The sequence below is a fragment of the Bombina bombina genome, chromosome 1 (genome assembly GCF_027579735.1).
Source record: "Bombina bombina isolate aBomBom1 chromosome 1, aBomBom1.pri, whole genome shotgun sequence".
Taxonomy (NCBI): domain Eukaryota; kingdom Metazoa; phylum Chordata; class Amphibia; order Anura; family Bombinatoridae; genus Bombina; species Bombina bombina.
In genome coordinates this window covers 266,462,435-266,534,523 of record NC_069499.1, presented here as the reverse complement: position 1 = coordinate 266,534,523, position 72,089 = coordinate 266,462,435, and positions in this window count along the sequence as shown.

Genomic DNA, 72,089 nt, shown 5'->3' with positions numbered 1-72,089 from the left:
CCATGGGGGAATGCTCTAAAGCCAGTTTTTACCCTGAAACCAGGGTGTCTCGCTAAGTGGCGTATACTGCATTTTCATATGAAGTGTGCACAATAAAATTTGTATTTTAAACATCATACAAAACAAATATTTAGACTATTCACACAAAAATAAACAGGGAAAAGTTGTATTGTTAAGCTGCATCAAATAATGTAACAAAATTCTTAGCCAAAAATTGTATTTGAACAAAAACGCTAAATTTGTATGTAATTTACACAGGAATAAATCGTATTAAATATGCGCAGCATAAATTGTAATTTTAGTACACTAGATGTGCAAAAATCACACAGAAATTTGTACTTATAAATACAACATGCAAAGCGTAATTGTTGTTTATTATTAAAATGGGCTGAACATGGGCATTCCATGTGCGTATATGAAAATGTCTCTCTAATCCCAGCGTATTTCTGTAAACATTTTCGCACTGCAGATCTCACAGTTTTTTCTCACCAACTAAAAGATGGTCAGGCTTGTCACAAAACATTACGAATCATTAATACATATGCATATGAAAATATAGGCGAATGTAAGATGCTATATGCAGAAAGCAGCGTAATGTGATTTGCATTGGCTGCAGGATTTAATTTTAAAAGGGCGCCCTCTGCTCACTGCTAACTTGTGTTAAGGAGCGAAGTGTCCCTATCCAGCAAGCTCCATTACTTTCAATAGGAGCCATCTCGCCACTCGCAGGTACTGCCCCTTTCTACGATCATTCCACCAGGGCAGCCTTGCGAGAGTCGGCGAGGAAAACTAGGTTTGAGCTGACAAAGTTTACATCATCTAGCTCTCTCTCTCTCTCGCTATATATATATGTATATATATATATATATATATATATACACACAGTATATATATATATATATATATATATATATATATATATATATATAAATAGTATATATAAATATATATAAGATGCTCAAAAAGCAAAGTATTGCAGTATGCAGTGATACCTTTTTTATTGGACTAACATAATATTTCAAAGACAAGCTTTCGAGAGTTTTCCTCCCTTCCTCAGGTCTGAAGCAATACTGATCAATCTGATATAGATACACATCACATACAACAAATGGAAGGGAGGGAGAGGGGTGAGAGGGGGGGTCATAAAAAAAAGCAGACTCTGGCTTTCTCACACACTACCATAACTTTCTATAATCTCTCATCTTATTGTCCTATATTAGTTTCTTTTTCCTTTTGTTTTTCCTCTCATCTTGCCTATTTACTCTCCTCTGTTTATTTACTCTTTCTGGCTATTCTCAGCTATTTTCTCCTTCAGACACATTCTCTGCTTTTTATGACATCCCTCTCACCCCCCTCCCTCCCTTCCATTTGTTGTATGTGATGTGTATCTATATCAGAATGATCAGTATTGCTTCAGACCTGAGGAAGAGAGGAAAACTCTCGAAAGCTTGTCTTTGAAATATTATGTAAGTCCAATAAAAAAGGTATCACTGCATACTGCAATACATTGCTTTTTGATCATCTTATATATATTTATATATACTATTTTTATATATATATATATATATATATATATAGATATATATATACTGAATATATATATATATATATATATATCTATATATATCCTAATATGACAAGGTCTGTCTGTTTATCTATCTATCTATCTATCTATCTATCATCTCTCTAAATAAACTAATATGACAAGCTATTAAGGTTTTTATGTTTAAGTAATTTATAACTATAATTTATACTAATATTACTGAGCGCATTAATTACTCTAATATGGGTTAGATACATTGTTTCATTTTGGCAGTTTGCTGTTTTTGAGTGGAAGTGCTGTATCCTGCCCCATCCATTCAGTAGCTATTATCTTTCAAGATTAAAAATGACAAACTTTCAGGATGAAATATTAAAAAACATTTCTTATCAGGGATAGTTGCTGTAATAATTTTTTTTATTTTTTTTTTCTAAAAGAGATTAGTATTTTTTTATACATATGTATTTCTCTTAATTATTTAGGGCCAGATTACAAGTGGAGCGCTAAATATCGATTTCGCTAAAACAATATTAGTGCTCCACTGAGTAATACCAGTGCACGCTAAATATGTGGTATTACAAGTTGAGCTCAATGCGAACGAGAGCGTATTTCCATAGGCTCCAATGGGAGCCTCGTTCTGATGACGTCAGACACGGCATGAGAACTCACACAGCGCAGGGTTAAGTAGCGCAGCGATGACAGCAAAGTGTAAATATATATGTATATGCTTATATACATATATATTTATGTGTATATTCACATATTAACACATAAATATATATGTACATAAGCATAGACATATATATTCACTGGGAACACACAGTTCATATAGACTGCAATGTAAAGGCACTTTTCAGTGCCATTTTTTCCTAACATCCCACACCCGCTCCCTTTAGACCCCAAAAACAGCTTTTTGCAGTTGTTTTATTAAAAAATAAAGACGCTATTATCTTTCGGCCAGATTACGAGTTTTGCGTTATGAGGGGTGCGGTACTAACTTGCACGTTATTGTCACCGCTCACTTACCTACAGCGTTGCTATTACAGGTTTTTCTAAACCCGGCATTAAAAGGCAAGAAGTGAGCGTAGAGCAAAATTGAGCTCCATACCGCACTCCAATACCAGCGCTACTTAAGTCAGCGGTGAGCTGGTTGTACGTGCTCGTGCACGATTTCCCCATAGACATCAATGGGGAGAGCCGGCTGAGAAAAAGTCTAACACCTGCAATAAAGCAGCGTAAAGCTCAGTAACGCAGCCCCATTGATTCCAATGGGGAAACTATATTTATGTTTATACCTAACACCCTAACCCCAAGTCTAAACACCCCTAATCTTACAATTATTAACCCCAAATCTGCTGCCCCAACATCGCCGACACCTACATTATACTTATTAACCCCTAATCTGCTGCCCCTGACATCGCCGACACCTACATTATAGTTATTAACCCCTAATCTGCTGCCCCCAACATCGCCGACACCTACATTATATTTATTAACCCCTAATCTGCTGCCCACAAAATCGTCGACACCTAGATAATGTTATTAACCCCTAATCTGCTGCTCCCAACGTAGCTGCAACTATAATAAACATATTAACCCCTAAACCACCGTACTCCCGCATCGCAAACACTAGTTAAATATTGAGTCCAAAATCTCAGAGGGATTGGACTAGCAACTGTGCACTTTTGTAGCACTTCTAACACCCCTTAATTAGAGGACATCATTCTGAACGGAAGACCAAAAGGTTGGACTCATCAATTAAAACATAACTTTTATTTAAAACGTAATAGGTTAAAATTGGTGTGTGTGTAAGTGTAGTTTAAAATTGCACAGAGACTGAGATTTGCATTGAAATCTCTGCTAAATTGGCCATGAATAACTAGAAATGTACTGTGGATAAAGCCACTGTAGGAGAGATTAACTATAACTCATATACCTCAAGATTTATGAAATATCACCTGGAATATCACCTATATAAACTTGGTAGCTAAATACCAGTTCAATTGGTTATCTGTAATTTCTCAAAAGATTTAATTGTATAATCTACCCAGTATTAGGACCTTGTGTACTGCTCCACCAAATAATATACTGCACTATTAAGGGCAAGTAACTCAGTATTAAAAGCTGTATCACTGGAGTAGGTATAGGGAGCAGATAGCTCAATATTGGTGGCATTCACAGTGGTGAGTTTATTAATGTGCTCAGTTGGTCACTCCCTTTATAAGGAGAATATCAAGGCTTGATATTGTGATGTTAATAAATATAGTTTGTAATAACACAGGTGAGACAGTCAATTCAATGGCCTCTAGTTAACAATGTCTGTCGGACCTGATCCGACAGAGCGGATCAGGTCTGACAGACATCGCTGAATACGGCGAGAAATACGCTCGCCACATTCAGCATTACACCAGTAGCTCACAAGAGCTGCTGGTGCAACGCCACCCCCCTGCAGACTCGCGGCCCCACCCCCTGCAGACTCGCGGCCAATGGGCCGCCAGCAGGGGGGGTGTCAATCAACCCGATCGTACTCGATCGGGTTGATTTCCGGCGATGTGTGTCTGCCTGCTCTGAGCAGGCGGACAGGTTATAGAGCAGCGGTCTTTGTGACCGCTGCTTCATAACTGCTGTTTCTAGCGAGCCTGCAGGCTCGCTAGAAACACGGGGCATCAAGCTCCATACGGAGCTTGATACATATGCCCCAATGTATCTATTTTTGTTGCTGTAATATTGTAAGGGGGGTCTTATTTCACAGGTAATATTCTTTCACAGATTGGTGGTCTGTGATATTATTGAGTATATTATATTAAAATAGAGCTCCTGTGATATAGCCTAGAGTCATATTATGCCAGGTAACTGTGGGCTGCTGATAAAAACGTTTTTGTTTATATTAAGTTACAAGTCAAAGCAACACTGTGAGGATTTTTCAATGGGATATCAATTATAAATAAAGAAGGGGAATGTATATTACCTCCTCTTTATGATATAATGAGATTCATATGTTTTAATGTAACACAGTATGCTGAGTCTTCACACCATTTGGAAAGTGAGTGTGCTCATGTTAAGGTTATATTTCTTCAGCTTGTAACCAATGCGTCTGCATATAGTTACAATTTGACTAGAATGTTAATTGGTTCTCAATATATATCTATCTATCTATCTATCTATCTATCTATCTATCTATATATATATATATATATATATATATATACAGTGAGGCCTCGGTTTACGAATTTAATTCGTTCTCTCGGGTCGTTTCGTATTGCGAAAAATTAGTAAACCGAAACACGGTTTCCCATAGGAATGCATTGAAAATCAATTAATGCGTTCCGGAGGTCCGAAAAAATTCAAGTAAAGTGTCCAAAAAAGGGCTCCAAAAGGCTCCAAAAGGCTTAACAACTTGCTGCAAATGGCTCCAATGTCTCCAAAAGGCTCCACAACTTGCTGCAAATGGCTCCAAAAGGCTTAACAACTTGCTGCAAATGGCTCAAAAGGCTCAACAACTTGCTGCAAAATGGCTCCAAAACCTCTCCAACACCTCTACACTGGTACCCAAACTTCATTAATTCAATCATACTTGAGTATGCAGGGGGTACAGGGGCCACTGGTTTCGTATTGCGAAAAATATTCGTAAACCGAGGGGGGCAAACCGGCATTTGACCGGCATTTTGTTTCGTATTGCGAAAAAAAATTCGTAAACCGAGTCAAATTTTCTTCAAATTTCGATTTCGTAAACCGAAATTTCGTATACCGAGTCGTGCGTAAACCGGGGCCTCACTGTATATATATATGTATATCGTTTGAAAATACTATCACGATTTTATATTGTAATTAAATAACAGCAGTCCTGATCATTCCAACTATTAGACTAATTTACAAACAGCAGCTTAAAGGGACAGTATACTGTAAAATTGTTTTTCCCTTAATGTGTTTCCAATTTCTTTTTTTACCAGCTGCAGAGTATAAAATGTATGAGATTTACTTTTTTAAGGCTTATTTGTGTATATGAAATAGCTGATTTTGTGTTTTGAAGCCACAACCTAATAAAATGGGTTGAGCTTGTAGATATAATCAAAGCTCATTACTTTATCACATTGTGTACATATACATGCTTTTTTATCTTATATCTGCTCGTAAACCAATCACCAATACTTGGAGAGAACAATGGAAAATTTTATTACCTTATCTCTTCTATAACCCGCTGGGAATGTAAATGTCTTCTGCTGGCTGTGTTTACACAGCTTGGCCTTGAGACCAAAAACTTTCAGAATAGGTGGGGATACCACAGGCTAAATCATCTATTTCAAATGCCAATATAAGGGTAATAGAAATACTTGTAAACAATTTAATACACTCCAGCAGGTAAAGTGGATCATTGGGAACAAATTTAAGGGGAGACATTTTTTGAGTAAACTGTCCCTTTAAGGTTTTAAATGATGTAGTATAAAGTCAGGAGTTTTCTATTAATTAGAAATAGAAAAGGGGAATGTGTATTACCTCCTTTTTATGATATAATAAGACTCATTTGTTTTAATGTAACACTGTATGCTGAGTATTCACACCATTAAAAAAGTGAGTGTGCTCCTTTATAGTTATATTTGTTCAACTAATGCATCTGCATGTGGTTACAATTTAACTAAGATGTAAATAGGTTCTCAGTATATATATGCCGTTTGAAAATACTGTCACAATTTTATATTGTAATTAAATAACAACAGTCCTGATCGTTTCAACTCTTAACCTAATAATACAGCAAGCAACTTGGGGTTTTAAATGATGTCGTAAAAGTTGGGAGTTTTCTATGAAGTGGTATGCCGCCTACTGTTAGTGTAGCATTGAAGAGGCCTCGTTGGTGATTATACTGGCGTCTAATCAGCGTTTACTATTGGTGCCCACCGATTAACAATATAACAATATATCCCTTGGATATATGTAAGGTTCTATAGTGCCTCAGGCTCTCTCATAATATTTATAAAGCATACTTCATAGTTTTTGCCGTTATCTGTATATTGGCATCGATCGTGTCTTAACAATTATGCAGGTAGTTTCTAGTAATATTAAGCTAGATATGCTAGACCTGTCGTCTCACGATGTGAGTTAGACATTTCTAAAGTGATATCGGACTTATTTAGTGTTTAATCTATTTGCACCATGCCTATTAAATACTTAAATAGATTTACTTATCTAGTCTCTGTGCTAAGTTAAAAAACAACAAGCTGGGTATTAAACAATACCCTCCCTTAACATGTTTCGCCGAATAGGTCTCGGCTTTCTCAAAAGGTGACGCGCGCCGGCGTCTGTGGGTATTTATGTGATTGGCTCCGCCTTCTTAGTTTTCACTGCCAATCATAGTTCTTTGGAATGTAGTGTGTTAGTTTTTGGAAATGACATCATTGGATGAGGTGGGCCTCAAATTGAGATTGACCTGATTGGATAGAGCTTATTCTAACAGCTAGAAATTATGTTATACTGAATCTTTGTGAGTGTACACTTTTATACTTGAATTATACTTATGTGTGCCATATGGACAGGTATTACAGGTTTGATTATACTTGATCTCTAATATCTGTGTCGTAAGGAGTGTCTGATGATTCATTAGACTTATTGTTTCTTGCTTCATTAAATGGTATTAGTAGTATAACCATATGGGACTCTAATGCACTTATCGATAGAGAGAAAGTCCTATGTGTATTATATCGGTTAGAAAAATGAATAGATATCAGTTGAATATAATTTAATTTTTCAAGTACAGTATATATCTGCTGTACATCGCCGGTCTTGAGTTAAGGGGTAATGTGCATCCAGTTATGTAAAAGACTGTTTACACAACATTTGTTTGATGACAGAGGACATTACAATAATTATTGATTGTATCTAATATGATTTACTTATACCACTAATTCTATTAATAAGCATTAGTGGTTATGGATGTCAGTAAATATTAGGGTACTCTGAACAGTGAATTAAAAAGAGAGTGAAGTGATCTTATTGGATCTTAGGTGTGGTGTGAAATACTCACAGAATTAAAAAAGAGAAAGAAAAAATCCCACAACATTTGGGAAATTAAACAAGTGCTATTGTTGGTGCTAATAACCTAAGTGGCAAGTGTTATTAAAATACATGTTAGGATCGGTATGAGCAAAATACTATTGAGTGGATGAAATTAGGAAAAAACTACAATAAAAAAGAAGGTGACAGTGATGCTGATATATTCTAGTGTGGAATCGGGGGATATATACTGTATGTTGTGCTGTGTGATGCATTGCTACCGTGAACAGTTAATGTATGTGAATATTTAAATGAAAAAGCACATATGGAGGAGTCACAAACATGACATAAGTGTAAGGAAGTTGTATTTAAAGTCAGAAAAATGTTAAAGTGAAATTAGGGGTAACAGGAACCCATACATAGGGTGAAGAGATTGAGTCTGAGTAGTGTTGAAAAGTCAATACTACCTGTTCCAAAAAAGATTTCTAAAATTTTAAGACAAGTGATATTAGTTTATGGAAATAAAATGAAAATATGTGGTATGTTACAGTATCAGAGATTAATACTAGATTTGTCTGTCATTTGTTATTTATTAATAAAACTCTTTAATTTATTCAATATTTGTACTGATTAGATTCCTATTAAATTATTGTTATTCTGTAGGAACATAAAGTGGTTATTTTGATTGATGGAATCTTTTGGATATATACTTTCCTAATGCTCGGTTTTAGCTGTCATTTGTTGTTTGTTAATAAACTCATTGTTTTATTCAATATTTGTACCAGTAAAGTTCCTATTAAAATGTAGTTATTTTATAGAAACATAGAATAATTATTTTGTTCATTAAGACCTTTAGGAAATACACTATCCATTAAGTATATCCATCTAGTTTCTGCTTTAAGTAAAGCTTTTTCAAGCTCTCCGCTTCTTAAGCCTAGGGATATTTTTTGAATTCCATAACACTTTAATTCCGAGGATTTAAATTGGTGATGTCTATAAAAATGTGAAGCTACGGATGTAATCTTCTTATCTTTAGACAGATCTTTCGGGGCATTTCGGATATTTCGAAGATGTTCTATGACTCTGGTGTGTAACTTTCTTGTAGTCATGCCAATATAGATATGGGGGCACTTGCATTGGAGAGCATATATTACTCCAGTAGAGTTGCAGCTAATGTAGCTTTTGATTTGGTGATATTTTCCAAATCTGTCTGTGATTGATTTTTTCGTAATCATATTGCTGCATGATGAGCAGCTGCCACAGGAGAATGAACCTTTTTCCACAGGTCTTGTTTTTGTAGTTTTGTTTACATAATGACTTGGACTTTCTACTTCTTCTGTAGCTTATTTGAACTCTGTCTCCAATTGCATCTTTGAGATGTGTATCCGCTTGAAATATGTGCCAATTTTGTTGGATTATATTGACAATTTGTTGTGTCTGTTGGCTATTACGTCAACACCAGTCGAATTTTGTTATCACATTTTTTATTTTTAACTAGTAACAATTCTGATCTCATGGTTTTTAACGCTCTCTTCTTAGCCTTGAGGATGGATCTCTTACTATATCCCCTTAGGAGTAAGCGATTTTCGAGTTCCTGAGCTCTCTCTTTGAAGACTTTCTCTTTTGAGCAATTTCTTCTTAATCTTAGAAACTCACCAATTGGCAGATATTTGGCAGTATTAGGTGCATGGGCACTGGTGGCAAAAAGAACATTGCTTGTAGCTTTTTCTTTTCTGAATAAATCAGTACTTAGAGAGCCATTGCTTTCTTTCTGAATACTAGTTAAATATTATTAACCCCTAATCTGCCGCCCCTAACATCGCCGCCACCTACCTACATTTATTAACCCCTAATCTGCCGCCCCCAACGTCGCCACCACTATATTATATTTATTAACTCCTAAATCTATGTCTAACCCTAACCCTAACACCCCCTAACTTAAATATAATTTAAATAAATCTAAATACAAATAACTATCATTACCTAAATAATTCCTATTTAAAACTAAATACTTACCTATAAAATAAAGCCTAAGCTAGCTACAATATAACTAATAGTTACATTATAGCTAGCTTAGGGTTTATTTTTATTCTACAGGCAAGTTTGTATTTATTTTAACTAGGTAGAATAGTTACTAAATAGTTATGAACTATTTAATAACTACCTAGCTAAAATAAATACAAATTTACCCGTAGAATAAAACCTAACCTAAGTTACACTAACACCTAACACTACACTACAATTAAATAAATTACCTAAATTAAATACAATTAACTAAATTACAGAAAATAAAAAACAAATTACAAGATCTTTAAACTAATTACACCTAATCTAATAGCCCTATCAAAATAAAAAAAGCCCACCCAAAATAAAAAACCCTAGCCTAAACTAAACTACCAATAGCCCTTAAAAGGGCCTTTTGCAAGGCATTGCCCCAAAGAAATCAGATCTTTTACCTGTAAAAAAAATACAAACAACCCCCCCAACAGTAAAACCCACCACCCACATAACCAACCCCCCAAATAAAACCCTAACTTAAAAAAAACCTAAGCTCCCCATTGTACTGAAAACACTAACCCCTGAAGATCCACTTACTGGGAGAAGTCTTCATCCAAGATGTCCTCAAGGAAGCAGCCAGAAGTGGTCCTCCAGATGGGCAGAAGTGGTCCTCCAGACAGGCAGAAGTCTTCAGCCAGACGGCATATTCTGTCTTCATCCTTCCGACGCGGAGCGGTTCCATCTTCAAGACATCCGCCGCGGAGCATCCTCTTCAATCGACGTCTTCTTTCTGAATGAAGGTTCCTTTAAATGACATCATCCAAGATGGCGTCCCTTAGATTTCAATGGGCTGATAGAATTCTATCAACCAATCGGAATAAAGGTTGAAAAAATCCTATTGGCTGATGCAATCAGCCAATAGGATTGAACTTCAATCCTATTGGCTGATCCAATCAGCCAAAAGGATTGAGCTTGCATTCTATTGGCTGTTCCAATCAGCCAATAGAATGCAAGCTCAATCCTTTTGGCTGATTGGATCAGCCAATAGGATTGAAGTTCAATCCTATTGGCTGATTGAATCAGCCAATAGGATTTTTTCAACCTTAATTCCAATTGGCTGAATTCTATCAGCCAATCAGAATCTAAGGGACACCATCTTGAATGACATCACTTAGGTACCTTCATTCCAGAAGAAGACGTCGATTGAAGAGGATGCTCTGCGCCGGATGTCTTGAAGATGGAGCCGCTCCGCGTCGGAAGGATGAAGATAGAAGATGCCATATGGGTGAAGACTTCTGACCGTCTGGAGGACCACTTCTGTCGGCTTCCTTGAGGACAACTTGCCGCTTGGATGAAGACTTCTCCCAGTAAGTGGATCTTCGGGGGTTAGTGTTAGGAATTTTTAAGGGTGTATTGGGTGGGTTTTATTTTTAGATTAGGGCTTTGGGCCGCAATAGAGCTAAATGCCCTTTAAGGGCAATGCCCATCCAAATGCCCTTTTCAGGGCAATGGGGAGCTTAGGTTTTTTTTAGTTAGGGTTTTATTTGGGGTGTTGGTTGTGTGGGTGGTGGGTTTTACTGTTGGGGGGGGTTGTTTGTATTTTTTTTTACAGGTAAAAGAGCTGATTTCTTTGGGGCAATGACCCGCAAAAGGCCCTTTTAAGGGCTATTGGTAGTTTAGTTTAGGCTAGGTAGTGCCTTTTTTTACATGCCAGTGCTCTGCACAAGAGGTAAGTGTGATGAGAGTGGGAGGTAATGTCACCGGATGGGGGCATGGCTTATAGCCATTATTGTCTATGTCTGAGTTACCAAGTTAGATGTGTTGTACAAGCTGTATACTTCTATGCTCTGCAATAAAATAGTGTTGTACCTTCTATGCTGTGTCCTGCATCTCATGACATGGTGTCAGAAGTACTTGCCTGCACTTCTGTTTCCTGAGTAATGACGATGTAGAAGTTTACCCCACCTGAGCCTTTTTAATTTCTCTCAGCCTGCAGCTAGGCCCACATGGTGTCAGCAGTTTCAACGCCTCAGGATTGCTTCCAAGTTGGACAAGGAGAGTGGTGAAGTACAAGTTAATTCTCTTTTATACTCTATGGGAAAATATATGGAACCAGTGTTCAATGCCTTTACTTTCCAAGAAGATAAAGAATTTGACTTTGAAATAGTCATGAACAAACTTTTGTGCCCAAAAGAAATGTGATTCATGAGAGGGCCTGTTTTCACAAACGTGCTAAGCGTGTGGGAGAATCTGTGGACTCATTTGTGCGTAGCCTGTATGAACAAGCTGAATTTTGTGATTTGGTGTTTTTAAAGAAGAGCAAATCAGAGACAGAATAGTCATAGGAATTGCAGATGCTGAGGTCTCACTGAAGCTACAGTTGGAGGCTGAAATAACATTAGATGGGGCTATTAGAATGACCCGCCAAAGTGAACTGGTGAAAAAGCGAAGTGCTAATCTGAGGTCTGAGAGTATTGTGGATGAAGTGTAGCAGTTCAGGAGAGCTACAGGTGAAAGTCACAGTGTGAGCGGTAGACCAAGGGCAACAGATAGGCCCAGAAGCGGATGGGCACAGATAGCTTGCTGCACGTGCTGTAACCGTATCCATGATCAGAATGTTGTATGCCCCGCTAAATATAGAAGATGTAGAAAGTGTAACCAAATGGGTAATTCTGAAATGGCTTGTAAAACTGAATACATTAAGGAGATGCAGGTGGATAGTGACCATGAGGGTCAAAAAGTGTTGTTTGTAGGGTCTGTTGTTGAACACTCTGGTTCAGACGAAGATTGGCGGGTTTCCCTTACTGTAATGGGAGCCAAGGTTACCTTCAAGATTGACAAGGGAGCAGACATCACTGTTATGTCCCTTGTAGCATTCATAAAACTGCCTCGACAGCCTCAGCTGGCGAAAGTTACAACGAAAGTTCATAGTTCTGGTGGCCGCATCTATTGTGCGGGGAAATTTCTTGCCAGCTGTGGCCTGTGAGTACAAGCAGAGGAAATTTATCATGTGGGTACATGTAATTAAAGGTCAGTGTGTCAACAACCTATTGAGCAGGAAAGCAGCCTGTGGTTTGGACCTTGTCGCCGGAGTGAATGAGATTTCGGAAGACATGTTTGATGAATTGGGCCTACTGAATTGAGACCCAGTCGGTATACCACTTAAATGTGATGCAGTCCCATACAGCATTACCACTCCTCGTAGAATTCTGTTACCGCTCATGCCTCAAGTGGAGAAGGAACTTCTGCGTATAAAGAATATGGGAGTTATTGAAGAGGTTGTTGAAGCAACTGACTGGTGTGCCCCCATTGTGTCTGTTGTGAAGAAAAACGGGAAGGTACGCATCTGCGTAGACTTGAAAAGGCTGAATGAGGCGGTGAAGAGAGAGAGATATGTGCTGTTGACGCTTGAAGACATAGCTCCGAAACTGGATGGGGCGAAGTTCTTCTCTACACTGGATGATTCCAGCAGCTTCTGGCAGATACCTCTAGATCCACAGTGCCGCAAACTGACTACCTTCATTACACCGGTAGGTCGGTTTTGCTTTTGCAGACTCCCCTTTTGGGATATCCTCTGCTCCTGAAATCTTTCAAAGAGACATGAGTTTCCTCCTAAGGGACCACAAGGGCACGGCAGTTGTAATGGATGACATTTTAGTGTATGGGTCTACATTGGAAGAACATGACCAGCAATCTAGCTGTGTGCTGCAGACCATTAGAGAGTCCGGGCTGAAATTAAATAAAGAGAAATGCCATTTTAGAAAATCTGAGTTATGTTACTTTGGGCATATCATCAATGGAGATGGCATCAAGCCAGACCCTGATAAAATCCTTGCTATTTAACAGATGAAAAGTCCTTCTGATGTACACTAGCTGAGACAAATATTGGGCCTTGTGAATTATGTGGGCAGGTTCCTTCCAGATTTATCCACAGTACTACACCTGAAGAAAGATGCTGCCTGGGTCTGGGGTCCTTCACAGGAAGCTTTTGTACAGGTCAAGTCCTTGTGGGGGTCTGCCCTAGTGTTAGGGTTCTAAGACCCTTCTAAAAAGACTGTGGTTAGTGGTGATGTGAGCAGTTATGGGCTAGGGGCCGCCCTCCTGCAGCTGAACAAGAACAAACTACAGCTCATTGCCTACTGTTCCCGTACACTAATGGCTGCTGAGTCAAAATACACCCAAATTGAAAAAGAGTGCCTGGCTGCAGTTTGGGCCTGTGAGCACTTCCAGCGTTACTTAGTGAGTTTAGAGAAAGTTAGTCTGGAGACTGACCATAAACCACTAGTCCCTCTAATCAACTCCTATGATATTGACAAAACACCCCTAAGATGCCAGAGACTTCTGATGAGGCTGCTCAGGTTCAACGTTCAGGCAGTGCATGTGCCGGGAAAACAACTGGTAGTGGCAGATACACTTTCCAGGCTCCCGCTGGCTGCTGCTGAAGAATCTTCAATAGAATCAGATGTGAAAGTGTATGTAGATTCAGTTCTGGCATCCAAATCCATTTCATCAGGGAAGCTAGAGCAAGAAAGGAGATATGCTTAGATACAGACTTTCAAGAAGTTATTAGGTACATAAAAGAAGGTTTGCCCGAGAGCCGGGCAGCCTTGATATCTTTAAGTTCTTACCAGTCAGAGAGGTCGCTGCTCACGGAGCTGGATGGGTTGGAGGTTGGTGAGGTTCCAGTACCGCATTATTATTCATGTTAGCATGCGGCTGGAGATGTTAAGCATGATTCATGATGGCTACTTGGGCATTACAAAGCGCAGAGAAAGGGCAGCTATGGCAGTATGGTGGCCTGGTATCAGTTCTGACATTGCAAGCCACGTGTCAAAATGTGCCTTTTGTCTGGAATGCCGGCCTACTCAGAGAAGGGAACCCTTGATTTCTACTCCGCTGCCTGCAGGTCCATGGCAGAAAATAGCTGCTGATTTGTGTGAACTGCATGGGAAAAAGTACCTAGTCGTGATTGACTAATATTCCAATCAATTGTTTTGACACTATTACTATTTTGTAATCGTACTGTCACCTTTGCCTGAGTCCACGGTTTAGACCCTGAGTGACATAGTTGCCTTGTTGATTTTAGTTTGTGTATTTTCTATAATACATTACTTTTAATAAGAAGAGACCCTGCTTTGACTGTGCAGTAATTTATACAACCTTTCAAACCCAGAGCTGTTCTTAGCTCTGGTAAATGTGAGTATTTGACTTGGCCTTCTATCAAATAACACTTCTAAAACAGTTTAACACTATGAGAATGGTGTTCTCCTCTCTGTGTTTTATTTGAGGATCTTCTGAAAACTGATTCACTACGATCAATTGGATACATATGAGAAACTGTTGCCTATAACTACCCATTTCCTCTACCATCTCTTCACAAATTGGGGAGATTTTTTTCACATATTTGACACCCTATTATTGTTATCTGATATTTGGAATGGTTGTGTCTGATTAGTGCTGTAGCATCACCCAAAGGTCTGCATAATAGACAATGCTGTTGAGGTTAAACACTTATTATCTATATTGATCCTATGTTTGTTGCTATTGATAGCAACAGGGTTGCTGCATAGCAACATCCCTGTCAATATCAATAGTGCCTTGAGTGCAGTAAAACTCTTATTCGCAAATAATCAGCAAACAGCTGCATTACAATAGCAGCCGTTAATATTTTCTTTGAGAGTCACTATAGTAATAGATATAGAATCCTATCCTTTTCATTACTATGCTCGACATGTCATGATGTAAGTACAGAATCCCTTATCTGTATTGCTGTCTTTAACTGGCAATAACTAACTCACTAACCTCAATGTGGATAGATCAAAATACATTTTAGGATAGTTTGAGTATTGGGTTATAATGAACTGGAAGTCATAGTTTCCTGGGTGCTAGGTTGAGTATTGTGGTGTGGAAAATTGAATCAAATGGAGCCCAAAGGGTTCAATATCTTTTGAATCTCTTTTTTAACACTCACCAATGATTCTGTATATCTTTTTAATTATCTGGTTTGTATACTACGATTAAAATTTAAAAATAAAGACAAATCATTTTTCAACATATTTATTTTACAATCCAGAAACATATCCTCTTAATTTTTCTTACACTTTATATTGCAGCTAAGGTAGATATCTTTGTGCATTAACAACAAGACAGTTACAAATCTGGTAGCCCATTGCAGATTTATAGGAAGCTTGTTTTTTATTTAGAGAGGTGATGGAAAAAAATACTTATCTATGGTTTTATCTTGGCTTCCACAACCAGTAAGAGCAGATATATTTTATGTGCATGCTTTAGTCTTCTAAAACAGAATTTATGGTGCAATCCATTAAATCATTGCTGGGCACCTGTAATGTGAACAGGGCATGATTTGGCCTGTCATTTTTATTGTGGCCTTATAAAGGCAAAACGATTTAGGGGGGCATGGGTTTTGTTCTAGGGTATGTACTGTGGACTGATAGCTTGCACCACAATGTAGGTGAGGGGCATGGGCACTGAACCAGTGTAAAGTCTGCTTTGTGGGCTTATAAAAAGTCAATTATAAAAGTCTTGCAACAGCATCAATAACCAGGCACATGTGAAGAAATATTGCAATCTTTATTCATACACATGTGCTCAGGCCCACATAAATCCACTGGGGAACAGGTTATTTGAATAATTTTAGAGAAAAAATTTACTACATAGAGTAATACTGCAATAAATAATGACAGTCAGTGCACAGGGGTTAACAACTCACATTTCATGATGACACTAAAATCTTAGTGCAGCCAACCCTCTGAACTCCTGAGGCTGCAAACTCTTACCTCCTCCAGTGAGCACACACCAAAAAATTCCAGGTGAGTCCTGTCTCTGTAATGTTTAAAAAATGCTGCTGCAATTTGCTATATATGCCTGATGAAATGGCTTATAATTGCTAACAAATGTGTTGCAAATCAATAATGTGCAACTGTTAAAAATTTAGTTCTTTCGAATCTTTTTTAACGAATATTCAGGGAAATTAGTTTCCCTGAATATCTCTTGGTTGCACTATTCAGTATTAAAAATATAGGAAAGTCAAAGGTAAACTTACATGATTCAGATAGACCATGTCATTTTAAGGCACTTTTAATTTCACTTCTATTTTCAAATGTGCTTCGCTCTCTTGGTAAACCAAGCCTTGTGGAAAAAGAATACGCACATATAATACACTAATGGGAAGCTAGCTGCTGATTGGTACCTGGAGACATTTGTCTCTTGTGATTGGCTTACTAGACGTGTTCATCTAGCTGCTAGTAGTACAATGCTGTTCCTTCAGCAAAGGATAAGAAGAGAATGAAGCAAATTTGAAAATATAAGTAAATTGGAAAGTTGTTTAAAATAATTTGTTCTATCGAAATCATGAAAGATTTAGCGCACTGGAGAGCCACGCTAACCCTGTCCTCTTTTTCACATAGCTCCAGCCTCACTAATTAGATGCTCAGCACGGCCTCTCCTAGGGCCTGCGCTAAAAGACCTTTGCCTTTAGCACATGCTAAGCCCCCTATTAAGGCAGCCAGGGTTCTGTGAAGAAGAGGGCCATATATTGTCAGTATTTATTCCTTTTATTTACATTTCGGGGGGTGCATTTGTTCAGATATTCATTTTGAGGAAATATATGAATTTTCTCTGAATAGCCAGGTGATTGCTGTGGTAACATGCTATATTTTCTGCACTGGATAATGGCCCTTTAAAAGGGCATGGGGCCCTTTTTCAAATACAGCTACCCTTGATGATATTGTAGTCAAGTCATCACAGTAGCAAAAGTCTAATTAGGTGATGGTGTCCAGGGGAACATATCTTAAAATAATATCAAAAGCAGTTGATTAACCCCTGTTCATTTTTAGAATTTTGTACGCTTTTTAAAAAATAATAGCATCTCAAGCATAAGTATTTTATGCATCTTTTTTATGCATGTGAAATTTAATAAAAATGCAATTGTTTTCTTTTGAATTATATTTGTTTATTTATATAGGAAATTAGAAAAAGTAAATTATTATTAGTTTATATTTATTTTAGATTTTATAAAAATATATTTTATAGAACCACAAAGGTTTTGACTTTAGAAATTGGAAAAATAAATTCACATTTTCAATGTTTTGGGGTTTTTTAATCTTGACAAATGTCTTAGCACAGGCGTGTGAAAAGGCTTAACAGCAAAGGGGTTAAAATATTATCTTTTTGAAAATAATTAGCAGGACTTGAATATAGAAAATCAATAAGCATAAATCAATATAAATAATTAGTAATTATCAGGTTCAAATATATTAAAACAATTATGCTACTATATTAGGCAAAAACCAGTACAAATCTATCATTAATTATCAAATTAAAATAAATTATTTTTACTTGCACTAGCTTGAGTGTTTAAAAGAGTAAAACCAGATTTGCGCATTTAAATTCTATCCATAGCTGGCAAATATTGGGTTAGCTAATAATCATAGCAAGCTGCAAGAAAATGGAAAAAATATTACCATATTCTTGATTGATCCAGCATTATGGTTGACAGATAAGACCAGGTTTACAGGAATTATCTAACAAAAACACATGTGACTATAAAAGGGCAAGCAGAATTGATTACCTGATGTGATCTAAATAAAGAACCTCAAATATAAAGCTAAAAGTATTATTTATATACTAGCAGTAATGCCTCATGTGGGTTCATATTTATCAACAGTTTGAATTATTTTTCTAAGTTACAGTTTAATTATATCCTTTTAAGGTAACCCTGGCCCCACTCTGTCCATCTTTCTGACTTAATTGGTCAGTTTCCTATCTCAAATAGGCGGAATGTGGTTATTGTGCATGGCATATGGTTTACCAGTAATCTGCTCTCTGTCACCCAAGCTGTTGCACATTTTGCCCCCTAGTGTAGTGGAGTTTGTGTTTTATGTAAAATTCCTCATTACCGATTGACCATACAGGGAGTGCAGAATTATTAGGCAAATGAGTATTTTGACCACATCATCCTCTTTATGCATGTTGTCTTACTCCAAGCTGTATAGGCTCGAAAGCCTACTACCAATTAAGCATATTAGGTGATGTGCATCTCTGTAATGAGAAGGGGTGTGGTCTAATGACATCAACACCCTATATCAGGTGTGCATAATTATTAGGCAACTTCCTTTCCTTTGGCAAAATGGGTCAAAAGAAGGACTTGACAGGCTCAGAAAAGTCAAAAATAGTGAGATATCTTGCAGAGGGATGCAGCACTCTTAAAATTGCAAAGCTTCTGAAGCGTGATCATCGAACAATCAAGCGTTTCATTCAAAATAGTCAACAGGGTCGCAAGAAGCATGTGGAAAAACCAAGGTGCAAAATAACTGCCCATGAACTGAGAAAAGTCAAGCGTGCAGCTGCCAAGATGCCACTTGCCACCAGTTTGGCCATATTTCAGAGCTGCAACATCACTGGAGTGCCCAAAAGCACAAGGTGTGCAATACTCAGAGACATGGCCAAGGTAAGAAAGGCTGAAAGACGACCACCACTGAACAAGACACACAAGCTGAAACGTCAAGACTGGGCCAAGAAATATCTCAAGACTGATTTTTCTAAGGTTTTATTCGACTGATGAAATGAGAGTGAGTCTTGATGGGCCAGATGGATGGGCCCGTGGCTGGATTGGTAAAGGGCAGAGAGCTCCAGTCCGACTCAGACGCCAGCAAGGTGGAGGTGGAGTACTGGTTTGGGCTGGTATCATCAAAGATGAGCTTGTGGGGCCTTTTCGGGTTGAGGATGGAGTCAAGCTCAACTCCCAGTCCTACTGCCAGTTTCTGGAAGACACCTTCTTCAAGCAGTGGTACAGGAAGAAGTCTGCATCCTTCAAGAAAAACATGATTTTCATGCAGGACAATGCTCCATCACACGCGTCCAAGTACTCCACAGGCAAGAAAGGGTATAAAAGAAGAAAATCTAATGACATGGCCTCCTTGTTCACCTGATCTGAACCCCATTGAGAACCTGTGGTCCATCATCAAATGTGAGATTTACAAGGAGGGAAAACAGTACACCTCTCTGAACAGTGTCTGGGAGGCTGTGGTTGCTGCTGCACGCAATGTTGATGGTGAACAGATCAAAACACTGACAGAATCCATGGATGGCAGGCTTTTGAGTGTCCTTGCAAAGAAAGGTGGCTATATTGGTCACTGATTTGTTTTTGTTTTGTTTTTGAATGTCAGAAATGTATATTTGTGAATGTTGAGATGTTATATTGGTTTCACTGGTATAAATAAATAATTGAAATGGGTATATATTTGTTTTTTGTTAAGTTGCCTAATAATTATGCACAGTAATAGTCACCTGCACACACATATATCCCCCTAAAATAGCTAAAACTAAAAACAAACTAAAAACTACTTCCAAAACTATTCAGCTTTGATATTAATGAGTTTTTTGGGTTCATTGAGAACATGGTTGTTGTTCAATAATAAAATTAATCCTCAAAAATACAACTTGCCTAATAATTCTGCACTCCCTGCACTCCCTGTATAAATGCCATTTGTTCCTTAGCATGATACTTTGAGGCCGAATTATCAAGCCGTCAACTATGCTGCATTCGATGGGACAAATACGCTGGCCTAACATCGCCTAACATTGCGGCCGCGGACCTGAATACGCTCTCCTTATTTATAAAAAAAGCTGTCAAAAAGCCGCTCACCAAGTACGGGGCGATGAGCATCAGACTGTTGTTAACTAGCAGTCATCGATCTTGTGCTATTCGGCTTTTTCCCAACTTTATTTATACCCTGTCAGTAAACACTGCCACTAAAGTTATACTAAAATATTTAACCCCTATCCCGCTGCTCCTGAGCCCTGCCGCAACTAAATAAAGTTATTAACCCCATCCTGCTGCTCCTGGAGCCAACCGCACTCTAATAAAGTTATTAACCCTTATCCCTCCGCTCCCGGAGCCCACCGCAACTCTAATAAAGTTATTAACCCCTATTCCGCCACTCCCGGACCCCTCCGCAACTAAATAAATTTATTAACCCCTGGCCTCCCACATCACTACCACTTACTAAACCTATTAACCCTAAACCACCAGCCCCCCACATCGCCATAAACTAAATTAAGCTATTAACCCCTAAAACTAACAACCCGCTAACTTTACATTAAATATTAACTCATCCCTATTTTATAATAAATTTAAACTTACCTTTAGAATTAAAATAAACTATATTAAACTACTAATTAACCTACCCTAACTATTATCCTACAATTACATTAAACTATATTAAACTAATAATTAACCTACCCTAACTATTATACTAAAATTACATTAAACTAAAAATTAAATTAACTATATAACATTTCTAAAAACCTAACCCTACTCAAGTTATTTAAATCTACTATTAAAAATTACAAAGTTACAAAGAAATAACAACTAAGTTACACAGAATAAAAAACACTAAGTTACACAAAATAAAAAATAAATGATCAAATATTTAAACTAATTACACCTAATCTAATAGCCCTATCAAAATAAAAAATATTTTTAAAATAAAAAAAACCCTAGCCTAAACTAAACTACCAATGGCCCTTAAAAGGGCCTTTTGCGGGGCATAGCCCCAAAGAAATCAGCTCTTTTACCTGTAAAAAAAATACAAATACCCCTCCAACAGTAAAACCCACCACCCACATAACCAACCCCCCAAATAAAAACCTATCTAAAAAACCTAAGCTCCCCATTGCCCTGAAAAGGGCATTTGTATGGGCATTGCCTTTAAAGGGCATTCAGCTCTTTTACTGCCCAAAGTCCCTAACCTAAAATTAACCCCCGAAGATCCACTTACAGTTTTTGAAGACCGGACATCCATCCTCATCCAAGCGGCAGAAGTCCTCAGCGAAGCCGGCAGTAGTCTTCATCCAAGCTGGCAGAATTCTTCATCCAGACGGCATCTTCTATCTTTATCCATCCGGCTCCATCTTCAAGACATCCGGCGCGGAGCATCCTTTTCTTACGACGTCTCTTGAAGAATGAAGTTTCCTTTAAATGACGTCATCCAAGATGGTGTCTCTTACATTCCGATTGGCTGATAGAATTCTATCAGCCAATCGGAATTAAAGGCGAAAAAAATCCTATTGGCTGTTGCATTCAGCTAATAGGATTGTCAAAAGAAACAATCAGTAACACTAAGGGTGTGTTACTACTAGGGGGCGCACAGGACCTTATATGATTATTATGTAAATAGGCTAAGAGAGAAGAGAACAAGATATTACATATAATAACTGATAACTGATGAAACAGACAGCAGTCTGAGAAACGCGTTGTTTGTTCTTTTAATATCTAGTGTCATGAGACACTGAGATTTTTATTTTATTAATAAAATTTGGTTTTATGTAAACCTCTTTGTGAGAGTCTGAGCTCTGTCAGTCCGGCAAGACATTGGAGAAACCAGTTTCCTTGCAGTGTCAGTGAGCTGGGACACTGTGAGATCCCAGTCTGTTTGATTTAGCACAATTGGGTGCTGCTCCACTTGTGAGTACCTTTTTGATTACCTATCAAATCTCTTTCACCAACTGTATTACACTAGGAGGCGCCTTTGTCTTTTTGTGATTTTTTTCACAGAGAAAACTAGCTAATAGGATTGATCTTTCATCGTACTGGCTGATCAAATCAGCCAATAGGATTGAGCTCGCATTCTATTGGCTGATCTTGGATGACGTCATTTAAAGGGAAACTTCATTCTTCAAGATTCGTCGTAAGAAGAGGATGCCGGATGTCTTGAAGTTGGACCCGCTCCGCGCCGGATGGATGAAGATAGAAGATGCCGTCTGGATGAAGACTTCTGCCTGCTTGGATGAAGAGTTTGGCCCGCTTGGATGAAGACTTCTGCCAGCTTCGATGAGGACTGCTGCTGCTTGGATGAGGATGGATGTCTGGTATTCGAAAACTGTAAGTGGATCTCCGGGGGTTAGTGTTTTTTTTAAGGGTTTATTGGGTGGGTTTTAATTTTAGGTTAGGGACTTTGGGCAGTAAAAGAGATAAATGCCCTTTTAAGGGCAATGCCCATACAAATGCCCTTTTCAGGGCAATGGGGAGCTTAGGTTTTTAGATAGGTTTTTATTTGGGGGGGTTGGTTGTGTGGGTGGTGGGTTTTACTGTTGGGGGGTGTTTGTATTTTTTTTTTACAGGTAAAAGAGCTGATTTCTTTGGGGCAATGCCCCACAAAAGGCCCTTTTAAGGGCCATTGGTAGTTTATTGTAGGCTAGGTTTTTTTTTAATTTTGGGGGGCTTTTTTATTTTGATAGGGCTATTAGATTAGGTGTAATTAGTTTAAATATTTGATAATTTATTTTTTATTTTGTGTAATTTTGTGTTTTTTATTTTTTGTAACTTATTGTTTTTTATTTTTTGTAGCTTAGTTGTTATTTTTTTGTAACTTAGTAATTTTTAATTGTAGATTTAAATAATTTGAGTAGGGTTAGGTTTTTAAATATGTAATATAGTTAATTTAATTTTTAGCTTAATGTAATTTTAGTATAATAGTTAGGGTAGGTTAATTAATAGTTTAATATAGTTTATTTTAATTCTAAAGGTAAGTTTAAATTTATTATAAGATAGGGATGAGGTAATTTTAATGTAAAGTTAGCGGGTTGTTAGGTTTAGGGGTTAATAGCTTAATTTAGTTTATGGCGATGTGGGGGGCTGGCGGTTTAGGGTTAATAGGTTTAGTAAGTGGTAGTGATGTGGGAGGCCAGGGGTTAATAAATGTATTCAGTTGCGGAGGGGTCCGGGAGTGGCGGAATAGGGGTTAATAACTTTATTAGAGTTGCGGTGGGCTCCGGGAGCGGAGGGATAAGGGTTAATAACTTTATCAGAGTGCGTTTGGCTCCAGGAGCAGCAGGATGGGGTTAATAACTTTATTTAGTTGCGGCGGGGTTCAGGAGCAGCGGGATAGGGGTTAAATATTTTAGTATAACTTTAGTGGCAGTGTTTACTGACAGGGTATAAATAAAGTTGTGAAAAAGCCGAATAGCACAAGATCGATGACTGCTAGTTAACAACAGTTTAGGGGTTAATAATTTTATTACAGTGATAGGAGTTATAATATTTATTTAGTTGCGGCGGGCTCCTGGAGTGGCGGAATAGGGGTTAAAATATTTATTTAGTTGTGGTGGGCTCTGGGAGTGGCGGAATAGGGGTTAATAACGTATATATATAGGTGGCAGCGATGTCGGGTCAGAAGATTAGGGTTGTTTAGACTCGGGGGTTATGTTAGGGTGTTAGGCGTAAACGTAACTTTTATTCTAGCATAGAAATCAATGGGATATCTGGCAGCATCAAACATGAGCTTTCGCTGCTTTCAGACTCCCATTGATTCCTATGGCATCCGTGGCCTCCAGGGTGGCGGATTGAAAACCAGGTATGCTGGGCCGGAATAGTGGTGAGCGTACCTGTTAGAAGTTTGATAACTTGCAAAAGTTGTCAGATAGTGACGAATTTGTATTCGGAACACCTGTAATGACGTAAGCATCGATCTGTGTCGGATTGAGACCGGCGGATCGTATGTTACGTCACAAATTTCAACTTTTGCCGGTCTGTAGGCTTTGATAAATGCGTATTTTCAGTTGACGGCTTGATAAATATCCCTCATTGTCTCAAGTGGCCATTTCAGCGTGTTAGATAATAGACTGTTTCCAACTAGTCTTGAAACAGTTGCAACTTATGTGCAAAATGCTAGTTTGAGACTTTATAAAGGTGTCGGATTTGAAAAGTAAAAAACTGGCCTGACAATTTATTGTGGATGGCGAGAAACTTTTTGGCCCCAGAGTAAAATTGGCTTTTTAGAGAGGACACGAAAATGGTATAGCAGGTTTGGGAGAAATCTGAAAATGCGTTATTGTGATCACGTTGAATAGAAAAGTTGCCTTTCCAGATCGAAAAATAGCTGTTAAGGTTTTAGCCAACGGTTGTGCGCGAGCAATATTGGGTTTATTGCGGCAGTTTGCGTGGTTGAAAGGATCGCTCGTATTACAAGGTGAAAGTAAATATAAATGTGTGAGCGCAATCGCGATTTACGCTAGAATGTTAACTGAAACAGTGTCACAAAACTCATCAAAAATACATTAAAAAGTACAGTTACATTCATAATAACACTGTCTAATAAAAATTATTTAAAAATTTTTAAAAAATTGCACAAAAAAGTTATCAGGGCTCAAAGATATGAGGTCTCAGGTGCTGGGGAAAAAAAGCTGCAAAGGGCTTTAACATATACATATATACATGTTTAAATATACATATGTATGTATATGTGTGTACATATGTATGTATGTATGTATTTATATGTGTATATATGTATTTACAGACTTATATAAACATCTAAACACATAAATACATATGTATACATAGATACACAAATATATAAGTACATTGGAGCCCTTTGCAGTCAATTAGCTGAAAACATGAAAAGGCATATTTATGCAATATTCATATTTAATAAAGTGTTATACTGTGTATGTACTGTAAATATTTCACATTCCAATGTTCTTCACATAGGGGAATATGTTCTGTGTATTTATAAATACATATTACTATATATATAAATATAATATATATATATATATATATATATATATATATATATATGTATATATCTATACCTATATATAATCATCTATATATAGGTGTAGATATATATTTTACCAAAAAAACATCATATATATTTATGAATATATAGGGGCCAAATTATAAAGTTCCGAATGGAGCTTGATGCCTCTGTTTACAGCAGTTATGAAGCAGCGGTCTAAAGATCGCTGCTCCATAACTGATCCACTGCCTCTGAGGCTGCAGTCTGCAATCTGCGCGGTCTAATACGATTAGGCTGATTGATACCCCCTGCTAGCGGCCGACTGGAATCTGCAGGGGGCAGCGAATCTGCAGGGGGCAGTATTGCTTATGCAATGATAAATGCCGACAGCGTATGCAGTCGGCATTCATCGATGTCTGCCGGACATGATCCGCTTAGCAATCGGCCCCATAGAGCATATTATTCAATGGAAAGAACATTGGAGTGTAAAATAGTCATATTTTCATGTCAGGGTTAGCGCATTTGAGAATATGCGATTAGGTTTGCACGCAAGTAGGGTGTTTTTTTCTACTTTTTGCGCTCCATTGAAGTATATGGGGAAATACATTTAAGGGACAGTATACACCAATTTTCATATCACTTCATGTAATAAACACTACTATAAAGAAGAACATGCACAGATACTGATATAAAAATCCAGAATAAAACCTTTTAGAAATGTACTAAGAAGCTTCCAATTAGCTCTAAACTAGTTACTTTGAGGATAGTTCTTTTTTCAGTGATCCTATGGATAAGAGCGTGGGAGCCTTGTTTTCTACAAGTGGGTTCTCTATTTTCAACCGATTTGACATAGCTGTTTAATTGCAGCCTCTTCACTTTTACGTGAAAATCTTTCTAGTTTCATTAGATTCTGCTGTTGAACATTTTCAAGATCTGTTGAATCTATTAAAAACAGCAATTTCCTTGTTTTGGCATTAGCATATTAATGCTAAAATATGTATTGTACAGTCCACCAAGTAGAACTCAATGGATCAGTTCATGGTCTGCAGACATGGTCTTGCTGGCAGACTTGATCTGTACTTTTTCTGAGTAAGGTTACATATTATTATTCCTACTGTGACTGGAGGATGTAGGAGCTTTGTTCTTCAGGACATGAAGTCTAAGAGGGAAAATACTATGGGCTAGATTCCGAGTGCTATTTATCACTCCCACTCTCATGCTAACAACGATAGAAGAAAGTTTTTTGCGCACGTATTATAAATTGAAAGTAAAAAGTTTTAGCTTGCACACAAACCCAACGCATGCAAAAAGCAAAATTAGAGTATTGTGACCGCGTTAACATATTCCCCCCTAAGACTTCAATGGAGCGTGAAAAGTGGAAAAAAAAAGCAGCGCAAATCCAATCTCATTTTCTCAAGTGTGTTAACCAGACATTAGTTATTAATATTTCACATTCCAGTGTTCTTCACATAGAAGAATATGCTCTATTTATTTATTCATTTATATATATATATATATATATATATATATATATATATATATATATATATATATATGAATTATGTTTTTTGTTACAATATATAGCTATACCTAACAATATATTATTATGTATAGGAATTGATATACGAAGATATATATAGGAATATCTATTTAAAATAATTAGAACATTCCCCTATGAGAAGAACACTGGAATGAGAAATATTTATAGTACAAGCACAGTTAAACACTTTATTAAATATGAATATTGAATAAATATGATTTTTAATGTTTTCAGCTACTTGACTACAAATGGCTCCAATGCACATATATCTATATGTGTGTACATATGTATTAATGTGTTTACATGTATATATATGTCTGTAAATACATATATACACATATAAATAGATAAATATATATGTATACACATATAAACAGAAATCTACACAGGGCTCAAAATGTCAAGCACTAAGCTACTAGCCAGCCAGTTACTCGCCACTTTTGATCTCACCAGCTACCCACCAACACCACACCCAATAACCACCACTCTTTGCATATGTTTAGCCAATGTGAAACACCTTATTTTGCAGTAATTTTTTAATATTGTTTTTGTTTTATACCACAAATTATCAAAAATAAGTGCATAGCGGTTCGCAACATCGACAAGGGTTCTGGAGAAGACAACAGCGGGACAGAAAAAGGAAGCTGTTGAACTGAGAGAAATCAGAAATTGTGTTGACGTTAATGTGAAGTCTTAGCAGAATTGGAAAAATTGTTTTAGAATTATCATCTCTCATCTATCTTTCTCCACTCCCTCCTCTCTTCAATCTATCTTTTTACCCCTTCCCTTCTCTCTCAGGCCATATCTTCTCTTTACACCCTCTCTCTTCACTCTTTTTTTCCTCCACTCCTTCTTAACGCTATCTTTTTCTCCACTTTCACTTTTCCTCTTTGTAATGGAGTGGACCTTGGCAGGAAATGTAAAGAACAAACAGAATGATGCAAAAGAAGTTTTCACTTTTAAACAAAAGTCTTTACTTTCAGTCAGCAGTTAAACAACCCCCCTTTTGTTGTTAAACAAGCAAGCAAAATAAAAACAGTACACATACAAAGGCCTATGTTTTAGAACAGAAAAACAAACACACAACTTGTATTATCCTACAAGTTCTTATTATAAAGCATTAGTCATTTTAATACAGGTTATCCAAGACAACTCTCCCAGTGTCTTGCTACTTCCCTCCCTGTCTGAGATCCAAATGAATCTAACCTTGCTTGCAAGAGCTGCCTTATATAGTGCTCTAACTGTCCTCAGCTGTTGCTAATTGGCTTCTTGTAGTCTGCCTGTTACTAATAGTAATATTTTCAGCAGTGAGCTTGCAAGCCTTACAGCATGTTGCTTCTTTCAGGATAGTATATTTCCCTGTAGAGAAATTAACCCTTTCTACAGGGATGATTTTATACACTCCATCACACTCTCCAATCTCTCAGTAACACTCTAAGCACTAATGGGGGTCCCTATAGCCCTAGGGGAATAACATATCTTTGCCCTTTCATGGATATATAAAATTCCTTTAGATAATATTTGTAGACATTCACTCACTAACTTTCACTTGCCACAATTACATTTCAACTCACCAATGGCTAGTGGGCTAGTAGAAATTTTGCGCCCTGTATATACATATTTAGAAATGTATATGTATGCACCTCTTTGTTAAAGCCCTTTGCAGGTCTTTTTTTTTTTTTTTTCTTTCTTTTTTTTTTCTAATACCTTTGACCTAATAACTTAACTTAATTTTAATTAAAACATTTTTAATTAATTTTTATTAGATGGTGTTATTATGAGTGTAACTATACTTTTTAATGTATTTTTGATGTTTTTTGTGCAACTTTTTATTAGATCATAACAGTTAACCAGAGCTCTGAAGTTGCACTAATCCGACACACGTTAAATACAATTGCGTTTACTTTCAACTTGTAAACTGTGCGCTACTTCCAAGGCTCGCAAACACCCTCAATAAACCCCTTATCGCTCGTGCATGCAACTATTAGCACATCACATGTAATCTAGCCCTATTGATTGTTTTAGCCATTTGCAGTCTTTAATTAATCTACAAAATGTTACTCTTTTTCACAAACTTTAGATTTTTCATGCCTGGAAGTCTAGTGTTATTAAAATAAGGCCAATAAAATTAAGAAACTGTTTTCTCATGCCCATGCCTGGGATTGAACCTGGGACTTAAGAGTTTGCAGCTTTTTATTTTTTACTGAATGTTCTCAAAAACGAAAACCCATCTTTTGGAGTGGCCCAGTAAGAGCCAATGGGGCCTAGTTATCAAGCCGTCAACCTCAAATACGCTGGAATTCCGCAGCGTATTTGTGGCGAGGCTGATTCGCCTTAGTTATCAAAGGCTAGAGACCGGCAAAAGTAGAATTTAGTGACGTAAGCTTCGATACGCCGGACTCAGTCCGACACAGATCGATGCTTACGTCACTCCAGATGTTCCGCACACAAGTTCGGCACAATCTGACTACTTTTGCTAGTTATCAAAAAACTAGCAGGTACGCTCGGCACTTTTCCGGCCCAGCGTACCTGGTTTTCAAACCGCCACCCTGGAGGCGGCGGATCCCATAGGAATCAATGGGAGTCTGACCATAGCGAAAGTACAAGTTCACTGCTGCCAGACATCCCGTTGATTTCTATGGGAGCTGTCTACACCTAACACCCTAACATGTACCTCGAGTCTAAACACCACTAATCTGTCCCCCCCCGACACCGCTGCAACTAAATAAAGTTATTACCCCCCTAAACCGCCGCTCCCGGAGCCCACCGCAAGCTACTTTATACATATTAACCCCTAAACTGCCGCCCCCTGAGCCCACCGCAACTATAATATAGGTATTAACCCCTAAACCGCCACTCCCGGACCCTGCCGCAACCTATAGTAAATTTATTAACCCCTAATCTGCCCCCCTACACCGTCGCCACCTATAATACATTTATTAACCCCTATCCTGCCCCCACTAAACCACCACCACTGTAATAAATTTATTAACCCCTAAACCTAAGTCTAACCCTAACCCTAACACCTCCCTAACTTAAATATTAATTAAATAAATCTAAATAATATTTCTATTATGAACTAAATTAATCCTATTTAAAACTAAATACTTACCTTTAAAATAAACCCTAATATAGCTACAATATAAATAATAATTATATTGTAGCTATCTTAGGATTTATTTTTATTTTACAGGCATCTTTCAATTTATTTTAACTAGGTACAATAGCTATTAAATAGTTATTAACTATTTAATAGCTACCTAGCTAAAATAAAGAGAAATTAACCTGTAAAATAAAAACTAACCTAAATTACAATTACACCTAACACTACACTATACTTTAATAAATTATTCCTATTTAAAACTAAATACTTACATGTAAAATAAACCCTAAGATAGCTACAATGTAATTAATAATTACATTGTAGCTATTTTAGGAATTATATTTATTTTACAGGTAACTTTGTATTTATTTTAGCTAGTTAGAATAGTTATTAAATAGTTATTAACTATTTAATAACTACCTAGCTAAAAGAAATACAAAATTACCTGTAAAATAAATCCTAACCTAAGTTACAATTAAACCTAACACTACACTATCATTAAATAAATTAAATAAATTAACTACAAATAACTACAATTAAATACAATTACATAAACTAACTAAAGTACAAAAAAAAAAAGCTAAGTTACAAAAAATTAAAAAAAAATAGGTTACAAACATTTAAAAAATATTACAACAATTTTAAGCTATTTACACCTAATCTAAGCCCCCTAATAAAATAACAAACCCCCCAAAATAAAAAAATGCCCTACCCTATTCTAAATTAAAAAAGTTCAAAGCTCTTTTACCTTACCAGCCCTTAAAAGGGCCATTTGTGGGGCATGCCCCAAAGAATTCAGCTCTTTTGACTGTAAAAGAAAAATACAACCCCCCCAACATTAAAACCCACCACCCACATACCCCTAATCTAACCCAAACCCCCCTTAAAATAACCTAACACTAATCCCCTGAAGATCATCCTACCTTGAGTCGTCTTCACTCAGCCGAGCAGCGATGGAACCGAAGAGGAGACCCGGAGCGGCAGAAGTTATCCTCCAAGCGGCGCTGAAGAAATCTTCCATCCGATGAAGTGATCCTCCAGTCGGCGCTGAAGAAGTCTTCCATCCGGGCGATGTCATCTTCCAAGAGGCGCTGAAGAAGTCTTCTATCTGGGCAATGTCATCTTCCAGATTGAGTTCGCATTCTATTGGCTGATCGGAACAGAATCCTATCAGCCAATCGGAATTGAAGGGACGCCATCTTGGATGACGTCCCTTAAAGGAGCCTTCATTCGTCGGTAGTCCGTCGGTAAAGAAGGATGTTCCGCGTCGGCGGGATGAAGATTGTAGACCCCGCTTGGAAGATGACATCGCCCGAATAGAAGACTTCTTCAGCGCCTCTTGGAAGATGACATCGCCCGGATGGAAGACTTCTTCAGCGCCGACTGGAGGATCACTTCATCGGATGGAAGATTTCTTCAGCGCCCCTTGGATGATCACTTCTGCCGCTCCGGACCTCCTCTTCGTTCCATCGCTGCTCGGCTGAGTGGAGACGACTAAAGGTAGGATGATCTTCAGGGGATTAGTGTTAGGTTATTTTAAGGGGGGTTTGGGTTAGATTAGGGGTATGTGGGTGGTGGGTTTTAATGTTGGGGGGTTGTATTTTTCTTTTACAGGCAAAAGAGCTGAATTCTTTGGGGCATGCCCCCACAAAAGGCCCTTTTAAGGGCTGGTAAGGTAAAAGAGCTTTGAACTTTTTTAATTTAGAATAGGGTAGGGCATTTTTTTATTTTGGGGGGCTTTGTTATTTTATTATGGGGCTTAGATTAGGTGTAATTAGCTTAAAATTGTTGTAATATTTTTAAAATGTTTGTAACTTATTTTTTTTATTTTTTGTAACTTAGCTTTTTTTTTGTACTTTAGTTAGTTTATGTAATTGTATTTAATTGTAGTTATTTGTAGTTAATTTATTTAATTAATTTAATGATAGTGTACTGTTAGGTTTAATTGTAACTTAGGTTAGTTTTTATTTTACAGGTAAATTTCTCTTTATTTTAGCTAGGTAAGCTATTAAATAGTTAATAACTATTTAATAGCTATTGTACCTAGTTAAAATAAATTGAAAGATACCTGTAAAATAAAAATAAATCCTAAGATAGCTACAATATAATTATTATTTATATTGTAGCTATATTAGGGTTTATTTTAAAGGTAAGTATTTAGTTTTAAATAGGATTAATTTAGTTCATAATAGAAATATTATTTAGATTTATTTAATTAATATTTAAGTTAGGGGGGTGTTAGGGTTAGTGTTAGAGTTAGGTTTAGGGGTTAATAATTTTATTACAGTGGCGGCGGTGTAGTGGGGGGCAGGATAGGGGTTAATAAATTTATTATAGGTGGTGACGGTGTAGGGGGGGCAGGATAGGGGTTAATAAATTTAATATAGGTTGCGGCAGGGTCAGGGAGTGGCGTTTTAGGGGTTTACTATTTATTTAGTTGCGGCGAGGTGCGGGATCAGCAGGATAGGGGTTAATAACTTTATTATAGAGGGCGACGGTTTAGGGGGGGCAGGATAGGGGTTACTAGGTATAATGTAGGTGGCAGCGGTGTCCGGGAGCTGCGGTTTAGGGGTTAATACATTTATAAGAGTTGCGGTGGGGTCTAGGAGAGGCGGTTTAGGGGTTAATACATTAATAAGAGTTGTGGTGGGGTCTAGGAGTGGCGGTTTAGGGGTTAGTAACTTTATTTAGTTGCGGGAGGCTCCGGGGGCGCCGGTATAGGGGGTAGAACAGGGTAGTTTAGTGTGGGTGCTTAGTGACAGGCTAGCAAGAAAGCTGTAAAAAAGCCGAAGAGCAGCGAGATCGGATGAGTGATAACTTTCACAGTCCACTGCTCATTGCCCCGTACTTGGTGCGCGTATTTTTGACAGCTTTTTTGATAACTTAGGCGGATTTTTGCAGGTCCGCGGCGGCGATGTGAGGCGAGCTTTGGCGGGCGTATTGGGCCGGCGAAGGCAGGAAAAGTAGACACGTTGATAACTACCCCCCAATACCTTAACCCCATAGAGATGCTGTGAAATGAATTAAGAGAGCTGTTCACACCAGATATGATAAGAATATGGCTGAGCTGAAGCAGTTCTGTAAGGAAGAGTGGTCCAAAATTCCTCCTGAACGTTGTGCAGGCTTAATCCGCAGCTACCATAAACTCTTGGTTGCAGTTATTGCTGCCAAAGTAGAATCAGCTAGCTACTAAATCCAAGTTTTCATTTACTTTTACCACAGTACTGTAAATGTTTAATGGAATGTGTTCAATAAACACATAAATTATAATTGTTCGCATGTTAGCATTAAAAGAATAATGTGTTTGTCTATACTTGTGACTTTGATGAATTTGAGATTATATTTTATGTCAAATTCATGCAAAAAAACAACTAATTCCAAAGGGTTACCTACTTTTTCTTGCCACTGTAGAATCTCAGGGACATACATCAGAGCTTGGAGAGAGGATTCACTACTTATCTGACTTATCTGAACAACTGTTTCAAATACTACAGGCACTTCCTGATTTGATTAAATTCCTAGCACAGCCATTTCCAGTAGGTATCCAGGCAATTAAGGATTGTCTCAACGACTCAGTACAACACATTTTTTTGAAGCTTTTTTTGATGCCTTGCCTGCAAATGTGTCTACTTCATCAGCTTACTTCCTCAATAGAGAGCTGTTAAAACTTCAGAATTTTCTGAGTCTCACAAAGCCTCTCTATCAACATGAGAAATGGCTAGAAGGGGAACTCTGGGTTTATGTTTTTATTATACAGCTCCAGGTCACCTAATGTTGTCCTTTAAGACTAGACATGTGCATTTCGTGTCGGCCGAATTTCGTTTTCTATTCGAATGCATCTGAATTTCCAAATCGGCACCATAACTTAAATCCTGAAAAATTCCAAAAATGAATAAATCAGTTTCTGTATTTTCAGATCCATTCTTTATTCATATTCGGAATTTTTCATTGTTCTAATCTAAACTGCAGTTCCCCAACATCGATGACACTAACTAAATAACTAAATAAAGCTATTAACCCCTAAACCGCCATTCCCCAACATCGTCGACACTAACTGAATTACTAAATAAAGCTATTAACCCCTAATTCAAATCAGCCAATAGGAATAAGAGCTGCTTAAATCCTATATAAAAGGGGTACCTTGCATTGAATCCTCAGTGTGTGGCAGGCAATCGCATGAAGAGGACCTCCACGTCCGACCAATGGACCTCCGCCTGGACCTCCACCTCCGGGCATCGACCACTCCGCCTCTGCAGGGATGAAGAAGATGCCGGTCCCGCATTGGATAAAGATGGAGGTGCCTGGATGAAGATACTTTGCTGCTGGGATGAAGATCGTTCGCCGGACATCAGCAACTGTGAGTATTGATTTTGGGGTTAGTGTTAGGTATTTTTTTGGGTTTTTTTTTTTTTAGATTAGGGCTTTTTTATTTTAATGGGCCGAAAAAGAGCTTAATGCCCTTTTAAGGGCAGTAAAAGAGTTGAATGCCCTTTTAAGGGCAATACCCATACAAATGCCCTTTTTAGGGCAATGAGTAGATAAGGTTTTTTAGTTAGGTTTTTTTATTTTGTGGGTTTGGGGGGGTGGGGGTTTTTAATGTTAGAGGGTGTTTGTTTTAATTTTTTAGCAAAAGAGCTATTTAACTTTAGGCAATGCCCTACAAAAGGCCCTTTTAAGGGCTATTGGTAGTTTATTATAGATTAGGGTTTTTTATTTTGGGGTTGTTTTTTTTGTTTTGTTTTTTAAACGGGGTATTAGAATAGGAATAATTTTCATTATTTTGGATAATTTCTTTTGTTATCTTTTGTAATGGGATTTTTTTAATTTTGGGGTGTTTTTTTTTTAGATTAGGCATTTTTATTTTTAATCGGCCGAAAAAGAGCTGAATGCCCTTTTAAGGACAAAGCCCATACAAATGCCCTTTTTGGGGCAATGGGTAGATTAGGTTTTTTTTCTATTTTGTGGGTTTGGGGGGTGGGGGTTTGTAATTTTAGGGGGGGTTTGTTTTTATTTTTTGCAAAAGAGCTGCCAACTTTAGGGCGATGCGCTACAAAAGGCCCTTTTAAGGGCCTACAAAACTGGGTATTAGAATAGGAATAATTTTTATTATTTTTGATAATTTTGTTAGTTATTTTTTGAAATGGTAGTTTTTTGTTTGTTTTTTAATTTTAGTGTTTATTATTTTTTGTAACTGTAGATTTAATTTTTTTTAATGTTATGTTTTTTATTTTGTAATGTTAGGTTTTATTAGTGTAAGCTTGGGTTTTATTTCTATTTCACAGGTAAGTTTGTATTTATTTTAACTAGGTAGTTAGTAAATAGTTATATTGTAGCTAGCTTAGGTTTTATTTTTATTTCACAGGTAAGTTTGTATTTATTTTTAAATAGGTAGTTAGTTAATAATTGTAACTTTAATTTAGGTTTATTTTAATTATATTAAAGTTAGGGGCGTTAGGTTTAGGGGTCATATAGTTTAATTTAGGTTGTAGCGATGTGGGGGCAGCGGTTTAAGGGTTAATAGGTTTAGTTAGTGTTGGTGATGTTGGGGAACTGCGGTTTAGGGGTTAATAGGTTTAGTTAGTGTTGGCGATGTTTGGGAATGGCTGTTTAGGGGTTAATAGGTTTAGTTAGTGTCGGTGATGTCGGGGAACTGCGGTTTAGGGGTTAATAGGTTTAGTTAGTGTTGGTGATGTTTGGGAACAGCGATTTAGGGGTTAATAGGTTTAGTTAGTTTCGGCGATGTTTGGGAACTGTGGTTTATGGGTTTAGTTAGTGTTGGTGATGTCTGGGAATGGCTGTTTAGGAGTTAATAGGTTTAATTAGTTTCGGCGATGTCGGGGAACTGTGGTTTAGGGGTTAATAGCTTTATTTACTGTCGGCAATGTGGGGGGTGCGGTTTAGGGGTTTATAGGTTTAGGTAGTGTTGGCGATGTGGGGGGACGGCAGTTTAGGGGTTAATAGGTTAGGTTAATAGCTTAATTTAGTGTCAGCAATGTGGGTGGTAGCAGCGGTTTTAGATAATTTTGTTTCGGCAATCGCCGGCAAATTAGTTATGTTAAATTAAATCATTTTTTTGGATCCTTTCATTTTTTTCTGATCCATTGTTTATTCATATGCATTATTCTATTATAAATTTCAGAATAGAATAATGCATATAAATAAAGAATGGATCCGAGAAAAAGAAAGGATCCGAAAAAACGATTTAACTTAACTAATTTGCCGAAACACATTTGTTTTAAACTTAACTAATTTGCCGAAACAAAAATTATTTATTTAATTAACAAATGAAAATGAAACGAAACAATATTTTTAGCGTCACACATGTCTATTTAAGAACTCCCAAGAGAGACCCCACTGATCAGAAGCATCAAATATCTGTTATAGAAACATCACATTCAAACTCTGCACTAAGTTCCAAACAAGCCATCCAGTATCAAAAAGCTAAATCTGTTGCTCCTGAAGTGGTTTCGTCATCTGTATTACTTTTACCCCTTTTAAAAAAGGAATGTGATACTTCAGTAATTGTCATTAAATACAGACAAACAGAAATCCTGTGAACAAGTTTTAGAATTATATCAAACTCAACAAAATTAAATTTATCATTAGGAATACATAAATCTATATGGTGCAGACCCAGAATACAATATTATTTAAAATGAGTACAGAGAGATACCTAGGATATATTAATCCTGGTATAAAATATCTTTCAAAAGAGTGCTGAATTCCCTTACTTTTTATACCAGGATTAATATATCCTAGGTATCTCTCTGTAGTCATTTTAAATAAGACTGTGTATAAGGAATTGTCTTCTCTCTCATCACCAGTATGTGCTCAGCCTGAAGAATCTGCTCTGTAAAATTATTCCTTTGAGAAGCCAGTCATTCTTAATTTTTGCACTGAAATAGACCTGTCTGATGGCTATACCACTGTAGAGGAAGATTCTAAACTAAAAGAGAAGGACTTGAGTATAAGCCAAAGTGAAGAAGTTCAAGTTGCTTCTATAAAGAATTCAGTCTGTACAGAAATATACCTACAGACCTTTTTCTGGGCTAGTAGAATCTTTTCCAAAACACTTAACATGAATGATATGCTTCTTCCACCTTGTTTGGGAAGAGTATACCCATTTTCTTCCATTTCTGTCTGGGTTAAGAAATTATATCTGCAAGTTCATGGTAAACAATGGAATCCCAGAGGGTATCCTGGGGGAGTGGGTACTGTCACACCCGTGCCAGGGATTGAACCTGGAACTCCTAGTTTGCAGCCTTTTCCTCTATCATTGAGTCACCAGAGTGCTCTGATTTGGACTGATTTTCTTGCTGACCTGCTGCCTGTATTGGCTGTGCTCTTTAGCTCCATCTGTCTGTCAGCTACAGGCAGTTACCAAAGCAGCATTGCTATAAAAAGCTGCCTCTCAGACCATTCCCTGCCCTGACATTGTGGTTCATCCTACTGTTTGTGCCTCAGTTCTGCATTCTGATTTCCTGTTGTTTTGGCGAATTTCCTGGCTTCTGAATTCGGCTCATCTACAGACCTTTCTCCTGTACGTTACCTATATTTGACGTGTGATCAGACTACTTCCCTGGTATACCGAACTTGGCTTGTCTTCTGACTATTCTTCTGAATTACCACTGTGTTTGATGGTTGATTGGGCTGCTCTCTGGTATTCTGACCCCCGTCTTGTCTTCAGACTATTCTCATGTTACCAGCCTGTCACAGCAATACCTGTGAATCCAGTGTCACCAATCTGTCACAGCAGTACCTGTGTATCCAGTGTAAACAACCTGTCACATAAGTATCCCTGTGTATCCAGTTTCATCAGTCTAGGACAGCAGTACCTGTGCATCCATTGCCAACAGCCTGTCACATCAGTACCTGTGTATCAGGTGTCACCATCATGTCATAGCAGTCCTTGGGACTCCAGTCCTTAGCCCTAGAGTGGTCTCTACCCCAGTCCTCAGCCTTAGAGGGGGCTCTTCTCCAGTCCTTGGCCCTAGACGGGGCTCTACTCCATTCCTCAGCCCTAGAGGGGGCAATAATCAGCCTTATCAATTTGGTTTTCTATTCCCACAGTGCAGCTATAATAATTAGTTTTTTTTTAGAAATCCCATTGATCTCCACTGTAACAAAATCTCTGTTCTAGTGGTTTATTCTCTTCTCCAGTCTTCTGGGAGTATTCTTTATTTGTCCTTTTTCGGCAAAAATTATTCTGATGCCACTGTCTTGAGTTGGAGTGAAGCCTAGAAGTTAAAAAGAAATTAAACCACAGAAAATGATTTCATGATTCAGATAGAGAATACAATTTTAAACAACATTCCAATTTACTTCTATTATCGAATTTGCTTCATTCTTTAGATATCCTTTGTTAAATAAATAGCAATGCACATGGGTGAGCCAATCACATGAGGCAAATATGTGTAGCCACCAATCAGAAGCTACTGAGCCTATCTAGATATGTTTTTCAGCACAGAATATCAAGAAAATGAAGCAAATTAGATAATAGAAGTAAATTAGAAAGTTGTTTAAAATGGCGTTCACTATCTTAATCATGAAAGAAAAAAATGGGTTTAATGTCCCTTTAATGAGAGCATGGGAGTTGGTTTCATCAGGAGGTTAGGTTGGCAATCCTCTTGGTTCTTAGACTTGACCTTTTCTCATGAGTCACTTGTCCCTATTTTTGTTCTTCGGATGGAAACTTCTAGTTTCTTACCAAAAAAGGAAGTCACTTGAATCTGACACACAAAGTACTGTGTTCTTTCTACATTTCACATAAAAGGAGGGAATTTATGGGAGGTAGATCCTGCAGCTATCTGATATTTCATGTTTTTTTTTTCCTTCATCTGTTGTAGCTCTCAGCTATAGTCTAAATCAAGCTCTATCGATTATTATTAATCTATTACTCCTGTTTGATTTTACAGAGCTGGTTTGACATCCACAACCTATGCTGATAGGTTAAGAAACAGTGGTCTTATGACTAATGCTGTTTAACTTTTGTTTGCGCTCAAGCCTTTGTACAGTGACTGAATGACGTTTAGAGCAGAATTACAGTAGTTTGAAATAATGGCGTCCTCCATATTTTCATTCATTTCCTAAATGAGGGAATAGTTATTTGCTTTATTAAAGGGACAGTAAACACTTTGTAATTTCATTTTTTGCATTCTTCCAACAGCTAAACAAACCATCTGAGTCTCAACATTATCCGAATAGATTGACACCTTCAGTGGTCCAACTCCGCCCACCCCTTTCCTTATTTGGAGGAGCCAATCTGGACTTGAGCCTAGAGATGACAGGGCATACTGCTGTCATTGTGTTCACAAAAGTTTCATTGTTTGACTTCAGCAAAAAAACATACAGTAACTAATTGCAAATTAGGGAAAGATATATGACAAGTTTAGTTTTGGGAAACCTGCTGTGTGCCATTTCAGTTTTCAGGCCTGGAATATCTACAATTTTCAGACTTCCATTACAGGAAAAGAGGGCAAAATAAATAATAAAAACATACTGCAAAATGGTTTTACTATGTAAAATTAAGCATTATATCTTGCAATCTCAAAGGGTTTACTTTAAATGGGAAAAACATACAATACAATAGTCTTTCACATACTTTGACCTATCATTTGAACACATAAAATAATACAGAGTTACCAGCATTGCCTTTGTCATTTTATTTTCTGCCTATACATATTCACTTAGCATTCCCCAAGGTTTTTAATTTACTCTTCTGCATTTTGACCGGTGCTGCTAAAATGCCTAAATAAATGTAGACTACAGGAGACAAAAATGTAATTATTTCTTTATTTTTACAAACAAATTTCATTGACTCAATAACTGTGTTCAGAGGTGTTTTCTTTCTCCCCCCCCCCCCCCCCAATGCTTTGGATAATATTTTGGCATGAGCTGTGTGCAATGCATCTGTTACAGGCTCCTGTTTTAAGTCCTTTTCAAATTCCTTGTGCAACGGACACTGATTCATAGAAGAATGCAAGATTTAATTCTATGATGCTACATAATTAAAATGTCAGCACTCAGCCAAATGTTGAAAAACTGGCCCAAGAGAACTCCTAGTGGCTCCTTAATAAGTACTAATTAAATGTATGTTCTTTTTTGGCATGAAACTTCATTAATACTTGTATCCATTACAGTCTAAGATAAATGATAATAACTGTCACGATTCTTGTTCCAGGGGACAGTAGATATCCATTAAAGTGACACATCCTGACACTCAATTAATTCACAAAATGAGAAGTGGGAAGGATATAATGAGGCTCCTATGAAAATCTATATTACAATAAAGTCCCTATAACAGCACCCCGGTGCCGAAAGATGAGTTTGTATTTTACTGTAAATGCCCTTTGCTTTTGAAATGTATAATAGAGTCGGATAATTGCTCTTTATATTTTTAAATTTAGGATATCATTTATCATAAAAATATATATTTTCTTATTTCCTTTAACATCTCTGCTGGGAGTCTTTTCCATACATCTACCACGCATTAACGAGACATTACGATAAAAATAAAGTCTTCAATGCATATAAAAAATATGTTCAGTGCATTTTTTATATGAAAAGGTTACATTACAGCTGTTTTTGAAACTAATTGAAGGTATATGATTGCGCTCGAGCACAAAAAAAATTGCGCTCAACAGATTAGCGCATCTGAAAACCTAGTGTAAAGTGTAAGGGTTAAAAAAAAAAAAGCACAAAACACATCACAAATACATTAAAATACTATTTTACACATATATCTACACCTTCTGATAAAAAATCATCATACAAATATTGATAAAAATGTATTTTGGGCTCAAATTACAAGTGGAGTGCTAATTTATTGCGTGCCCCTAAACGGGCAAATTCACCCGTTTATGTTTATAAATGATCAGCTATTACAAGTGGTAGCAATTAGCTTTCAAAAATTGGCCCAAAATACAGTGTGTAGTGCTTTTAAAAAAAAAACAAAAAAAAAACAACTGCACAAAGGGCAGGGTATCAGGGGTTAAAGTGAGTGGGTGTGGGGTGTTAGAAAAACAACGGCACTGAAAAGTTCCCTTACATTGCGGTCTATGGGAACTTTGTGTTCTCTATAAATATATGGTAATGTGTGTATATTCATATATAAACACATAAATATGTATGTATATAATCATATATATATATATATATATATATATTTAAATCTGCTGCACATTGCTGCACGGCTTACCCCCTTCACTGCGCTAGGTACTCATGCAATAATCTGGCGCAATGTGATTTCTTTTATTGCAACTACTTTTTATAAAGATTCTGCAATAAGACGTTGGTTAAAAATAAAATGCCTGCACTTTAGAGATCCATCTGCTGGCATGTAAGAATGTTGAACAATATGATGTGTGCTAATATTTCTCTAAAGAAATATAATAGTTTGCATGCATAGACCCACAGCGATCCTACAACTATTCCAGAATTATTTACCACACTTCTCTATCAGCGTTGTGTCATGAGCCAGCAAGAGATTACAAGTAATGATTACATTCTTGTTTCTTCAGTGCAGTAGCACTTTACTGGCTATGTGCTAAGAAATGGTTAAGATTTACTTATGTACCAGACTGAGACATACAAGCTCCCTTTTGTTTAGTGCCTCATTTCAGGCCCCCAAAAAATAGTCTATGAGCCAGTCATTTTTGTCTCCAGGAGATCATACTGATAATGGTGCCAGTGTGCAAAGTATATTGAGGAATAATTGCTATGGGCTTTCACAGTGTACTAAAGGTAGAAACAATAGGGGACAATAAATTGGAAAGAATTGACCGACTGCATTCTGGGAAATCTCCAGACCAGCATGCTTTTGTACAACTCCCTCACTTTTCATTTGAAATCACCTTTTAAAGGGCAGCAAAAGCATTTGGTACAATTAGTCTACTGTCTAATTAATGCGCCCACAAAGACAATGAGGGCAGTTTCAGCTTGGACGGTAGGAGCTGGCAGGAAGGCCAGAAGAATTTTAAGAAATGTCTTTTTTTAACTAGCTCTTTATAGAAGCTTAAGTCTAATTAGAGCAGTTAATCTCATGAGGACTAATGGCAAGAAATGCGGGAAACTAAACTAGCACTACTTATTGTGCCATTAAGGAGGAATGGACCGAGGATTAGCATTAAGGAGGAAAAAAAATCAGCTTTAGGAAAGTTTTTTGAAAATGTTCCCATTTTGCTCATCTTTCATTTTGTTCGAAGGTCTGTAACGAAGCTCATTTAACTTGAACCAATTAAATTCTAGTCTATGTCTTTGAGCTTTCTTAACCCTTGTTGATCTGGTGAGGACTGCACGTCAATATTCTGTGTCTACTTTTTCACTGATAATGCAATATATGTTATGGTTTGTTCATAATAATTTAATTTTAATGGTTTGTGGTCAGAGAGGTTACCTAACTAATGCACAGTAGGTTTGGTGGATTCTTTTTCATCCATTTGGTTTTCAGTTGGGTTTTGTAGTTGACTGGGGTATTAAAAAAGTGAATTAATTTTGCTGGATATCGAATAAACATTATTGCTAGTATATGCATTTAGCAGTTTTTCATGTATGTTTGTGTTGGAACCCATGGACCTTTTGTTTAGATGGATGGGGCATGCAGGGGTCAGTTTTGCAGGTATCTCTTGGGAATGGAAGTGCCTAGATTAAAGCTATAGCTGCTCTCCTGGGTTGAGCAAATAGTCTATATGAAAATCCTCTATTGGTTTGTCATTGCAATGTTCTAGTGAGCATAATGCATTAGGAAGTTATTAGAAAAAAAATATTATGGTTGGTGTGTTTGAAGAAAAAGGTGTATACCGTTTTCTGATACCTTGTCTTGTCTCTTACTCCAGGAATATACTGGTTGTTAGCAATCCCCTAACAAAATGCCACTGATCAGCTTTTTGTAAAAAACTGGAAAGGCAGAAAGGAATCAAGTGGACTAAATTATGCTGCTAAATGATTAGTTATTACTGAATGGTTCCACTACATTATTGCTCTCTTGAAGTGGTTCTCTTTTAATGTGAATTTACAAACTATCTGTATAGACCACTATAAATACATTATAGTACTATTGGTTTGCCCCAATAACCTGTATTAGGAAAGGTCCACCTCCAGATAATACAAATATTATTCTTTAGAAAACTTATGGTAACTTAAGACAATGATACTACACCTACCCTAATCTACATCTTATTTGTATTTAAACTAGTAATCACCTCAGTTATTAATTTTTGTTAATTGAAATAATTAGTGATTATTAAACTATCTATACTATCTATACGATTTTAAAAGCATGAGGTTATTCCCCGCCTCCCTCTAGTAAAGAGTGTCATCATGGTAAAAGTCTTTCACTATATTCCAGTGCTGACCTGTTTGCACATGTGCAGCAACTCTCCTTCAGATACCTGCAGTTTAATCTAATTTCCATAATGGCAGGACCCATGATTAAAGGGATGTGCATGAATTGTATTTAGTGTCCCTTTAAATGACTGAGTATTTTAGTTTTGTTTGTTTGTTTGCATATTTAAAGGGAGATTAAACCCCATTTTTGTTCTTTTCTGCATTTGCAAGAATTGTTTACAAAAAATGTTATACATTGTGCAAACACTATTGTCACCTAGGGCACATTGATCTCTCCTCTCAGGTGAGATTATCTAACAATTCTCATCAGTACTGTGAGCTCCCGTAAATAATTTTAGAAAGGCAAATTTTAGCTTGAGAGCTGTTCATCTAACTTACAGGGTTCTGGATGTGTAAGAGAGACTTGTACATTACAATATATAAGAGTTGCCACCCGTCCCGGTATCACAGGGACAGCCCCAGATTGGGAGGTATGTCCCGTGTACCAGAAAATCCTCAAAATATCCCGGATTTCTCTTCTCCCTCTGAAACTTCTTTTTTGCACCGTTGCCATCCTGTCAATGCATGCACCACACACTGATACGCACTTATAGGGTGCACAATCCAAGAGCCAACACATGCTGTGCACTTGTAAAGCAAACTCATTTTTTGGGGCACATACCCTTGCCCTTGCCGGAGCAAGCTAATTAATTACTATCAACTTATACCAAACATTCTCTGCATATGTGCACTACACAAACCAATACGTGCTAACATGGATTGCACATAACAGAGATCCATGCACTTCTCAATGAGAGACTGAGTGTGCACTGAGCAGCATGCTGCTGTATGCAGAGAAAAACTGTGTGTAACTGCCAGGCCAACTGAGCTGAGTTATTGAGCTGATTGAGCTAGGGCCTGTATTCATTTCATATATATTTATTACCTGCTGGACAGCCAGTCACCACACCAGCTTAGCCAGGAAAGACTAAGTCACTGAGTAGCCCGCTGTCAGTTCTTCCTGCCACGTCATTTGCAGGCTAAAAATGACAAAATGTGATAGTTTAGTTAGTGAGTTAGTCTGAAGCCACGCCCATAAACTACACTCCTTCCCATCCTGGCCACACCTCCACCTCTCCCATTTAAAAAGTTTCCAAGAATTAGCTGGCCAAAAGCTGGCAACCCGAGATATAATGCTCTAAATAACTCCAAAAGATTTTGCGAGATTTCTCTCCATGCCAGCAAGTTCTCGATCATTAGGCCCCTAGTATTTAAGAGTATTTGTTTAAAACTGCTGCCACATAGCTTTCCAGATATGTGCATGTCCGCTTCCTAGATATACTCTTCAACAGAATACAATGACAATGAAGTCAATATGATAATAGAAGTAGAGTCAATTGTATACTCTTAGTTTTTCTATGTGTATGGCAAGAGGACGTATTGTAAGGTTGTGCAAGCTGAATATTTTCTTCTGTTTTATACTAGTGTAATATGTATTGCAGAATGCTGTGGAATCACCCATGGCTAAATATGGTGTCAGGATTCTACATTTTGAGGCCTATTTATCATATGTCTGTTGGACCTGATCTAACAGTGTGGATCAGGTCCGACAGACATCGCTAGAATGCGGATAGCAATACGCTCTCCATATTCTGCATTGTACCAGCAGCTCACAAGAGCTGCTGGTGCAACGCCACCCCCTGCAGACTCAGGGGGGTGTCAATCAACCCGATCATACTTGATCGGGTTGAATTCCAGGGATGTCTGTCCGCCTGCTCAGAGCATTATGGAGTCTTTAGACCGCTGCTTCATAAACACGGGGCGTCAAGCTCCATTCAGAGCTTGATAGATAGAACCCATGATGTTAATGCATCTTTAAATCCTGCTATCACATCTAGTTACTGTTTCTTTAACTCAGTTAACCAATTACAACAACGTCCAACCTACAAATATCATACACTCCCTACATACAGTTATTCGTTCACTGAGTTTTACAATTACCGATCCGTGTACTTATGAACTGACTTTCCAATTATACGTTCCGTATACGTAAGAACTCTCAGTGTCATATTGTAACAAAGTATAGAACTGTATCCATCAATATAACTGCAACTTAATTATTCCTTTGAGCTTTGTTATGCTGTACTTTGATTTACCTTAGTATTTCTGTTCCTTGTTATGTACCACATATAGTACTTCTGACGTCAGCACTAACTCCTCCTCCTACTTACCTGAACTCACCGCATCCATTCCTTAGCCATAGCTCTGAGACCAGAGGGACCAAGGTAAATAACAAATTAACTCGTTATAAATCTGAGTCACTTATGACAAGGTTGATTATTCTGAAGATATCACTGTGAAGTTTACTATACTATAACAACTTGTTACTGTTCTCAGATAATCATTTCCTGGCTTCTTGCTGCAGTAAGATTTAAATAAAATGTACTGCTTATAAAATATAACAATTAATATAACAATATTCTTAATGCTATTTCACTATACTAAAGAAACTCACTTAACAACATAGTGATTTTTATAACTATATCATTATAACTAAGTTAAATCTGCAGCTGAGTTTCATTAAAACTTTTGTTTCCACATTTGATATTCTATATTTTAGAAGGATCTTGATATAATACTAAGCCAGAAAAAAACAATATAGAACCAGCAGATTTACCACAGATTGTTTAGAACTTGTCACAAAAAGTAGATCAAATGGGACAAGGATTACGTTATCTAAAGGTGGAAAATCAATTACTAAGGAACATTATTAGAGATTTAATTGCAGTTAAAAGTCCTCAACAAAGGTTTCTATGCCTGACACATTTGCTGGGAATAGGAAGGCATACCGACAGTTTAAAAACACTTGTCAGCTATTGTTTAACTCGAAACCAAGAAGTTATCCTACAGAAAGAGTAAAAAGTTCTCACAACAATATCCTTTCTTAGGGGCGATCCTAGAGTCTGGGCAGACAATTTCTTTGAGACCGATGACCCTATTTTGGGATCTCTGGATGATTTCTTCTCAAGCATGGATGAGCTCTATTTAGATAGAGATATTCAATTACCTGCCTCATGGAGGCCTCCATGAGGAATTTTAAACAAGGAAAGAGAGCTGTGGAGGAGTATATTCTTGAATTTAAACAGTACGCAACTGACACACAGTGGAATCCCATAGCTTTACGAAACCAATTTTGCTTGGGACTTTCGGAAGGCTTAAAAGATGAACTTGCAAGAACTGATCTCCCAAAAACATTAGACGCACTGATGAGGCTGGTTACCCAGATTGACAGACGACTTTGTGAGAGAAGGGCAGAACGAAATTCTACAGACAACCAAATGAATAAATATTCTAAGGCATAATCAGAACCTATGGAGCTTGGAGTGTTGAGAGGCCCACTATCGGCTGAAGAAAGAACCTGCAGAAGAATCAGAAATCTCTGTATGTATTGTGCTTGCCCTACACACTCAGTCAAAGATTGCCCTGTTCTCCAGAAGACTAAGAAAAGTAAGTTCATTTCTATTCATTCATCACATAACACTGAAATCAAGTATTCTTACTGTATCTTATCTCTCCTCTTACAGTGGGATCAAAACCAACTGACTACTGATGCTATTATTGATTCTGGTGCTTCCGGGAATTTCATTGATTCTACTATTGTACAAATTAATAAAATTCCTTTGATTCTCAAGAAAACTCCAGTTTCTGTCCGAGTTATTGATGGCAATCAGTACTTGGCCTATAACACATCACACTATACCTATATTAGGCCTAGATTTAGAGTTTGGCGGTAGCCATGAAAACCAGCGTTAGAGGCTTCTAACGCTGGTTTTAGGCTACCTCCGGTATTTGGAGTCACTCAAAAAAGGGTCTAACGCTCACTTTTCAGCCGCGACTTTTCCATACCGCAGATCCCCTTACGTCAATTGCGTATCCTATCTTTTCAATGGGATTTTTCTAACTCCGGTATTTAGAGTCGTGTCTGAAGTGAGCGTTAGAATTCTAACGACAAAACTCCAGTCGCAGAAAAAAGTCAGTAGTTAAGAGCTTTCTGGGCTAACGCCGGTTCATAAAGCTCTTAACTACTGTACTCTAAAGTACACTAACACCCATAAACTACCTATGTACCCCTAAACCGAGGCCCCCCCCACATCGCCGCCACTCGATTAAAATTTTTTAACCCCTAATCTGCCGACCGCCACCTACGTTATCCTTATGTACCCCTAATCTGCTGCCCCTAACACCGCCGACCCCTATATTATATTTATTAACCCCTAATCTGCCCCCTCAACGTCACCTCCACCTGCCTACACTTATTAACCCTTAATCTGCTGAGCGGACCGCACCGCTATCATAATAATGTTATTAACCCCTAATCCGCCTCACTAACCTTATAATAAATAGTATTAACCCCTAATCTGCCCTCCCTAACATCGCCGACACCTAACTTCAATTATTAACCCCTAATCTGCCGACCAGAGCTCACCGCTATTCTAATAAATGTATTACCCCTAAAGCTAAGTCTAACCCTAACACTAACACCCCCCTAACTTAAATATAATTTAAATCTAACGAAATTAATTAACTCTTATTAAATAAATTATTCCTATTTAAAGCTAAATACTTACCTGTAAAATAAATCCTAATATAGCTACAATATAAATTATAATTATATTATAGCTATTTTAGAATTAATATTTATTTTACAGGTAACTTTGTATTTATTTTAACCAGGTACAATAGCTATTAAATAGTTAAGAACTATTTAATAGCTAAAATAGTTAAAATAATTACAAAATTACCTGTAAAATAAATCCTAACCTAAGTTACAATTAAACCTAACACTATACTATCATTAAATTAATTAAATAAAATACCTACAATTACCTACAATTAAACCTAACACTACACTATCAATACATTAATTAAATACAATACCTACAAATAACTACAATGAAATAAACTAACTAGAGTACAAAAAATAAAAAAGAACTAAGTTACAAAAAATAAAAAAATAATTACAAACATAAGAAAAATATTACAACAATTTGAAACTAATTACACCTACTCTAAGCCCCCTAATAAAATAACAAAGACCCCCAAAATAAAAAATGCCCTACCCGATCAGCCAATAGAATGCAAGCTCAATCTGATTGGCTGATTGGATCAGCCAATCGGATTGATCTTGATTCTGATTGGCTGATTCCATCAGCCAATCAGAATATTCCTACCTTAATTCCGATTGGCTGATAGAATCCTATCAGCCAATCGGAATTCAAGGGACGCCATCTTGGATGACGTCCCTTAAAGGAACCGTCATTCTTCAGTTGGACGTCGCCGGATGAAGATGGGTCCACGGTGGAGGTCTTCAGGATGGAGCCGGTCCTCATCGGATGAAGATAGAAGATGCCGCTTGGAAGATGATGGTTGCCGGTCCGGATCTACTCTTCTTCCCGGATAGGATGAAGACTTTGGAGCCTCTTCTGGACCTCTTCAGCCACCGGATGATGGCTCGCCAGCCCCCGCTTGGGTTGGATGAAGATTTTGGAGCCAGGACCGATCGGTGATACCCGGTGAGGTGAAGACAAGGTAGGATGATCTTCAGGGGCTTAGTGTTAGGTTTATTTAAGGGGGGTTTGGGTTAGATTAGGGGTATGTGGGTGGTGTAATGTTGGGGGGGGGTATTGTATGTGTTTTTTTTTACAGGCTGGTAAGGTAAAAGAGCTTTGAACTTTAGTAATTTAGAATAGGGTAGGGCATTTTTTATTTTGGGGGTCTTTGTTATTTTATTAGGGGGCTTAGAGTAGGTGTAATTAGTTTAAAATTGTTGTAATATTTTTCTTATGTTTGTAATTATATTTTTTATTTTTTGTAACTTAGTTCTTTTTTATTTTTTGTACTTTAGTTAGTTTATTTCATTGTAGTTATTTGTAGGTATTGTATTTAATTAATGTATTGATAGTGTAGTGTTAGGTTTAATTGTAGGTAATTGTAGGTATTTTATTTAATTAATTTAATGATAGTATAGTGTTAGGTTTAATTGTAACTTAGGTTAGGATTTATTTTACAGGTAAATTTGTAATTATTTTAACTATTTTAGCTATTAAATAGTTCTTAACTATTTAATAGCTATTGTACCTGGTTAAAATAAATACAAAGTTACCTGTAAAATAAATATTAATCCTAAAATAGCTATAATATAATTATAATTTATATTGTAGCTATATTAGGATTTATTTTACAGGTAAGTATTTAGCTTTAAATAGGAATCATTTATTTAATAAGAGTTAATTAATTTCGTTAGATTTAAATTATTTTTATGTTAGGGGGGTGTTAGAGTTAGGGTTAGACTTAGCTTTAGGGGTTAATACATTTATTAGAATAGCGGTGAGCTCCGGTCGGCAGATTAGGGGTTAGTAATTGAAGTTAGGTGTCGGCGATGTTAGGGAGGGCAGATTAGGGGTTAATACTATTTATTATAGGGTTAGTGAGGCGGATTAGGGGTTAATAACTTTATTATGATAGCGGTGCGGTCCGCTCGGCAGATTAGGGGTTAATAAGTGTAGACAGGTGGAGGCGACGTTGTGGGGGGCAGATTAGGGGTTAATAAATATAATATAGGGGTTGGCGGTGTTAGGGGCAGCAGATTAGGGGTACATAAGGATAATGTAAGTAGCGGCGGTTTACGGAGCGGCAGATTAGGGGTTAAAAATAATATGCAGGGGTCAGCGATAGCGGGGCAGCAGATTAGGGGTTAATAAGTGTAAGGCTAGGGGTGTTTAGACTCGGGGTACATGTTAGGGTGTTAGGTGCAGACGTAGGAAGTGTTTCCCCATAGCAAACAATGGGGCTGCGTTAGGAGCTGAACGCGGCTTTTTTGCAGGTGTTAGGTTTTATTTCAGCTCAAACAGCCCCATTGTTTCCTGTGGGGGAATCGTGCACGAGCACGTTTTTGAGGCTGGCCGCGTCCGTAAGCAACTCTGGTATTGAGAGTTGAAGCTGCGTTAAATATGCTCTACGCTCCTTTTTTGGAGCCTAACGCAGCCTTTATGTGGACTCTCAATACCAGAGTTATTTTTATGGTGCGGCCAGAAAAAAGCCGGCGTTAGCTACGTGGGTCCTTACCGACAAAACTCTAAATCTAGCCGTTAGTGAACACACTGAGTTAATTTCCTTTGATGTTTTACCATCTCCACATTTTTCTGTTGTATTAGGTATCAACTGGTTACAATTACACCAACCAACGATTGACTGGTCCACTTCTCAGGTATGTTTAAATTCCGGTTACTGTTTAAATACTTTCTTCCCGCAGCATACTCTCTTACATTCAGAATTGGACAATGTTTTTCTACCTACCGAATACAATGATTTCACAGATGTTTTTAGTAAAACCGAAGCAGAATCTTTACTACCACACCGTATCTAGGACTGCCCTATCCAAGTACAACCAGGTGCTAGTATTCCTTATGCTCATTTATATCCTCTGAGTCAACCAGAGTTAGATTATCTCAAAGAATACCTAGAAGAGAATTTATGTAAAGGTTTTATTAGGGCATCCACTTCTCCTGCAGGAGCAGGAATGCTCTTCGTCCGAAATAAAGATTCAACACTCAGACCAATAAATGATAACCGTGAACTAAACAAACGTACAATCAAGAACAGGTGCCCACTACCTCTTATCCCTGAAATGATAGAATGATTGTCCAAAGCCACCATTTTTTCTAAACTAGATCTCAGAGGAGCATACAACCTCATCCGGATAAGAGAAAGTGAAGAGTGGCTCACGGCATTCAGGACAAGATACGGCCTTTATGAATATTTAGTGATGCCATTCGGGCTATGCAATGCCCCAGCCGCATTCCAGCATTTTATTAACGACGTGTTTAGAGATCTTTTAGATGTCTGTATGGTTGTCTATCTTGATGATATCCTAATTTATTTAAAAACCAAATCAGACCATATTAAACACGTTTGTTGGGTACTTTCTAGACTCAGAGTACATAAATTATATGCAAAGCTTGAGAAATGTGTATTTCACACAAACAGTATCTCATTCCTAGGCTATACTATAACACCAAACGGAATTCAAATGCAGAATGAAAAGGTCGAAGTAGTTAAAGATTGGCCACTACCAAAAACAAAGAAGGAACGCCAACGCTTCCTGGGTTTCTTTAACTATTATCGGAAGTTTATTAAAGGTTTTCCAAAAGTAGCAAGGCCACTCACCAAACTTACCAGTTCAACAATAACCTTCCATTGGACTCAGGAAGCTACTACTGCATTCAACAAATTGAAGAATTGTTTTACCTCTGCTCCTATACTTAAATTTCCCGACCCGAACCATCAATACATCCTGGAAGTGGATTCATCTAATTTCGCTGTTGGTGCAGTACTATCGCAGAGAGTATCATTAACAGAACCTACTCAACCCATATCTTACTTTTCAAAAGTAATGAATCCATTTGAAATAAACTACCCTATGGGGGAGAAAGAACTCCTAGCAATAAGACGCTCCTTGGAACATTGGCGTCATCTGCTAGAGGGCACCAAATTTCCAATTATCATATATACAGATCGCAAGAATCTCCAATATTTACAGAATAATAAAACATCTGCAAAACAAGTTTTTATTTTTCCTGATTCAATTTCAACATAATATACAGGCCTGCTTCAAAAAACAGAAAAGCTGACACTCTCTCACGTTCTTACCTGCTGACGCTCTCTCACGTACTTACTTGCACAACAAACATAATTCCTTCTGAACGTTTCATAGGAATTAAATCCCAAATCCTCTCAGAGATAAGACGTTCCTCGGAGCATGAAAAGGAAATTGTTCATAAATCTCTAATAAAAGATGCAGGAATCTACTATTATAAAGACAAGATCTTTGTTCCAACCGAATTAAGGTTACAGTTGATAAAAAATTATAATGACTCACCTTTGTCTGGCCATCCACTTTGGAACAGCTCACTAGGAATTTTTGATGACCAAATATGAAAAACTCAGTGAATGAATATATACAAACCTGTCTTATTTGTGTTACAAGGAAATCAGAGAAAAAACCTCCATAAGAACTTTTAATGCCCTTGCCGATACCCGAAAAACCATGGCAACATATAGCCATGGACTTTATTGTAGACTTACCCGTTTCAAGAAATCAAAATACAATTCTGGTCATCATAGACCTATTCACCAAGATGGCACACTTCATACCCTATAATAAACTTCCCACATTCTCAGAAACGCTTTTCCTTAATAACATTGTGAAACTCCATGGTCTACCTCAGATTGTTATGACTGATAGGGGGACCCAATTCACCTCCCACCTTTAGAACAAACTATGTGAAATAACCCAGATAGACCATCGGTTTACCACTGCATTCCATCCTCAAACTAATGGTCAAGCAGAAAGAGCAAACCAATGGCTTGAGCAATACTTTAGGTGCTATTGTTCATACCATCAGAATGAGTGGGAAAAATACCTGCCAAGGGCAGAATTCTCTTTTAATAATCGAGTGAATTCATCTACGAAAATGACCCCCTTCTTTGCAAATGATGGGTATCATCCTTTATTCTCTATTATCTCCAATACTGCATCAATCTCTCCACTAGTTGATGAATTGCATAACTCTTTACTGGAAAATTTTAAGATTATTAAAAAAAAACGTAAAAAAAGGCCCAAACCTCCCAAAAACATTTCTATGATATACGAAGGAGGACACCCCCAAAATATACAGTTGGAGACCTCGTCTGGCTCTCCACAAAGAACATGAGATTGCAAATCATTAGTAAAAAGCTTGCTACACCGGACCGGCAACCGGCAACCTTCATCGGCCCATTTCCAATCCAAAAAATTGTTAATGACAATGCAGTCACTTTGGAATTACCATCTACTATGAAGATACATCTGACTTTTCATGTTTCCTTAATTAAACCTCATATATCTACGAGAGATCCTGGTACCTTATTACCTCCTACACCTCAAATCCTGCAAGACGACGAATACAAAGTGCAAACCCTCCTTGATTCACGATATTGTAAGGGGGAATTGCAATATCTAGTTCACTGGAAGAACTATACGTCGGAGGAAGATACCTGGGAACTAACTTTCCAATTATACGTTCCGTATACGTAAGAACTCTCAGTGTCATACTGTAACAAAGTATAGAACTGTATCCATCAATATAACTGCAACTTAATTATTCATTTGAGCTTTGTTATGCTGTACTTTGATTTACCTTAGGATTGCTGTTCCTTGTCATGTACCACGTATAGTACTTCTGACGTCAGCACTAACTCCTCCTACTACTTACCGGAACTTACTGCATCCATTCCTCAGCCGTAGCTCTGAGACCAGAAGGACATTATTTCCTTTACCAAGGTAAATAACAAATTAACTCTGCTTCATGACAAGGTTGAGTATTCTGAAGCTATCACTGTTAAGTTTACTATACTATAACAACTTGTTACTGTTCTCAGATAATCATTTCCTGGCTTCTTGTCGCAGTAAGATTTAAATAAAATTTACTTCTTATAAAATATAAGCAGAAAATATGATGGTTGTACATATATGCCTCATTTTCACCAAGATTACAATTTGTGCGCTAAACCGGGTACATAAATAACGCAAAAAAATTAGATTTATCGCACTTTCCCTAGCGCAGCCATTACAAGTTAAGCCAAACCCTCCTTTTGTTGTGCGGTATGGTTAGTTAAGCTCCATACCACACAAAACCAAACTTTACGTGCTTGTGCATGCTTTCCCCCATAGACATCAATGGGGAAAAAAAGTGTCAGAAAAAATCTAACCCCTGCGATTACGGAATGGCGATCGCCGAAATGCAACCCATTGATATCTATGGGGAAAAGAAAGTTATGTTAAAACCAGGGCCGGCGCTTGCATATAGGCAGACTTAAAGCGCTTCTGTAGGGGGGCGCAAAGTCAACATGGAAATTTTAATTTTATTTTTTATGTGGTGGTACGATCAGGGCTGTGTCTATGAGTGGGGGATAAAAAGTGCACCCAGAGGAAGCGGAACACCAGTGGCAAGCCGCAAGCCTTATGTCGGATTCAGTGGCGGAACAACCAGGATCGCAACTCGCAACAACCGGACCTTGGAGATTCGCCACTTTGGGGGGTCCCATTGTTGCTCCTATGGCCTCCTGTAATGCCGTCCAGCAGAAATTGGTAATCTACATTTGACGGCACTATATGTGGCTAGAATTCTGGCTAGGCGTTGAAATCACCTTTTGTAAAACCACGCCCCGTCATTTACATCATACTCTGCTGACTGTTGTTACCATGCAAGTGACGCGACTTACTGTCCCAACTGAGGATGTGGAAGTTTTCATCCGGAGGGGCTCAAGAAGCTGTAGCAAGGCCGGCCGCCTAATGTGTCCCCTAATGTGTCTGGTTGGTACTTGGCAGCGCTTCATTATGTGGGGAGGGGACCTTGGAGTTTCTTGTGTCGAATGTCGGTGAGTTTTATGATGTGGACTCGGAGAGGGGGGATGGGAATGTTTCAAACATTCATGTTAGCATCCAGCCAGCCAGAGTTACTGGAAACCCCCAAAATAAACTATTAAAATAGTAGACAACATGTTAACAATGAATCACACATCTAAGAAGAAAGTAATATTATATTATATTACTTTTACAGTTCACAGTTCACAGTTTATGAATTCAAATAAGCCCCATGTATATAAATCTTACACAATTTAAAAAAATATGTCTTCTTGTATATACAGGTTAAGTTATTTAAACAATGTTTATTTGAGTGGCTGGTGTGTTAAGCAAATGGGTCATTGACTGTTATTTATGTGTTGCTGAGTGATACTATCTGTTTCTGTGTAAAATACAGAATGGTAGTTTATTGTTAGGTTAGGGTTTTTTTTTATTTTGGCGTGGCTTTTTTGTTTTTATAGGGCTATAGGTGTAATTTTTATTATTTTGGATAATTTTGTTTATTTTTTTTGTAACCTTAGTGTTTTTTATCTTCCGTAATTATAGCGTTTTTATGTTTTGGTAATATTAGCTTTTTTTTTTTTTTTTGGTTCAAAAAGCTTTATTAAAGTTCAGGTAAATGTTACAAACTTTTTAACTTTTTCACTTTTACATTCTATAAGTGAATCAGGATTACATCTTCAGTTAGTATATGAGTAACCCATTCTCTGTAATGCTGTAATGCTGTAAGTAACATGAGAATATACCCACATCAAACAATATAAATAAAAGTATATAAATTCAAGGTTGATTCTCAATGCAATTTAGTGTGTGGCGTCCTTCTCATCAAGGTGTGTATTACACAAGATATTCTGTAGTATATAAGGGATTAAACGCTTACCGGATCCTTCCCAGCTGAGGAGGGAGAATCTTAACCATAACTTAACTTAAATAACTATTTACATGTGCATGTAGTGCAAAATAACGACAGACAACTTTATATGGGAGAAATTTTTGACCGTCACAGGTCAGAAATTTTATTAACCTAAATCAACTAGTAGAACCGATAGAACTGAATATGGCGGCATAGAGACCAACTAACCCAGTACAGCAAGGAGATTTCCGGACCAACGGGAACAGCAGCAGAGGGGTCTCTGCCCTAAGGAGATGACGCTGAGGGGTTGCAGAGATCATGTGACCATCCCTCAAGAGGGAGGAAGGAGGGTTACCATCACGTGCACGTGAGGCCTACCCTCCTCCCCAAAATTGTGGTCATCACTCACCCCTAGCGACCTTCTCCTATGCAACAGGACCGGGATCTCCCCGCCACAAGGAAGCATTTTAATGGTCCCTTGCCGCCACACCCACAGCCCGACTTACAGGAGGGGTGAAACTGCTCTTTGGATATCTGCTATGAATAGATCTAAACCCACATCAGAGAGATGAACTTTATCCCTTCTGTAAAGTTTGGTTCTATCAGCCGAAATGGCTTTGTGCCGTACCACGAAGCCACCTGAACCTGTGACGGTTTTTGCCAATGATGCATTGATCTTATCCGATATGCCGCCGTATGGGCAGACATATGCCTCCAGTGGAGATGGAGGACTATATTGGACCATCCTATCATGACTCCTGGAATGCGCACTCTCAACCAACTTATGTCTGCCTGCATAACTTTTATTAACTGTAGAACTGGCATGGCACCCACATCGTTACCCCCCAGGTGAAGGATCAGGATATGAGGCTTACCTCAACGTACAAGGGCCTCTGATATTGTTCCCGCTAATTGTGGTCAACACATCCCCCTGTCCCCCAACCACCTAATGGATACTTTGTTGGAGGGAAAACCTAGGGATTGGACAATTGGAAGGGATGCACAACAAAGGGAGGCCCAGTGAATGAAGGAATGTCCAACAATCCAAATTCTTTTCACTCCTGGGACAGTGCCTGTGGAGACCAATATTTTAGTACTTGGAAATTAACCATAAAACATTAAACAATTGGCCGGACATACTTTTTGAAAGAATTGGACCGCCAACGCCCAATCCGTTTAATGTCCTCGCTCGAGGACCCCACTTGCACCGCATCTGTAGCCGCCCCTATCCGGAAGGAGTGTGGGGACAGTTTGCTAGCATCCAACCCTGCCCTGGCTGCTGCCAGCTTCAGAACCCTCCCAAACTGGAATTTTGAAAGGGATTTGCCGTCCGCGTGGACAAAGAACTGTCAGAAATCGGCAGATCAACTAGAATTCTCTATCAATTGAATAGAGGTAAATGTAACACTATTCAAGAAAGGAAACACTAGCTTCAAAGTGAATCCACATAGAACAGTGTAAGTTATTATTCAATACAGAAGTCAGGATATACTGACTGGTAACGTTATTAGATGTCTCTTTTGTCCTTATTGAAGAACAGGAGACAATATTGCCTTAATATGATTTAAAGTCATGAACAGGAATTGGTATACTTCTTAGAAATTAGCAGCTGAGATACACAGGAAATGACAGTTCAATTGATTAATCCAAACAGATCACAAGTTTGAAGCAGTGTTTCAAATAAACAAAATGTCCCAGATAACTCTTGTAATGTAATACTCAGATGGAGTACAGTTGACAACTTAATAGAAAAGTTTGCTAAGTACTCACAGTGTCTTGTTATGTGGCAGTGAAACTCCGGTGTCTGTACGAAAACTGGCAGCAATCCAGATACTTCCTGTCTGAACAGCGAGAGGAGTTGCAGGCTGTCAGAGTGACGTCAGCGGTTGAACGCTGTGAGAGAGCAGGGGAGAGATAACCGGAGAGCTGACAAGTTTCCAGGTTAAAAGGCACACTTACTGCAGATACGGTTAGTTACCCTGTGTTTGTAATAAAGCTGTCCAGAAGTAGGTCCTGTGTTAGAGATTCCAGGCTGTAAGAGGTTTTGAATTTATTGTATGATTAGGTTCTTTAGTAGTTCGGCAACAATTCCTCCTGTATAGGAAAACAAACAAGCTTAGTTAAGGAGAGTTCAGTTAGATAATGAATATCCAGTGAAACTAGGAAGTCTCAAGGAAAAGGCTCAGTGTTGCTCTGGCAAGGAGAAACAAAATACTAAGCAAGGTTAGTTAGGTATTCAGGTGTTATATAGGCGTTGTCAGAATATGATTGGTGATCCAATTAAGAGTAGAAACAACCTGATCCCTGACATGATCCCCCCGTTAAACAAGCTGATCCTCAGCTTGAGGCCGAGGAGAATCAGGGTATTTTTGATGGAACCTAGATACCAGTCTGGGGGCATATATATTACTCGATGGTTCCCAAGTATCGTCGTCCTGGGAGAAGTTTTTCCATCTCACCAGGTACTGTAGTTCCCCTTTGGAAAATCTTGAATCCAATATCTGATCAACTTCATAAACATCGGAATCCTGGAGTTGAATAGTTGAGGGTGTAAGAGATGATTTTAATCTGGTTGGAAAGTATGGTTTGAGGAGGGAAACATGGAAGGTAGCATGTATCTTCATGGAAGGTGGAAGGTCCAAAGTAACTGCATTTGGATTGATTACTTTCAGAATAGTGAAGGGACCGCAATATTTTTGGGTTAACTTCCTACTGGGCACTTGTATCCTCAAGTTTCTGGTTGATAACCAGACTTGGTCTCCAGTTTTGTATTGAGGTGCTTCCCTGTGTCTTAAGTCGTAATGATGCTTTTGTGAATTCTGGGCTTTTTGGATGTTTTCCTTAATAAAATTGAAGTTGTCCATCAAAGAGTTATTGAACTCATCTACCAAGGGAGAATCAGAAGGAGTAGCAGAAAGTGAAGTGAAGGTGGGATGATAACCGTAGTTAGCAAAGAATGGTGTGAGTTTTGTCGAGGAATTCATTAGATTGTTGTAAGCAAATTCAGCAGATGAGATAAATGATATCCAGTCATGTTGTTGATAGGCGCAAAAACATCGTAAATATTCATCCAACCATTGGTTGATTCTCTCAACTTGTCCGTTTGATTGTGGATGAAATGATGTTGTAAACTGATGTTTTATGTTGAGGGATTTACAGAGGCATTGCCAAAACCGTGAAGTGAATTGCGAACCCCGATCGGAAATGATGATATTGGGAACCCCATGTAACTTGATGATGTGATCAATAAATAGTCTTGCAGTTTCAGGTGCTGTTGGGAGTTTATGGAACGGTAGAAAATGGGCCATTTTAGAGAAACTATCAACAACTACCATTATGGTGGTAAAATTCCTTGAAGGTGGTAGATCAACGATAAAATCTATGCCAACTTGTTTCCAGGGTCTATCTGAAACAGGTAAAGGCATGAGTAATCCGTATGGGCTTTTTTTTTCTGTTTTACAGGTTTGGCAAGTAAGGCAAGTTTTTATGTAATCTGATATAGACTTTTTCATGTCTGGCCACCAATAAGTTCTGCTTAATAACTCCAAAGTTCGCCTTTCTCCTGGATGACCAGCCATAGGAGAATCGTGCTGTTCTTGCAAAACTTGAGGTCTTAAAGGTTCGGGTACGAAAATCCGATCTTTGTAGTAGAAAACTCCATTGCGGTTGACAAAAGTTGTCTTGGTTTCTGGTAGTGGTAAATATGAAAACTTTTGTATATCCTTTAGGAAATCCGAGGTTAAACCTATGAATCGTTCAGTAGGTATGATAATGGTTGGATTGGTATTCTGTGAAGAATGAGTAGTCTGACGTGAGAGAGCATCTGCTTTTCCGTTTTTATCAGCTGGACGATAAAGTATCTGAAAATCAAAACGTGCGAAATAGAGACTCCACCTGACTTGTCTGGAGGAGAGGGTCTTATTATTTTGGAGATATTGTAGGTTTTTGTGATCAGTGTATATTATGAAAGTTTTCTTTGCACCCTCCAGGAGGTGCCTCCAAAATTCCAATGACTTTCGGATTGCTAGCAATTCTTTGTCTCCGATTGCGTAGTTCTTTTCAGCTGGAGTCATAGACTTCGAGAAAAATGAAATTGGATGTAGAGGTTCATGGGGCCCCTTTTGTTGGGATAATACTGCACCTATGGCGTAATCCGAAGAGTCCACCTCAAGAACATTCTGGAGATCGGGATTCGGTAAATGTAAAACAGGAGCTTCAGTGAACAACGTTTTTAGTAGTTCGAAGACTGTAGTATGCTTTGGTTCCCAAATAAATGGCTGCGTCGTACCTGTGAGTTGAGTTAAAGGTTTGACTATTCTAGAAAAATTCCTTATGAACTTTCTATAATAATTAGCGAATCCGAGAAATCTCTGTAAGGATTTTCGGTCTTGGGGTTGTGGCCAGTTCTTAACAGCTTCTACCTTTTGAGACTGCATCTGAATACCTTCTGAAGAGATGGTATAACCTAAAAAAGAGATGGTAGATTGGTGGAATGAGCATTTCTCAAGCTTAGCATATAACTTATGAACCTTCAGTCGAGCCAGGACCCATCGGACATGTTTTATATGATCTTTGATGTTCTGCGAGTAAATCAGGATGTCGTCTAGATAGACAACAAGGCAAACATCTAAGAGATCTCGAAATATATCGTTTATAAAGTGCTGAAAGGTTGCGGGGGCATTACAAAGGCCGAATGGCATCACTAGGTATTCAAATAACCCGTATCTTGTTCTAAAAGCAGTGAGCCATTCGTCGCCTTCCCTAATGCGAATTAGGTTGTAAGCCCCACGCAAATCCAGTTTAGTGAATATTGTAGCGTCAGTTAACCGTTCAATCATTTCTGGTATTAAAGGGAGTGGATACCGATTTTTTACAGTACGTTTATTGAGCTCCCTGTAGTCGATGATGGGACGAAGAGTTGAATCTTTGTTGGTCACGAAAAACATTCCGGCTGCTGCAGGTGAGGTGGATGGTCGGATAAAACCTTTCTTAAGATTGTCTTGTAAATAGACCTTTAAATGTTCTAATTCAGGTTGACTAAGTGGGTAAAGATGACCTACTGGTAAGGTAGATCCAGGAATGAGTTCTATTGGGCAGTCGTATACCCGATGAGGTGGTAAGGAGTCGGCCTCCACCTTGCTGAATACTTCCTGAAAATCCAAATAGTGATGTGGTATACTAGGTAATTCTGTACTAGTTTGTAAAACCACAGGTTGAGGGAAACAGGTGTTTTTACAAAATGATGACTGAAAAGACATGGTGAGTGAAGTCCAATCTATGGTGGGATTATGTAATTGCAACCAGTAGAGACCTAAAACAACTTGGAAATGAGGGGACGGTATGACATCAAAAGTAATATATTCATAATGTCCCTCTTGAGTAGTAACTAATAACGGAACTGTATGATGTGTAATAGGACCATTTACTAAAACAGAGCCATCAATAACCTTGAGTGAGACAGGGTGGTTTTTTGCAACAGTGGGTATTTTATTATTTAGTACAGTAGTTTTATCGATGAAATTCCCAAACGCTCCGGAATCCACAATGGCATTGATTGGCAATCGTCTAAGGTCCCACTGTAATAAAATAGATAAATTGCAGTAAGGTAAAGGTTTTATTACTTTGGTTGTAGTAGTTAAAATAGTAGACTTACTCTTTTTGGTCTTGCGAAGTACAGGACAGTCTGTGACCATATGATTGGGGTTAGCACAGTACATACATAGCTGATTTGTCCGTCTTCTCTGTCTTTCTTCTGCAGTAAGTGGTCCTCTAATAACTCCTATCTCCATAGGAGTGGACTGATCTGATGTTGTGGCTTTTGAGTGAGAGGTGTTATATGATGGTTGTTTGAGAGGACTGTCAGCATGACTGCGTTCCATCTTGCGTTCTCTGAGTCTACGATCTATTTGCGTGGATAGTTTCATTAAAGCATCTAGAGTACTTGGCATTTCTATCCTCGCAAGTTCATCCTTAACTTGATCTGATAAGCCAAGTCTAAACTGATTCCGGAGTGAAACCAGACTCCAAGCTGAATCAGAGGCATATAATTTAAACTCTGTAATATAATCCTCGACGGATCTCTTCCCTTGTCTAAGATTTCTCATCTTTTGTTCAGCAGAGAGTTGAATATCAGAGTCACTGTATAATTCATCCATAGCTGAGAAGAATCCGGAAAAATAATTAATTAATGGATCATTACTTTCATATAGGTGGTCTGCCCATACCCTGGGTTCTGACCTGAGGAAAGATATAGTGGAAAGTACCCTGACCGTGTCTGTAGGGTAGGTGTGAGGTTTCAAGTTAAATAGGAGGTGACATGCATTTTTGAATTGTCTGTATGTTCTCCTATCACCAGAAAAAAATTCGGGTAAACTAACCTGTGGTTCCACAGTGGGGGTGCGTTGTTCTTTTAGATCTTTTATTAATTCCCTGAGAACCTGTGTTTCTAGTTGCAGATCAAGTATTGCCTGCCCCATTTTATCCACCTTTTGATTTAAATTGAAAACAAACTGAGGAACTTCAGCAGGATCCATAGCTGCTGTATGTTTTCTTTTTATGGCTTAGTATTATGTCAGAAATCGGCAGATCAACTAGAATTCTCTATCAATTGAATAGAGGTAAATGTAACACTATTCAAGAAAGGAAACACTAGCTTCAAAGTGAATCCACATAGAACAGTGTAAGTTATTATTCAATACAGAAGTCAGGATATACTGACTGGTAACGTTATTAGATGTCTCTTTTGTCCTTATTGAAGAACAGGAGACAATATTGCCTTAATATGATTTAAAGTCATGAACAGGAATTGGTATACTTCTTAGAAATTAGCAGCTGAGATACACAGGAAATGACAGTTCAATTGATTAATCCAAACAGATCACAAGTTTGAAGCAGTGTTTCAAATAAACAAAATGTCCCAGATAACTCTTGTAATGTAATACTCAGATGGAGTACAGTTGACAACTTAATAGAAAAGTTTGCTAAGTACTCACAGTGTCTTGTTATGTGGCAGTGAAACTCCGGTGTCTGTACGAAAACTGGCAGCAATCCAGATACTTCCTGTCTGAACAGCGAGAGGAGTTGCAGGCTGTCAGAGTGACGTCAGCGGTTGAACGCTGTGAGAGAGCAGGGGAGAGATAACCGGAGAGCTGACAAGTTTCCAGGTTAAAAGGCACACTTACTGCAGATACGGTTAGTTACCCTGTGTTTGTAATAAAGCTGTCCAGAAGTAGGTCCTGTGTTAGAGATTCCAGGCTGTAAGAGGTTTTGAATTTATTGTATGATTAGGTTCTTTAGTAGTTCGGCAACAATTCCTCCTGTATAGGAAAACAAACAAGCTTAGTTAAGGAGAGTTCAGTTAGATAATGAATATCCAGTGAAACTAGGAAGTCTCAAGGAAAAGGCTCAGTGTTGCTCTGGCAAGGAGAAACAAAATACTAAGCAAGGTTAGTTAGGTATTCAGGTGTTATATAGGCGTTGTCAGAATATGATTGGTGATCCAATTAAGAGTAGAAACAACCTGATCCCTGACAAGAACTGACCCTGGACTTGCGGTCTGTGAACTAAATAAATGTTAAATCATTTAACCGGGCAGCATGCGCTGTCTGCCTGTGGATATAGGGGAATCTAAGTTCCCTTTCCATCCTGGTCCGTTTTTGAATGTGGAAGGAAAAGGAGGAGGGACCCAGGAGTGGCCCTAACGTGCTGCAACTGAATCCCCAAACCAGCCTTCTGTTTAGAGGGTGCTACTAATTCACAGACCCTAAGGGCCCCTGCAAAGGCCAAATTAAATGCCGTCTTGAAGAGCACGGCCTCAAATTCCGATAAACAAACTTCATTGAGCGCCTGGACCAAGCGTTCCAAGCGCTCACGAGTAATGGGCTCACGAGAATCGAGTTTACACTGCTGCGATCTACCCCAACCCTTGATGACCTGCCTGATAAAAAAGGAGTTTGTGGGGTCAGGGATGGATAAGGCCCTGTAGAAAAATGATATTGCTGCTAATTTAGACTGTATTGCCCCTTGACAAACGCCGGAAGTGTGTAAACTCACCAGCCAATCACACAATGTGTCCTGAGATCCCCAAGCAGCCTCAATTCCCCTGGAATTACAGAACTTTTCCCATTCAGTCCACATGCGAACATAGGAGTGCCATGTGGATGGTGCAAGGGAGGAACGAACCAACGGAAGCAAGGCTATCCAGGAAGAACGAGCTGCCAAAGGAAATCAGGACAGCGTAAACCCATTGTAGCCGCCCTTGGGACTAACTGCCTAAATTTTTCCCACTCAAAACGTGACAGTGCGTCGGCCACTACATTGTTCACCCCAGGGACATGACGGGCCTGGAATTGGATGTTAAGCCGACAGCGCAACACCAAGTGACGCAACAAAGTTATCACCTTCTCAGAGGTGGCTGTTAAGTTATTGATTGCGAAAACCACACTGATGTTGTCCGTCCAGAACACAACAGTCCCATTCGCCAATTTCTTACCCCACAGCTCGACGGCCAAGACCACGGGAAATAGCTCCAGGAGAGTTAAGTTACGAGTCAAGCCTGCTGGTGGCCAGGACTTAGGCCAAGGTTCTACGCTCCACTCACCCTGGAAATAGGCCCCGTAGCCGTGCGATCCAGCTGCATCCATGAAAAGATGTAATAACTGACTTGATAAGGTAACTGACCGCCACACTCGCACCCCATTGAAATGAGAAAGGAATTGTTCCCAGACTCTGAGATCTGCTACCAAATCATCCCCCAGGGCAATTTTAGAGTTCGGGTTGGACCTACCGCTTAACTGTCTCTCTAGTCTGCGATTAAAAACCCGACCCATGGGGATAACCCTGCAGGCAAAGTTGAGTAGCCCTAGCAACGATTGTAATTGTTTAAGGGAAATGACCGATTGTGAAACGGCCGCTCTGACCACCTCTAGCATGGCTTTGACTTTGTCAAATGGCAGACGACTAAGCTGGGCGATGGTATCTATCTCTATGCCTAGGAAAACCAAACACGAGGCGGGGCCTTGAGTTTTGTCTTCGGCTAGGGGCACCCCGAAGCTGTTCATAATACTGCGCATTTTGTTCATAATGTGTAAGCATTCGCTAGAACCTGCCCTTCCTATGATGAGAAAATCATCTAGGTAATGTGCTATGGAATCGCCGCCCACTTCAGAAGCTACTACCCAATGTAGGAAACTGCTGAACGCCTCAAACAAGGCACAAGATAAGGAGCAGCCCATGGGTAGGCAACGATCCACATAGAACATGCCTGACAACTTGCAACCCATGAGGTGGAATACTGAAGGGTGGAGTGGAAGAAGCCTGATTCGATGTCGAGTTTCGCTAATAAAGCACCTGGACCCGCCTTCCTAACCAGATCCAGCGCGCTATCAAAGGATTGATATCGCACTGAACTGAGGTCTGGGTCAATGGCGTCGTTGACTGAACCACCTTTAGGGTATGACAGGTGCTGAATGAGACGAAACTTTCCTGGTTCTTTTTTTGGGACCACCCCCAGCGGAGAAATGACCAAATTAGCTAAGGGTGGAGAAGTAAAGGGGCCAGCCATTTGGCCTAAAGCCACCTCCTTATCAATCTTTTCCCTTGCCCAGAGCAGAATCTGCAGACGTGCCTGAAGGCACATGAGCTGCCCTTATCACACTTTTTATCCTGAAAAGGCCAGCATGTGCCCCCCCTTTTCCTATTTCTATTGGCACGAAAGGACTGCTGTGGAGGGGTAATAGCAGGGGAGGAACCCCTTTTGAGGTCCATCCGCTGCCATAATTGGTTATCCATGGAGTCGAAAGTTAGAGTAGGGTTGCCCGCCATTTTCCTTCTAAACTCCGCATCATACTCCCTTCACACTCCCTCACTGTGATTACGCTGAATCCAGTGAATGGTGTCAGTGTATTTGAGGATTGCCAGGCTCTGAGAGGGATATTTCTCTATATAACAAGAGGAGAACACCCTAAAGCATTGCAGCCATTCATCAAAAGTATCGGGGCGCTTAAATTTTTTGGGGCCTGTACCTTCAGCACTTCTCTCCCTCTGCCTATACGCCTCCACAGAGAGGTCAAATATATTAACGTATTTACCTCGGTGTATTCTGCTAACCACTTTTTTGCGAAAGTGCCTGTGCAGAGAATAAATTTTACCTGGGCTTGCATCCCCGTATAGGGCCGCATGTCTTTCAGAAATTGCCCTGGGGGGTAGGGAGTCTGGCGCGGCCTCCGTAAGGGGTTCTGTGGAGGGAAGGGCTAGCATTGTTGCACTATCACGCTTCTTTTTTTTTTTTTCTTTTTTTTTATTTATTTATAATGATTTTTATTGAAGATTTCAAAGATACATCAAAATGAAAATACAAATAATAAAACTTCAAAAGGAAAAAAAGTAAATACACTGTCTCACAGGCATAATTGGTAAGAAAATTTGACACGTTTCTTTTACAAATATGAAGTATCAAACCAACAGAGTAGCCCAGGATGGACCAAACATAATTGACTAAGCCCAGTGTGAGCTGTGATATAGTGGGTATGTGTATGGGCAATCATGTTCAATATATAAAAGAATTTTACATAACATGTCTTGTGGGTACAGTGTTTGATTTTTGAAGGAATAGAATATAAGAAAGGAAAGAAGATGAAGAGCAGTAAGAAGTAAGAGGAATGGGTAGGGGCGGGGGAAGGAGGGGGATGAAGAGGGAAGGAACAAAAAAAAAAAAAAAAAGAGGTGGGGGGAAAGGGAAAAGGGCTGGGTGGAATGCAGGACAGGGCCGCACCTATGCAGTTATGTGTGTTAAATGTTGCATATTATACTCGGTCTGTTTATGTGCTTTCAGTCAAAGGGAGCACAGTCAGTCGAGCAGGCGGGTTGGATTTCTCCCAGGTCTCGGTCAGTAAGATGTGTAAATCTAGTTTGTTCGTTTTCATGAAGTGAAAGCGCTCCAGCATGATTAGATCTGCTACCTGTGTTCGCCAAGCATTCAGCGTCGGAGGAGCCGCTAATTTCCAGTTTTTTGGGATGAGCTTTTTTGCCCCATTAATCATTATCAGAAGCAATGCCCTTGCGGCCATGTTTTGAATTTTGGGGATGCCCAGAAACATTAGAGAGTGTATATGAGGTGGTAAGGTGGTTTCTATTATATCTGAGATCGCAGAGAACACTGCTTCCCAGTATGGTACTATCACCGGGCACGTCCACCATATGTGGAACATTGTGCCGCCCATGCCACAGCCTCTCCAGCACTTATCGGTAATCTGTAAATTAGTTTTATGCAGTCTGGCCGGGGTCAGGTACCATCTGCTCAAGAATTTAAAATGCATTTCCTGTATAGTAGCAGAAGAAGATGCTCTAGCAGCGATCTGAAATGCCCGGCTCCAGTCAGCAGGCTGAGTGTCTGTGTTGGTCTCTCTGTCCCATGCTTGTGTGTATGTAGGTAGTGCCTGGTCATCATTCACAAGCAACAGCTTGTATATTAGGGAAATGGTGTGTCTTGGTGGGTTTTGTTGGACGCACAGAAGTTCGTAAGGCGTGAGTTCCCTATTTAGCTTGCTCTTGTGTCTGTGAGTGATTATGAAGTGTTGAATTTGGGAATGCTCAAACCAAGACGAGAACCATTGTTGAAGGGCTTCCAATGAGACTATGTCCCCCCCTTCTAGTGCAAAATGTAAGACCCCCTCTCTCAGCTTATATGTTTGTCTATGTGCTATTCTTTGATGTGCCAATGGGATCCCAGGATGTTCCCTCAGGGGCAAAAGTGGGGAATATGGTGTGGAAATATGTCCAGGTACTGAGATGGCTTTGTCCCATTCTTTAAATGTCTCCCTTGTGACGGGGTAAAATTTCAAGATCTGAGGTCTATAGCGCGGTGCTATCCATGCCATAGTGTCCATATTTCCTTTAGAAAAGATCTTATTGTCTATTTGCACCCACGCCTTCTGTGTGTTATTATGACTCCAGTCTACTATGTGTTGTAGTAATATCGCTGTGCGATATAACTTGAGATTGGGGAGACCCATGCCTCCTCGATGCTTTGGCATGTACAGTGTTTGCCTATTTATCCTGCTCTTTTTTTCCTGCCAGATATAGTTGTCAACGATTTTTTGTAATTGGTTAAGGTAGGTAGGGGGCAGCGGGACAGGTAGAGCTTGAAAAATATATAGGATCCGTGGCAGGATGTTCATTTTTATTATGCCCATCCTGCCCAACCAGGAGATGGGTTTGTTGCTCCAAAGTTGAAGATCGTTCGCGATCTCACTTTTAAGCTTTTGATAATTGTACAATATAATGTCGTTATCTTTACTTGCTAAATTGATACCTAGGTACTTCATGTATTTTTTGGCTATTTGTATGTGAAGGGTTTCTTCCATTAGGGTGATGGTTTGCGGTGTGGCAGAGTTCCGATTTTGTTACATTAAGGTGGAAATTAGAGATCTGGCCGTATCTGTGTAGTTCCGCTAATATATTTGGAAGGGTAGATTCAGTGTTGAAAATAGTGAATAGTATGTCATTGGCATACATGATCATTTTATGCTCCCTGTCCCCTACCACAACGCCCGTAATGTTGTGATTGAGCCTTATCGAGACCGCTAAGGCCTCGATTGATAGCACAAACAGGAGGGGGGAAAGCAGACACCCTTGTCGTGTGCCATTCGTTATAACAAATGGATCTGACAGCGTGCCATTGGCCTTTATTCTAGCGCTGGGGTTGGAATATAAAGAGAATACCATGTTAAGAAAGGGGGTGCCGAAATTCATTTTGAGCAATACTTTTTTGAGGAAACGCCAATCTACTCTGTCGAACGCCTTTTCGGCGTCCGACGAGAACAGAGTCAGCGGGATTGATTGTTGTTTGGCGTGGCTGATTAACTGAAGGACTCTTAGGGTGTTGTCCCTGGCTTCGCGTCCAGGGACAAAGCCTGCTTGATCGGGGGATATTAGATCACTAAGTCTTGCTGCTAGCACTTTTGCCAAAATCTTGATGTCAGTATTCAAGAGGGATATGGGTCTGAAATTCCCTGGTCTATCTGGTTTCTTGCCGGGCTTCGGCAAGACTGTTATGTGGGCCTCGAGCATGGGGGTAGGGAGAGACCATCAGGTCCCAGGCTTTTCCCTGTTGGTAGATTTTTTATCGCTGCACATATTTCCTCTGGGGTAATGGGTGTATCTAGAGACCCAGAGTCCTCTGCTGTCAGTCTGGGTAATGGCAGGTTTTGTAAGTAGTCGGTAGTTAGTAAGTCCTTTGTGTCTGTATCAATCTGTGCATTAGGTGTTAGTGTTGGGGAATTTAGATTGTAAAGACTATTGTAAAAATCTCTTAATGTGTTTGCTATCCCCTTGCTATCTTGTACCGCCGTTCCTCTCCCATCTGTGAGTGTATGAATAAAGGTTTTGAGTCTTTTACGCTTTATTGACCTGGCCAAGGGTTTGCCCGGCTTGTTCCCTTGGTCAAAATACAACTGTTTCAGGCGTAGGGCTTGTTGCTGGGATTCAGCTGTTAATAGATCCCTGAGATCGTGTTTGGCCTGCTGTAGCCTGCAAGAGATGTCTGCGTCTCGTGGGTTTACTTTGTGTAATGTCTCTAACTGAGAAATTGTTGTGTGGAGTTGGTCGTACCTGATTCGTCTCTCTTTCATTTTTTTAGCTTTTAGCTTTAAAATTTCGCCTCTTATGACGCACTTGTGCGCCTCCCAATTTGTGGTGTGAGAGGTGTCTGTATGATTGTTGAATGTGAAATACTCTGTTAAGATAGTATCAAGTGAGATTACCACAGTCGGGTCTAAGAGTAAGTGGTCGTCCAGGCGCCAGATATAGTCAGTCAAGGGGGCTTCTGGCCATACAATATCACATACTACCGGTGCATGGTCTGTCCATGTAATCTTTCCTATGTGGCATGAGTGCACTATAGAGAGATTAAGTGAATCTGTAAACCAATAGTCAATGCGAGAATATTTGTGAAAGACATTGGAAAGGTGAGTATAATCTCTCCCTGTCGGATGGAATGTTCTCCACACATCATGGAGATTTAAATTAGACAGCGTGGTTTTAATCGATTTCAATGTCAATTTAGGGACACTAGATCCTGAGTTAGATGTGTCCAATGTTGGCTGTAGTGGGACATTAAAATCACCGCCCAGGAACACTGCACCCTTTGCTTGGTCCAGGAGCAACCCTGATAATTTTCTGAAGAAACGGTGTTGCTGTACATTAGGAGCGTACACATTTAGGAGAGAGATAGGTCTGCCAAACAGAAGACCCACCAAAAGTAGGTATCTGCCTTCTGGGTCTTTATGTGTGGATAATGTTTGGAAATCTATTGAGTTGTGCATCAAGATTCCCACTCCATTCTTTTTTAGGGGGCCTGATGCAAAAAAGGCAACTGGGTAATTCTGAGATGACCATTTGGGCTCCCTTCCCCTCTGAAAATGGGTCTCCTGCAAGAAGACTATTGAACTACGGAGTTTAGAGAATTCTCGCATTGCTATTGAGCGCTTTCCTTTACAGGAAAGTAGGGTATAAGGTTAGATGGGTGTAGGGTGAAACAAGTGATAGGTAAGAAAAGGTAGAGAAGTAAGCAGCCCTTAGGCCAAGTGATCCAAGATTGTTTAAAAAAGACTACAGATTGTTGGTCTAGACTGCTTAACAGTGAAAGGTTTTTAAAGAAATAGAATTGCTAATAAGAGATAAAGAATCTCCTAGCTGAAGTGCACTATGAGAATTAAGTACACTAGTGAGGATGTGTCCTGACAAGAACTGGAGGACAGCCATTCTTAAATTTAAGAGTTATTTAGGATATGTGGCTTAGAGCTAGTTTCTTGCAGTGGTTCGTAGTGTATTGTGTAACTAGGTAATGGTACTAAGCCTGTCGTCAGACATATGTGATGTAATTGTGCTATATATACAGGGAGCAGGGGCGATGTGGTGTATGTGTTTGCCGGGAGATGAGTGTTTGAAGTGAAAACTAGGTGTGTGTGTATTTCCGGACCTCCCGTCAGGATGTCTCGGATAGAAAAAGAAGTATTAACCATCAGCATTCCATTTATAACATTATGCATATCCTAGAACAGTAAAATTACAGTAAAACAGTTAATAAACATTCGGATAACATTAGAAAGGCAAACTTTTGTGTTCTAATATATTATAACTAATATCAAACTTGCCCCCTTCTTGGAGGGCACCCCCCGAAGCCGGGTGCCCAATTACGAGAAAGGGTGGTATTATTCCCACATTGCCTTCCTAGAGGCGGACTCAGCATGCATGTGAACAATGTTTAGGAATAAGTTAGGTAACCACATCTTATAACGATAGCGCTTTGCGTGGCTGGTGAGTGGTGTGTGGGTGATCGCGAGAGATGTGTGTTATATTTGCGTTGTATGTTCAGGAACCAGTGTTGAGGTGGTGTAAGTGTTTGTCAATGAACGTGTGTATGTGGCTAAGAACAGGTGATGTGTGTATGTGTGTCCAGGATTCCTGTTATGAAATCCCAAGTAGAAATAAATGTGTTAGTGTTCCATGTTCTATACCTAGCGCTATACAAATGAACAGTGCAAGTACTGTTATGCTGCTAATGCAGCCATCCAAAGACTCAGAGAAACTATGTGTTTGATTAAATTATAGCTGCTCTCGAACTTGTCCCCTCCTCGAGGAGCATTCCCCTCAACCAGTTGACAAATTATAAGTGAGTACAACATCATTCCCATATTGCTGTCCTAGTGGCAAGCACAACATTTTTGTTAACAACATTTAAAGGTAACTTAAATAACTATATATGTATAATGTCTCTATTGCTAGTCTCTGACAACTGTGCAAACATATCAGGGTACACAAAGCCAGTATACTTGCGCCTTCAAAGCAGGATTGCAGCTTCCCAGGAACAGACAGCAACAGTATCCATGGGGTCAGTGTGTTCCAGTTTGTTTCAGTCCCCAATTTCTTTGTGCAGGGTTGCAGCTTGTGTAGGTGTTCCATCTTTTTCTTGCGTCCCTCCCTGAGACCTATGTGCTGCCTCCTCGGCTAGTTGTGGGGGGGTTGGTGGTTCAATGGAGAGTTGTGTGCAGACTCTGATAAGGTCTTCTCCCGATTTATACAGTGCTGTCCTATTGTCTCGAGTGGCAACTATGGAAACAGGGAACCCCCATCTATAAGGTATCTTGTGTGCCTGTAAGACCGATGTAAGGAATGATAGGGACCTACGTTTTTGCAGGGTGATAGGGCTAATATCACTGAATATTTGTATATTAATACCAGCATGGCTGACTGGCTGTTTTGCTCTGGAGTTTCTCAGGATGTCTTCTTTATCAGGGAAGTGAAGTAATTTAACGATAATGTCCCTAGGTGGTGCCTTGGGTGGGGTTTTTGCCCTGAGTGCCCTGTGGGCTCTTTCAATTGGTATGTCTGGGGCCCCAGGTGTCCCCTTTATGGTCCTGAAAAGGTCTTGCAGGTATCCTATAATTGCAGTGGGGGCTATAGATTCCGGTGTCCGCCTAATTCGTAAGTTATTGCGGCGGCTACGGTTTTCTAAGTCCTCTATTTTCTCATTTAATGCATCAATAGAGTTCTCTTGTGCCGCAACCTTATTTGTGAGCTGTTTAAGTCCAGTTGAAACTGTAGAGCTTTGCTCCTCTATTGTTGTTACTCTGCCTTTAAGGGTAGAAATATCTCTATGAAGGTCTTTGTACAGTGTGCGTACTTCATGCATTGCCACCCTTATGTCTTCTTTAGAGGATAGCAGACTCAAATCAGCTTTGGTGAC